The 68567-nt window shown below is 46.5% G+C and overlaps 5 protein-coding genes across 10 annotated transcripts in view; 1 reads left to right on the forward strand and 4 right to left on the reverse strand.

Moving 5' to 3' along the window:
- LOC123182422 (endoplasmic reticulum-Golgi intermediate compartment protein 3) overlaps positions 1 to 6342 on the forward strand; it is a 6512-nt gene extending 170 nt beyond the window's left edge. Inside the window, exons 1-13 of the mRNA XM_044594977.1 lie at positions 1 to 168; positions 1584 to 1657; positions 1801 to 1884; positions 1970 to 2050; positions 2910 to 2990; positions 3088 to 3180; positions 4067 to 4240; positions 4334 to 4401; positions 4540 to 4591; positions 4685 to 4738; positions 4819 to 4908; positions 5702 to 5768; positions 5972 to 6342. The exon at positions 1 to 168 is cut by the window's left edge and continues 170 nt beyond it. Of these exons, the coding sequence (XP_044450912.1) occupies positions 27 to 168; positions 1584 to 1657; positions 1801 to 1884; positions 1970 to 2050; positions 2910 to 2990; positions 3088 to 3180; positions 4067 to 4240; positions 4334 to 4401; positions 4540 to 4591; positions 4685 to 4738; positions 4819 to 4908; positions 5702 to 5768; positions 5972 to 6063 (1152 nt within the window). The 5' untranslated portion in view covers positions 1 to 26 and the 3' untranslated portion in view covers positions 6064 to 6342. The remainder of the gene's footprint in view (positions 169 to 1583; positions 1658 to 1800; positions 1885 to 1969; positions 2051 to 2909; positions 2991 to 3087; positions 3181 to 4066; positions 4241 to 4333; positions 4402 to 4539; positions 4592 to 4684; positions 4739 to 4818; positions 4909 to 5701; positions 5769 to 5971) is intronic.
- Positions 6343 to 11541: 5199 nt separating this feature from the next.
- LOC123182424 (F-box protein At5g46170) lies at positions 11542 to 13511 on the reverse strand. 2 transcript variants are annotated; one of them, XM_044594979.1, is made up of 2 exons: positions 13109 to 13511; positions 11542 to 12966 (listed from the first exon to the last, which is right to left on the reverse strand). In XM_044594979.1, the coding sequence occupies exon 2, from the start codon at positions 12772 to 12774 to the stop codon at positions 11704 to 11706; it is 1071 nt and encodes a 356-aa protein (XP_044450914.1). In that variant the 5' UTR covers positions 12775 to 12966; positions 13109 to 13511; the 3' UTR covers positions 11542 to 11703. The 2 variants fall into 2 exon arrangements, with proteins under 2 accessions (XP_044450914.1, XP_044450913.1); XM_044594978.1 differs by having other exon boundaries at positions 11542 to 12941; positions 13109 to 13510.
- Positions 13512 to 24719: 11208 nt separating this feature from the next.
- On the reverse strand, positions 24720 to 28111 carry LOC123182425 (uncharacterized). Its single transcript, XM_044594980.1, has 2 exons — positions 27860 to 28111; positions 24720 to 27508 (listed from the first exon to the last, which is right to left on the reverse strand). Exon 2 carries the CDS (start codon positions 27475 to 27477, stop codon positions 24898 to 24900), a length of 2580 nt encoding a protein of 859 aa, XP_044450915.1. The 5' UTR covers positions 27478 to 27508; positions 27860 to 28111; the 3' UTR covers positions 24720 to 24897.
- A 788-nt stretch (positions 28112 to 28899) lies between these two features.
- LOC123182427 (UV radiation resistance-associated gene protein) lies at positions 28900 to 32176 on the reverse strand. 4 transcript variants are annotated; one of them, XR_006492137.1, is made up of 6 exons: positions 31149 to 32176; positions 30853 to 31059; positions 30598 to 30760; positions 30165 to 30370; positions 29484 to 29713; positions 28900 to 29359 (listed from the first exon to the last, which is right to left on the reverse strand). XR_006492137.1 is itself a non-coding variant. In XM_044594985.1 (6 exons), exons 1-6 carry the CDS (start codon positions 31296 to 31298, stop codon positions 29371 to 29373), a joined length of 1005 nt encoding a protein of 334 aa, XP_044450920.1. In that variant the 5' UTR covers positions 31299 to 32176; the 3' UTR covers positions 28900 to 29370. The 4 variants fall into 4 exon arrangements, 2 of the variants coding, with proteins under 2 accessions (XP_044450920.1, XP_044450919.1); XR_006492138.1 differs by having other exon boundaries at positions 28900 to 29415; XM_044594985.1 differs by having other exon boundaries at positions 28900 to 29415; positions 29484 to 29717.
- A 248-nt stretch (positions 32177 to 32424) lies between these two features.
- On the reverse strand, positions 32425 to 37631 carry LOC123182426 (transcription factor GAMYB). Of its 2 annotated transcripts, none has more exons than XM_044594983.1 (6): positions 37407 to 37631; positions 36173 to 36558; positions 33933 to 34326; positions 33341 to 33823; positions 33082 to 33242; positions 32425 to 33005 (listed from the first exon to the last, which is right to left on the reverse strand). In XM_044594983.1, the coding sequence occupies exons 2-5, from the start codon at positions 36539 to 36541 to the stop codon at positions 33112 to 33114; spliced, it is 1377 nt and encodes a 458-aa protein (XP_044450918.1). In that variant the 5' UTR covers positions 36542 to 36558; positions 37407 to 37631; the 3' UTR covers positions 32425 to 33005; positions 33082 to 33111. The 2 variants fall into 2 exon arrangements, with proteins under 2 accessions (XP_044450918.1, XP_044450916.1); XM_044594981.1 differs by having other exon boundaries at positions 33082 to 33245.
- Positions 37632 to 68567: the final 30936 nt, after the last annotated feature.

Genomic DNA, 68567 nt, shown 5'->3' on the forward strand with positions numbered 1-68567 from the left:
GGCGGCGGCGGCGGAGGAGAAGAGAGATGGAGGGGCTTCTGCACAAGCTCAAGGGGCTCGACGCCTACCCCAAGGTCAACGAGGACTTCTACAAGCGCACGCTCTCCGGCGGCGTCGTCACGCTCCTCTCCGCCCTCGTCATGCTGCTCCTCTTCGTCTCAGAGACCAGTAAGCGCCGCCTCCCCTCCTCCCCCTCCTCCTCCTCCTCCTCCTCGGCCCGCAATGGCGGCGCCGCGACGCGGAATTCAAGGTTTACGGTCCTCAAAAAAGATGTCCAATTATACTTCTTGCTTGCTTGCTTAGATGTCTCTGGGAATTGATGGGTTGTGGCAGCTCGGATTGGGGCGAGACTCGATTCCAATGACGCGGATTTGGCACCGTCTGCTTGAAATTGAATGCTGTGCAAGATTTTGTAGATGCTTTTGGGTTTGCCGGCGGTAAAATTCTTTTCGGTTCGACAGAGGTGGTCTATCTGGCCAAGCAATGTCTTTGCCGTCCGGGGAAGGAAAAGCTTCCACTTTTTGCCGGACATGTCTACCTGTGCTGCGCTGGGCATTGCCGCAGATTGCAATGCTTGAGCTGTTGGAAGATTCCTGAAAAACTTGCCGTTTTAGTCCACTCTGTTGTGCCAGTTTGGTGGGGGACAAGATTCAGTTTTTTCATCTGTAAGTGTTCATGAAAGGTCATACCTTTGCTGCTGTGTTCTTGCCTCTGGTTCAGATCATGTGTTCAGAAATACTCCCTCTGTTCCTGAGGTCGATGGTGTTTACATATTTTGGTGCATACCACCCTGGCCGTGTGGTTTGGTGGGCAATTTAACCCTCTCTTGACGCTCGATGCATGGATCGGCGCGTGACACTAGTGTCATTGAGGTCGCGCTACCAACGGGTAATAACTGCACGTGAGGGGTAATTTTGCAGGACACTCGATTAAATGGCGCCACGAGTTAGGAAGGGTAGTTTTGGAAAATATACCTAGGAACCGCGGGATAATGGTGCCACGAGTTAGGAAGGGTAGTTTTGGAAAATATACCTAGGAACCGCGGGAAAATGACGCCATGAGTTAGGAAGGGTAGTTTTGGAAAATACACCTAGGAACCGCGGGAAAATGGCGCCACAAGTTAGGAAGGGTAGTTTTGGAAAACATATAAAATCGGAACGGAAGGAGTAGGTTGTCATTTGGGTTAGCACGCCTGCGCCATCAAATATGTTCTTTGGAATGTCTGCTGGTAAAAAGGTTATATTTCTTAGTCAACATATTTTGACCAGAATGGGTTTGCAGTATATAAAGTACTAAAGTTTAAGCGTTGAGGTCAATGCCAATGTTCTGCCAGAAATTTGCAGTTGGAATATGTTGTGGTTTGCTCTGTTGGCCAAGTTTGGTTGTGCGTTTTTGTCCAGTGTCTAGTCATGAAATCTGTTGTGCATTTGGTCTTATCTTTTTTTTTTCCTTTTTTTTCAATATCGTGACCCTTTATATTCCTAGCCGTTTCCATTAATGCTACATATGCTAGTCTATCTCAAATAAATGAAGTACGACAAATATTCTAATAGCCACTATTTATGTGTCTGCTATTTTTGCAGGGTCGTATTATTATTCAGCAACCGAGACTAAGTTAGTGGTAGACACGTCAAGAGGAGAAAGGCTAAGAGTAAATGTTAGTATTTGCCTTGTATCGATTTGACTTGATTCAGTTTTTTTGCTGCCGTAATTCAATTGTTTCTCTAAAAGGCATACTTCCGTATAATATTTTGGCAACATGGTACTCATATCCATTGTAATACTAAATCTATTTTGCAGTTTGATATTACCTTCCCGAGTATTCCTTGCACCCTTCTCAGTGTTGATACAAGGGACATTAGTGGCGAGCAGCACCAGGACATTGTACGGACTTCAGTCACCTCCTTTTGTGCTAATTCTTGCTTTATCTGCTGATCCGTCATCTTATTCTTTCCATTTCTTGTTGTAGAGGCATGACATTGAAAAGAAAAGATTGGACTCACATGGTAATGTCATTGAATCAAGAAAAGAAGGCATTGGTGGAACAAAGGTTGGTGTCTCAGTTTCACTTAGTATGTTGAGCTCATTAAAAATTCTAGGTCTTGAATAGGTGTTCAATTTAGTATAGGTGATAGTTGATAGTGCCTTTGGAGTTGAAGGAACATGTTTCCATAGATAACTGTAGAAACTGTGGTTGAAGTATAAGTACTTCACCCGCAAAAAAGAAGTACAAGTACTTGAGTAAAAAAAAATCCCTCTTCCTTACTTTCTATGTTAATCACCTTTTGGGGGAGTGGAAATACTGGAAATAAATACCTATTGCTTTTATTTGGTAAGGATTTAGTGTGAATAAAGTGTACATATTTACAAACAGGGGACTGAAATTTGAGAACCATTCTGGCTCCTATATCTTGCACATGTGCGCATACTGTGCGTCTGTGTAATTCTCTGCTGGAACGTGGGTTTCTTAAGGAGTTAACACTGAGTAATTGGTACTCAATAATATGTTGACATAGAAATATTTTTTCTAATACACATACCTCGATACAAAATCCTAATATCTATATTAGTTTCCTTGTATAGGCTGTGATATTTGTCATTGTTAGGGTTTTCTGTATATTTCCACCTGTACTTTGTGTATTTATGCTGGCCTCCGGGGAAAACAAGTTGCATATTTGCTAACATGGTTTCATAGCCTTGGGTTATGCCCTTCTTTTTCCTCTCCACGTGAGGGTCTTGTGTTCAGATCAAAAAATTGTTATCTTCGATGAAACTGTAGCTCGTCGAAATTATAAGGCTAACCTAGTCTTAACCAATATCTCTTACTTATCTCAGCAAGTAACCTCTAATCATATGGCTATATTCTACTTTGTCCTTTGATGCATATGCTTGATTGGTCCTTTTTATAGATCGAGAAACCATTGCAAAAACATGGTGGAAGGCTTGGCAAAGGCGAGGAATACTGTGGCACCTGTTATGGTGCGGAGGAGGTGCGCACACTTTTGTGTTTTCCCTGTGTTAATATCATTTTCTGTTATCTGTTTTACCTTTTTAACTTTGCACTGCTTGTGATTTTTTGGAGCCCAGTCAGATGAACAATGCTGTAATTCATGTGAAGAAGTTAGGGAGGCCTACAAGAAGAAAGGGTGGGCTCTTACAAACCCTGACCTAATCGACCAGGTATATGAATTATTTTGGCATATTTTTTTGCCTGGATATATCCAGAAAAAACCTTTGTTTTGAGTTTTTGTTTAGGATTAAAAAGAAATCCATTGTATGGTACTATGTTGAAGATTGTGGATACCTTGATGTGCTCTCTTGAATGACAGAGATGGCCCATCCCTGAAATATTTGCATGCTGTGCACTCTGCTGCATCATGTGCAACTTTGCACATGATACCGTCCCTTCTGTATCGTAGGCTCGTAGCTAGCCATCAGCCTTCTCTGTTCTTTTTCAGGCGTTAATTTACATACTAGTGGCGAGTTAGACACGTTTTAATGTGTTTGGTAACTCATTTCAGTCTGTATGTAGTCCATATTAAAATATCCAGAAATCTTATAATAGTGAACGGAGGGAGTACTGTTGAAGGGAAATTACACACTGTAGGTTCTTTTTGAATATAAAATTGAGACTTGTTCTACTATTTGACGGCTGATTCTGTTAGACCTAATGTTGACAATACATGATGTTTGGTAACTCATTTCAGTCTGTATGTAGTCCATATTAAAATATCCAGAAATTTTATAATAGTGAACGGAGGGAGTACTGTTGAAGGGAAATTACACACCAAGGTTCTTTTTGAAGATAAAATTGAGGCATGCTCTACTATTCGATGGCTGATTCTGTTAGACCTAATGTTGACAATACATGATGCTGCAAGCAATAAGCTTGCAGCTGCAACATGCCCCTAGAGTTGTATAATGTGTGCCTTGGATCCTATACTGTCCAACATAACTTTTTTATGCGCTTCCTCTTTCTGCATGCCTGCTGTTTGCAACTGCTAAGATTTGTTTCTTCAAGAAAAGAACGGCTAAGATTTAATACAGTCTATGATGGCTATCGCAGTGCGCTAGAGAGGACTTCGTTGAAAGAGTTAAAACCCAACATGGTGAAGGCTGTAGTGTCCATGGCTTTCTAGATGTTAGTAAAGTTGCTGGAAATTTCCACTTTGCACCAGGCAAAGGATATTATGAATCAAATGTAGATGTGCCTGAGCTGACTGCTGAAGGAGGTTTCAATGTAAGTAGGTTACATAATTTTTTTCTTTCTTCCTTGGTTTATTGAAATGTTTGCCTTCAGTGTTCTCTAATACGCTGTGTGTAATTTTACTAGATTACTCATAAAATAAACAAACTGTCCTTCGGGACAGAATTCCCTGGTGCTGTCAACCCGCTTGATGGGTAAGTCTACACCTCCAGCACATTCAGCATGCAATGAACACAGTAATATGGAGCATTCATGTTCCCCTAAGTAAATTTAAATATTTCATATTTTTTCTTTATTCTGTCCTCAAGTACTAACCAGTTTCATGCACACAGTGCTCAGTGGACACAGCCCGCATCAGATGGGACATACCAATACTTCATAAAAGTGGGTATTGCCGCACTCATGTTTGTTGCAGTTCTATCACTTGCTTGTGCCCTTGGTTTATGCATCTAAGATTTAATGGGTATTCCTTTCCAGGTCGTCCCTACAATTTATAATGATATAAGAGGGCGCAAGATCGATTCAAACCAAGTTAGTAGAGTTCATTGAATGATGACATGCTCAACCTTTCTGTTAACAACCTTGATGATAACTGTTACTTCCATTCACAGTTCTCAGTAACGGAGCACTTTAGAGATGGAAATGTTCAACCGAGACCCCAACCTGGGGTATTTTTCTTCTATGACTTCTCGCCTATAAAGGTAAATAATGATGACGTCAAAGATGCACATATGAATTTTCGCCGAAATATGTGACGGTTCTCACCGAGTTTCTATCTTGGCTTCTCAGCCTGTCCGCTAATTTTGCTGTATGTGGCTGCATGTGTTCTCACTGCACATGCAATTTGTGTAAATGGCACCATCTGTTTATGTTATTTTTAAAACGCACGCGTGCGTGCACCACAAGCACACGCACACGCACACACACGCACACACACACACACACACACACACACACACACACACACACACACACACTTGAGGACTAAAAACCTAAATCATATTCCTTTATTTATTTTAGAATGAACAGGGCATTCATGCCCCTCCCAAAATTTTGTTGGGGTCAAGCCTAATGCGCATCTCTATTACTACCCATTAGTATGCTGTTATTGCATACCTGTAGAGAGAGTTGCAGGATGAAACTGGACTTCAATGACATAACCTTTAGATTCGGTAAGTATATGAAGATAGTATTATTGATCTGTAGTTGGAAGGAGCAATGCCTCCATCTCGTGAGTGCTGAGAGTAAAATAACATACCGAGATACGTTTGTGCCTGTGGTGTGTACATATGAGTGGAGTAAATCCACAATTTGCATGGATACTTAGTACAAAACCGTGATTTTGTCAAGTTAACTCTTTGTAGTTTGTATGCGTTTTGTTTAGTTTAGGCATTTGTAGCGTGCACAAGATTGAAAGCTACTCTATTGAGCTCTTCATGTCTCGGAGCAACTATGATTGAGTTCTGACTCCAGCTGTATGGCTAATGTTTGCAGGTGATATTCACAGAGGAAAATAGGTCCTTCCTCCACTACCTGACAAACCTGTGTGCTATAGTTGGAGGTATGAACACTGCCTCTAGTTTATGCATGCACAAACTACCTTATTTTATCATATTATATCATGTTAAAGGTTGTCATCTCTTTTAGTACAGAAAGTGTCCTTATATTTGTATTCTGTTGCATTCTGTATAAAACTGTGTTGAGTTTTTAGTCGAGGTCTCCACGTAGTGCGCCTTATTGATCTGTTTTCTGCATGGTCCTCAGGGATCTTCACCGTCGCTGGCATCATCGACTCGTTCATATACCATGGACAGAAGGCGCTTAAGAAGAAAATGGAGATAGGCAAGTACAGATGAAACCACCCAATACTTTCCAAGTTCCGTGGCTTGTAAGGAGGTGGATCCGGCATATGCGCGCCAAAGACGACGAGACCCCAAAGGGTCACAAGGCAATCGGAAGTGATGATATTGCACATTAGCTGATGAAAACTTGTAAAAAAGGAAGACAGAATAGGCTGGGTCTTGGGGGCAAGTGCTTTCATGTCCATTGATAGAGACTCTAGTTGACTGGCCTGAACTGGCGCAATGCTTACTGTACTTGGAAGTTGTTGGTGCATCACAGAATGTTCTCGTCAATCGCCTCGCTCATTGTGTGTCACATCTTCGTTACTGTGGGTTTTGCTGATTTTGTTTTATTTTGCATGTTAGCGCTTTGGCAGAGATATGTAGTTGGCCTGAGCTCTTATGAAATTATATTTGTAATTCATTTTCCTTTGATTCCAAATGCGAGTCTTTTAGGACATGATGTAGTATTAAAGACATTGGCCAACGGACAATATTGCCTCACATAAAACGGACGTGGATTTGGTGAACATGGGTGCGCGCGCACCCTAATAGTAAATTCAAGAAAAGCTAGAAAAAATCAAAAAAATCTGAACTTATTTTTGTAATATATATAGTCAATTGGTATACTGGCATATGAAGTTTCACAAAAAAATCACATTCGTGATAATCTGGATAAAAATGACAAAATCAAAGCTAATCGAAGCTATATTAAAAAACAATGTTTAATGAATAGTATGGTTGCATTTGTATTTTCTTCACTAAAAATACCATGGGTGTCAATACATCATGAAGCTTCACACGTCGACTAAGTTTCATACCGTGAAATTTCAGATTTTTTTTATTTTTTCTAATATTTTTTATGAATTTACTATTCATGTGGGTGCGCGCGCATCCATGTTCACCTTTGTATTTTCGCACATAAAACGGGTTATATAAATCAAAATTTGTAACTGGCATACCAAATCGTTTTTCCATTTTTTGCTGAACGCAGTTGATGCCGTTTGATCAGGATCGCGACAACGGGAGGAGCCTCCCGTCCCGATAGCCAACCCGCAACTGCTACTTGCTACGGCTGATATTAGCTAGAGCCTTTTATTGTGCTATTTTTTTGATCCGTTCGGTATTTTTGCAAACTGCCACACATAGTATAATGCTAGTGCTCACTCCGGTCCATATTAATTGTCGTCGGAGTAATATCAATTTGACAATTTTGGATGTATGATTATCACTTAGAAATGTATGATTGTTATTAAATGGATTTCCGTTAGCTCCTTCCATCTTATAATATAAGAGCATTTTTGACATTACCGTCCCATAATATAAGAGACCGAGCTCAATGGAAGCCTTTATTTGGAAACTTTAAAATTCAAAGTTTTCAGTTTCCAAAAATTCTGAAAATAAATACACATATACCTAGATACATAATGTACATATGTGCAAATTTTCAGGCTGAAATACATTAAAATGTGAGCTACATAAAAAAGACAAAAAAGACAAATATGGAGCCTTTTAGCATATGTACTGTTCATCTATAAAGTCCATGATTTTGGTTTTTTGTACAGCTTGCAATTCAAGGTATTTCATCCTGAAATTTTTCACACATACACTTTACATCCTTGCATACATGTGTATTTTTTTCAGAATTTTTTGAAACTGAAATTTATGAATTTTGAGTTATTCAAAATAAAGGGCTCGATGGAGCTCGGTCTCCAAAATGCCCTACTCTCTTTTTTACCATGTCTAATTCAAGGTGAGGTTCCAGGAACGGTAAGGCCGGAAATACCACTCTGTATGTTGCTGACAGGTTAGGAGAGAAGATCCCCATCCAAAAGAATGCGTAACAAAACTGTAGCTTTTGGACACTCCAAATGCAGAAAAGATTATGTTGATTCACGAAGCTCTGACCCAGAAACTGCTTTAGATTGTCCTGTGCAGGCCTATGATAGTATTTCCAGAAAAAAGAAAAAGCAAAAAACCGTCCATCAGGAAAAATTGGCTCTTGTCAGCCTAGAGTTACTTCTTTTAGTCTGCTCTCAAACCTTCATTCTAAGGATGCATCTAAATTGACTTTGCTGAAGAAATGGACATCACAAAACAAAACACGCATTGTTCTCTCCTAGAGGCTAGAGGTTTCTTTGTCAAGCCAGCAATGAATTTTCTCTAGTTCCTTTCCTAAGCTGGCTTTGCTCTGCTCTCATATAACGCCTCTTAACATATCGATTTTTTTTATATTCAGAATTGGAACAGATCTGATAAGCCTCCCCTGTGGATAAAAGATTCGCCACTTGCACCGGGATCAGATCAACGCAGGATGTGCCAGTCTGACAACCAGGTGCGCATAGCTCCATCTTATCCACTCGCTTTCAGATTACACATAATACACACGATCTGATCTGATCTGATCAAACTACCAGGAGAATCATATGCATATCAACAGTAACTACCTCATACTGCTGTCAATCCAATGTTCTAAATATAGTTTAAAACACTTCTTCTCACACCACCTCGCTTATTATGGCAATGGCTCAAACTAGGTATAGACAATTTGATTAGTTTGGCAGTAGACGTAACTGTTCAAATAACACAGAAATTCATGATCTTCTCAAAGAGAGAGAAGAAAAATAGGTGCTCCTAGTTTCCTATCGATCTTTTCGCGGGGAGCTGCCAAAAGAAAAACAAATCCTTCTCAAAGAAAGATGCAAGCTTTACCATGGAGCCACAGAAACCATATCACATTTGTGAATCATGAGATCAATCATACGTTAGATGTGCATTTAACTTCTTAAGAGGAATAGGCCACCAAACAAACAAAATAGGTGCAACTTGAACTTAACTGAAAAACAATTAGGTGGCTGAAAGTGTATAATCTAACCTATTTCCAAAAAATACACAATTGAGGTGGCAGACATGTACTGATGTACATTATCCAAAGATTCTCCAAAGTCATGATCGGTTTAGCTTATTCACAGGTACACATGCCAGCTTATTATTTTTAGGGTAAGTACACATGCCAGCTTAATATTTTTAGGGTAAGTACACATGCCAGCTGAATCCAAATGCTATATATGTAGTCATTCTTGTGCCAGCCTTACAAATGATCCCACTAAAGATCCCAAGGCCTCAATTATTCACAAAAACAATGAGCAAATTATTGCTGTAACCACATAAGAATGGATACAGCACGTTCACGTCTTCTGAAGCATTCTTGTAAGATATTCCACTGCAAAATTATTTATGTGTTCTTTACTTTTTATATATAATAACTGGATCATGATCCGAGTCAAACAGGATGGGTTGAGTCTGCATCTTGTCATTAATGGCATGGCCAAGGATAATTGACCGATGATAACTAATCTGACAATGCAATTGTTTTTACCACGTACTCCATAAGCTAGATGAACTTGATAGAACTATATCCATAAAACCCAAGGAGATAAGAGTGGGCAAGTAGTAATAAACTAACAAATTAGGAAAGTAAACTTCAGGAAAGCATCCTGCCAACCGTAACTACAGTATCAAAACAAATACGCAGATCAAAATCAGCATCAGATTAGTACTTTTTTTTAAAGTCACAAATGGATAACATCTACCTGGAAGAAGAATCTGTCTGGTCTCTTTTAATGCTGCCTCGTGCATGCTTCCTTCTATGAAACTGCTGTGAAGTTTGGACCAGATTTCCTGAAAGCATGCCAGAAGTTGTGAGAAAACTATTTTTACTCCTGCAGTGTGGTACAGACACAAGCTCAAACCAGTGATTGAATCTGAATCTGAAGCTCCCATACAGACAACAACGGATGGATAACATCTACCTGGAAGAAGAATCTGTCTGGTCTCTTTTAATGCTGCCTCGTGCATGCTCCCATACAGACAACAAAGGGCAAGCGATGTCATTAGAAAGAGGTAACTAACACTACATGTGGTTTCTCAGCCGGACAGGTCTTCTCGTATTCTCCCGCTTACTATGGCAATATATGTAACTTCTCAAACTAGGTATAGATAATTCGATTAGTGTGGCAATAAACATAACTGTTCAAATAACACTGAAATTCAGGGTCTTATCAAAGAGAGAGAGAAATAGGTGTTCCTAGTTGTTTCCTATCGATCTTTTCGCAAGGAACTGCCGAAAAAACAAACCCTTCTCAAAGAAAGATGCAAACTTTGCCATGGAGCTACAAAAACCAAATCACATTTTGTGAATCATAAGATTTCTCATGCATTTAATTTTTTAAACAAATAGCCCACCAAACAAACAAAAATAATGCCAAACTGAACGTAACTGTGCAACAGTTAAGTGGCTGAAAACATATAATCTAACTTATTTCCCCCAAAAAACACACACATTTGAGATATGTAGTACATCATCCAAAGATTCTCCAAAGTCACGATCAGTTTATTCACGAGTACACATGCCAACTTATTATTTTTAGGGGAAGTACACATGCCAGCTGAATCCAAACGCTATACATGTAGGGAATCATTCTTGGGCCAGCCTTACAAATGGCCCCACTAAAGATCCGAAGGCCTCAACTATTCACAAAGTTGTAACCTCATAAGAATGGATACAGCACGTTGACATCTTCTGAAGCATTTCTTGTAAGATATTCCACTGCCAAATTATTTATGTGCTCTTACCTTTTTTAGATAATAATGATTGATGTGTTCTTACTAACTGGATCATGATCCGAATCAAACGGGATGGGTTAAGTATGCATCTTGTCATTAATGGCATGGCCAAGCATAATTCACCAATGATAACTAATCTGAAATTGCAATTGTTTTTACCAACGATACTCCATAAGGTAGATGGAGATGAATAGAGCCATATCCATGCAACCCAAAGGAGATAAGAGTAGACAAGTAGTAGTATACCAACTCATTAGCAAAGTCAACTTCAGGAAAGCATCCTGGCAACCGTAACTAGAGTTTCAAAATAAATACGCAAACCAAATCAGGTGGCAGCTGTTCCCCTGCACGAATTTGCCAGTCAGCATCAGATTAGTCCTTTTCATTTCTTAATCCTAGATGGATAACATGTACTACCTGGAAGAAGAATCTGGCTGGTCTCTTTTAATGCTGCCTCGTGTATGCTTCCTTCTATGAAACTGCTGTGAAGTTTGGACCAGATTTCCTGGAAGCATAAGAGAAGTTGTGAGGATTTTTTTTTTACACATGCAGCTCAAACAAATGACTGAATCTGAATCTGAAGCTCCCACCTAGTCACAGTGGATAAACACAAGGGCCATGCCACTGGAAAGAGGATACCAACACTGCATGTGGTTTCTCAGTCGGACAGGTCTTGCTTGATGTAGTTAGGCTAAGAAAAAGTAGAGGCAGAAAATGTCAAAATGCACATTGCCTCTTCAGATATCTCAACTGGCAGAATCCTTTTGTGGGAGTGAAATATCAGCTTTGCATTAACAAAAAAAAGAGCAGCTTGTATGAGGGTTAGATCACATCAGAGTGTCATTAGAGAGGGGAGCAATGAGAAAATGTACTAACTTGATATGTTTTTCATATAGCTAACCAAATGTCACCACTGTACAAAGAGCTAACACACCAGACAACAAGCACAGACTATTACACAGACCAAAAGTTTAAAGCAGCCAAACGACCCTTTGCTTGCACCAGCAAGCAGATACCCAGGAAGAACTCCTAGAAGCCATTCATCTCCAGAAGGTATGTGCGCCTCTTCATCAGCGCCTTCGCGGCGAATTTGAATGGCCCATCAAATGCTCCAGAGATGAATGCGTCCGTTTCCTTGCGGCTGACATGGCCGCCATTGCTTCCCTCGGTGGAGGGCTTGATAGCAACCAGTGTAGCACCCTGCAGCGCAATTCCTCCGGGCAGCTCGAGATATGGCGCGTATTTCAGCTTCATGTTGCAGGCCGGGACCTGGGTTCTGTTGGAGCATGCCGAGGCCGACAGTTGGTTCTCTCTGAACTCCTTCAGCTGCTCTGCTCCCATGGTCAGCGTGCCCTGGCCATCGGCATCAGTCAGCACCAAGCTCACAAGTGTGGGGTGCTCCTTGATGATCGACCGGAGAAGATAATGCCTCGTCGATGCCGCGATGAGGGAGCTGATCGTCCACACGACGCGGAGCTTGAGCCCGCCATTGGTATAGAAAGACTCCGGCATGCTCCCATTGTCCTCCGAAGACGGCTCATGCTCTGCGCCAACAGGCTTGCGGTCAACCCTGGTGCCCCCGAGGATCACACAGTTCTGAAGCGTGCTCCCGTACTCTGCCCGCCATTTCAGGAGCACCCCGTCCTCGGTGCCGACATCCCCGGAAGGGAGCTCGATGTGGAGGTTCCGCACGTGCGTGAAGCTCCGGAGCACCTGCGCCGGCGAGTGGTGCGCGAGCTGCGGGAAGAGCGGCCGGCCGGCGCCGTTGGGGCCGCGCGCGTTGTGGAAGGGCTTGATGATCGTGAAGAGCATCAGCTTGAGGAAGTGGGAGAGGATGTTCCGGGGCTTGGGCGAGGTCAGGTTGAGGGCGTCCTCGCCGTCGCCGTCGACCGCCACGACGCGGTCGATCTTGACGCAGACGTCGTGGACGTGGGGCACGAGCCCGTTGAGCCGCTTGGACGCGGCGGAGCAGCGGCCGAGGGAACGCACGTCCTCCACCTTGTTGAGGATGAGAAGGACGAGCGAGTCCGGCAGGCAGTCGAAGAGGTCGAGCTCGAAGTCGAGCGCCGGGTCCGCGTGGATTCGGGCCTTGGGAAGCATCGCGCCGCCGGAAGGTCACGCCTTCTGCGCCGCCCGCCCACCCACCCAGCGGAACAAACGGCACCGAGATTGCCGGGAATGGCAGGAACAGGCTGCTCGACCTTGGCTCTTCGGATGGCTCGCGCAATGGCAGCAACGGCCCGCGAAATCGAACGCGACGCGACCGCCTGAAGGGAAGGGGAAGAGGAACAGCTGAGAGCACGGACGGGAAACAGCAGAGACATGGATGAAATGTCAAGGGATTGAAGCAACATGCAGCAAAAATCACCATCTACAATCAAAGGGAACCTCAAATGAAGAACCGGGCGAGTGGAATCACCAATCTTTTACATACCTCAGCCGCCGGTCACCACCAGCGCCGCAGCCGCGCGCGGACGACCAATCAGCCCAGGCGAGCAAATCGGACCGAGACCCGCCCAGAACCCGCCCTCTCCGCCGGATCCGACGCCGGCGAGCGCCAGGGAGGCCAGGGAACAGCCCCAAAACTCGCCGCAATCAATTCCCCGCCCGACCGACCGCGGCGCGGCTCCTCCGGCGATCCGACGCACCGCAAGGTCTCCGATTCGGCGGGCTCCCGGCGCCTATCCGGCGAGGCTGCTGGCTAGGGTTTATCGGAGGCGATGGATTGGGGATATTTTTCTCCACTCCTCTCCTCCCGGCGGCAGTTGTTTTTTTCTGGCTCGTGCGGTCGCAGAGGAACAACGGGTGCTTCTGCTCTGCTCCCGGCACCACTCGACGGTGGGCGGCTTTTAATATCGGGCCGGAGGACGGGGGCGGTGGCGCCGTCAACAGGTAACGGCTCCCCGCAGTTAAGCCAAGCGGCGGTGGCGCGCCGTTGGTTGATGGGTAACGGCGGGGAGAGCCGTTACTCCCGGTCCACGTCAGCGGGGGAGGGTGGTGTGTGGTGCGACAAAGCACCCACAATTTTTTTCAGAGAATTATAAACGGAGGCACCCAATTTGAGCAAATAAACATTCGTCACTTCGGATGGCAGAGCCGATAAATTATTACCGCATTCTCACATCTCAAGCTAATTTGAAGCGTGGGTGCATCACTTACGCATCATCATGTATCAAATCGTGGAGTAAATAGCATAAAACTACTACTTTACAGGCTATGGTTCAAAAAACTACCGGTTTTTAATTTTTCTCAGATAACTACCAAACGAGGGGTCGGCTGTTTCAAAAAACCCAAATCGTCGAGTGCTTTATGATTAATTGTGGTTATGACAGTCGGGCCCCACGTGTAAGAGCTCTGATTGTTTGACCGTTTGTTTGACGTTAGGGGTGGGGCTGCACACAAATTTAAAAAAGCAATCAGGTCCCTGTAAGTTTGAAAAAAAGCAATCGGGTCCCTGCCACACATCACGGCAGCCATTGACGCAGGTCTGCCCGGAGCTCGCGATGTCGCCTCCTCTAGCCGGCGAGCCGCCCGCCGCCCGCCACCGGCGATCACCGGAGATCAACCCCGGCCGCTCCTCAGCCTTGCTGCTTCTCTACACCCGCCGTCGACCAGTGCTGGACAACCCCATCGGGCCAGTGGCCGCCTCTGCGCTTGGCGAGGACGCCGGCTCCCCATGGAGGGCAGCGAGCCCTGGTGGCCCTATGGCGGGCCGGCGAGCTCCACGGCGAGGGCGATGGCGCCTCCGCGGCGGAGAGCGCGCTCGGCCTCCGCGGCGACGCGAGCCGGGAAGAGCGCGCCGGAGATCCCCGCCGGGTCGTCGGAAAAGATGAGATCGAAGGCGCCGTCAGAGAATGGGAGGCGATGGGGGTCTGCGCGACGGACGAGCGGCGAGAAGTCCACGAGGTCGATCCCGGTCACTTCGCTTACCCCCGCTGCGTGGAGAGCATCGACGGCGTTGCCGGCTCCGGCGGCGAGGCAGAGGACGCGGGAGGAGCCGGCCAGGGGCTCCGGCGGGCTCCTACTAGCAACAACCGCGGAGGGGGGGAGCGACGTGGCATAGGGCGGCGGCCGGACCTGGCATAGGACGGCGGCGTGGGCAGTGTGGCCGGCGGCCATGGTAGTTCCTTCGCGGGCAGGAAGAGTGGAGGAGAAGAAGGGAGGCAGAGAGGAGAAGATGACTAGATGAGAAGAGACACTGACATATGGGCCCCACGTGTCAGCTAAAGGTCAAACAAACAGTCAAACTAACGTTTCGTTTAGGTGTGGGTCCGACCTGTCATAATCACGGTCAATAGATAAGCACTCGACGATTTGGGTTTTTTGAAACAGCCGACCCCTCGTTTGGTAGTTATCTGAGAAAAATTAAAAACCGATAGTTTTTTGGAACCATAGCCTGTAAAGTAGTAGTTTTATGCTATTTACTCCAAATCGTGAGATTTTCAACTTTGACATACGAAGGAAGTGAACTTCCACGAACAACTTCATGTGCTGATTACTCGCACAAAAAAATATCAAGATTCACAATATAAAATCAATATTGTTAGATGCATCATGAAATTAATTTTCATACCATATAGCTTTAGTATCGTAGATGTTTATATTTTTTCTATAAAGTTGGTCAAATTTTACAACGTTTGACTTTGACCAAAACCTTATATGCGGACTAAAATAAAACGGAGGGTACAAAGAGTTGATCTATGCCATTTGATCCGGCGGCAGGGTAGGATGAAGGGAGAAAGTCTTCAAAAAAAACGAAGAAGGGAGAAAGAGTCGTGATACACAAGACGCAGCAACCTAATTGGAGATGAGAAGACGAGTGTGAACCCGAACGGTCCAACGAATATTAGCACGGAAAAAGACACGCGCCAGCAACAAGCCAGGCCGGTCAAAAACAAGGAAAACATCAGCCCGGGAGACGGGGCAGGAGCCGTCGCGACCGTTGTTTTTTGCCGTGACAGCGAGGTGGATTCTACTATATACGACCTGAAGCCGACACGAGGAGGGAGCGGCGGAAACCACCAACCAAGGCGTCGTTTTTGTGCGGTCTCGTGCCTGTGTGCTAGCGAATCCAGTGAGGTGTGCGGCAGATCTAGTCGTGAGGTGCACATTTCCCTTTTTATCTCATAATTAGTCGTGGGGTGTGCATCGACGATGTGTCGTGTATCGATCGGGAGGTCACCTTGCGTCGGCACGTACGTTGCTGGCAACGGACAAAAGCTTAGCTAGCCATCACGCGGGCGACACGGACAAATTGGCAGAGATGTGATGGTACATGCAGCTTGGGATTCTCGTGGTAGAGCAGTTGGAGGACGAGCCCCCGCATTTTCTGGAATACACTAGGCGCGGATGTGCAATGTTGGCATGTGCATGCACGTACGTACGCACAAACCACTTCCACTTGGCGTCATGTTGCTTCTCGACCGTAACGAGCTTCTGAAATCACTCTTCTACTTGTTACGATCGTGATGCGTGTGTAGCTAGAAAGTGCTTTTCTGCTCGCCGAGCTCAGATGCACCTTTGATGAAAGGCAAAACCCAAAAGTCCAAATTTTCGTAGGCGTTTTAATGGAACGGGGCACCTTCATGGTTTGTTTCTTTGGAAATCTTCCTTCATTTATATGAGCACAGACTCACGGTTCGTTGCATCGTCGTGACAAAATCGGACAAGATTTCATCGGATGCGAGGCAATTTTGCTCTAGAAACAAGGAAACCTTGGCCGGTTTTGTGTCCCTGATGCTCTTGTTCTTGTAGACCAAGATCGCAACAGGCTGACACACAAGAACATACGGCGTGCTAAGAGGGTTGTAAATCATGCATTTCTCTACCACGCAAACACATGACATCAGTATGACATGACAACGGCTCGATTGGCTACAAACGTATGTGAGTGTAGCGCAAGGACGACTCCAAAGAAGCGGTCACCACACCACAGATGCGACATGAAACGGGGAGGGGCTAAGAGCATCTCCAGCCGCGCCCCCAGAACGGCCTCCCCAAACGGTTTATTTGCGCCGGCGACAAAAAACGGCTCAGTCGCGCTCCCAGGACGCCGAATTCCGCCGGCTCGGCCCGTTTTTGCGCGCGGCGCTCGCAGGCCGAACCCGGCACACTCGGGGGCGCTCGGGGGCCCCGGCGCAAGGAAAAAGCGTTCCTGGGGCCACATTGACAGGCGAAAAGTCAAGTCACCCGCCCAGATTCGCCTCCTACCCCCCGCGCTCGGCCGCCACCCTGCCGATCCCGGCGCCGACCACCGCACGCCGCAACTAGGTAGACCATCCCCTGCCAGGAAAAAGAAGGGGTTTCGCCGAGGCAGCCTCTCCGCCACCGCCCAGGCACCTTTTCCGGCGCTCCGGCCACGCAGGGCCTGTACACCGGCGGGCTTGCGCCCACCTCGCCCACAAGGTGTTCGGTGAATTGCCCCGCCCGGCGATGGACTCCGAAGATGAGGAGGCGCTCGCGGCATTGCTGGATGAGGAAGCCGAAGCCGACGTCCGGGAGCAGGAGCATCTCATGGTGCTCGCCGCCCTCGCCGGCCTGCTCGCGAGCAGTGAGAAGCCCCGGCGAGGTGGCTCGGCGCTTGGGCGGGTGAAAGCAAAGAACCGGCATCGTCTGGAAGGCTACTGCATGCTCTACTCGGACTACTTCGCCGACGCTCCATTGCACGGTGAGAAAACATTTCGACGCCGTTATCGGATGAGCCGAACGCTTTTCCTCCAGATTGTGAATTCCATCCGGGAGTTCGACAGCTACTTCAAGTGCAAGAAGGATTGCACCGGCACACTTGGATTCACCTCCATCCAGAAGTGCACGACAGCTATGACGATGCTTGCATAAGGAGCTCCCGGTGATTCACTCGACGACTATGGGCGCATGGCCGAGTCCACCAGCATAGAGTGTTTCTACAAGTTCTGTCGGGCAGTGGTGGCAGTGTTTGGACCGCAATACTTGAGAACACCCAATGCGGAAGACACTGCTGGGATCCTAGCACAGAATGCAGCAAGAGAATTTCTTGGGATGCTTGAAAGCATCGACTGCATGCATTGGAAATGGAAGAATTGCCCATTTGCTTGGCTGGGGGTGTACAAATGCGCCAAAGACGGTTGCAGTGTGGTGCTTGAGGCAGTGGCCACACATGACCTCTGGATTTGGCACTCTTTCTTTGGGATGCCAAGAACTCACAATGACATCAACGTCCTGCAGTGCTCCCCAGTCTTTGGGATGCCAAGAACTCACAATGACATCAACGTCCTGCAGTGCTCCCCAGTCTTTGCCAAGCTTGTTGAAGGTCATTCTCCTCCGGTGAATTTCGAGGTCAATGGACGGCAGTACAACAAGGGGTACTATCTAGCTGATGGCATCTATCCGAGATGGTCGACATTTGTGAAGACCATCTCAAACCCTGTGGCAGGAGGCAAGAACGCCTGGTTTGCAAAGATTCAGGAGGCTTGTAGGAAGGTAATGTCGAGCGGGCATTTGGTGTGCTTCAATCTCGATTTGTTGTTGTCCGGTACCCCGCTCAGACCTGGTCGAAAGATCAAATGTGGGAGATCATGACTTGTTGTGTCATCTTGCACAACATGACAGGAAGAGTCAGTGTTTGAGACTGAACCATACTACAGGCAGGGTCCTTTAGCCGAAGTTGATCACCAGCTACCGGCAACCTGGACTGCCTACCTCAGTATGCGTTAGGAGATCCGAGACCCACAGGTGCATCATCAGCTGCAGCAGGATCTGGTGGAGCACCTATGGAGGCTCAAAGGCGAGGCCGGGAATGACGTGCGATGAAACTTAGTTTTTATTTGTTAAACTATATAATTTGTAGTGAACTATTTGTTAAACATGCCGAAACACGCGGAACTAATTGATTTCTATTTGTATGCGAAAATTAACGTCGAAACACGCCGAACCGCACCGAATATGGGCTGATTCACGTAGATATCGGCCGTTTTTGGGCCGAAAGCTAGGCTGAATTCGGCGCCTAGGGGCGAGGCGATGGCTGGGTGCCGAACCACCCCCAGCGCCGAGTTTATCGCCGGCGCACCAACCAGGAGGCCGAACGGCTGAAGATGCTCTAATTAGACAGAAACAAAGCAAGTCACCAACCAGGTCATACGTGTGAAACGACGACAGATCAGGTATCGCGTGGGATCTATCTATAGCGTTGCACACACACAGTGCTAGTAAGGTCTAGGCCATTTGAACTGCAAGGTGGCATGCAGATTCATGAACCAGGCCAGGTCCCTGCTAATAGCGCGGAGAAGATAAAGCCAAACGCCTACCAACTACGCACATCAGACGGGTTGCGAGATGCAAAGTCGAGGACGGGGGAGGGCACAGCACGCTGACACTGTTGTCTTGCCGGCTAGCTAGCACAGCACAACCTGCCAATAACCGGCCTCCTGATCCCATATGTTGGCGGCTGTGGCTCATGTTAACGCATGCATGCCTATCTTCTTGCATGTGTGCCGACAACGGGCCGTTGTCTCAACACTATTGCTTATTAACGAGCAGAGTAGTGTTCTTTGGGGGGTTTTGTTTTCTATCTACTCCCTATTAATTATCTGTTATCTAATCAGCTAAAACATCGTAGCTCAGTTCCATCATTTCAAATAGTACCATGTGGTTGCTTAATGACTAGTTACTTCATCGACTTATATGCATCAGTGGATTAGTTTCCTATCTTATGTTTTGCCTGCCGGTTGTGGCTATCCTGTTTTTGCATTCATGCTCTTTGTGAGCCTTCTTTTCTTTTTTTTGAGACCTAAAAACTTATGTTGGACCTTTTGATTATCAATAATATGTCCGTATGCATCGCTCTGATGCAGAGGCGGGGCAAACCCCTTTTTTGAAAAGAAAAAATATGCATCAGCGGACAGCGGTGCAAAGGTTTTCACATGTTGCCGATCCATGGAAGAGGAGGAAGGAGGAGCGGTCGGCACGAGTGCATGTGGTTGGTGAGGATTAACGGCCGTCATGGGTGAGGTGGCAAGAGCACAGATAAATAAAGGGAAAGTGAGAGGAAAATATTACAGGCTTACAGCCACGTTACCATCCAAAACCACGTGCCTGCTCTCGAATCAGCATGTTATCATCCTTCACTTTCGCGAGCCGAACCACTGCAACGGAGGAAAATCAAAGGTTTTCACCAGAGTAGTAACAATAGTTTTCGACGGCGGGGCAGTGATCATCATGGCGGAGATGTAAAACACCACTGCACAAGCACAAAGGCACCTCTCAGGGTGGATCAACGTGCATGTTTCCACGTTTGGCGCATGCACGCCCCGCAACACCTGCGGCCCTGTCTCCCTTCCCTCAGATGCAGAGAAGATGGGCAGCAAATAATACGTAGTTTCACTGTGGCATTCAAGTCCCGCGCTTCTCTCTCTCTCTGGGTCTACTACAAAGTTAAGCGAGCAGAGGCGGTGAGGGCATCTGCAACAGTTTATATGTTACGTAGTTTGTTGGTAAAATGTGCCATGTCATCAACCAACACTTTAACATACAACAACTCTAATGGGTTGTATCTAGTTTGCACAATAGGATGTGAACCAATTAATAAGGTGCTCTCTCATTCTACATTGGAACTTGTGCAAGGGTTGTTGATTCATGTACATACAACATTTCTCTTTTTTCTCATTTATTGTATGACACATCATCAAAAATCCTATGTGGAAAAGTCTATCAACAACTACTTTACAACCACTGAAGATGCCCTGAGGAGATCAGATGCTGCTATTCAGAGACGGATGGATTTACGCGCATGGTGCCAAGCCGGGAACTGCTGCCCATGGCAGCGGCGGTACACGGGGTGTGCAGGCTTTATTGGTGATCCGGGCCCCCCCTCGCCGTAGATATTTGTGGGTTCCGTGGCTGACATGGTGGGCCGGCATTATGTAGGTGGTAGGGTAGGTGCGCGCATTTGCTCTACTAGCACCGATGACTGCCACACAGGAACCGAACTGTGGAGAAATTTGTAATGGATTCTGTGCCGGCGTGAGTGAGATCCAAACAAATGTAACACATGTTTTTGCAGTCCGTATGAAAAGGTGACGTTATTTGGAAAAATCTAGGTGGAACCTCCGTGAAATCACCACCGGCCCCTGGGTGCTTAAAGCATCTATAGCCGGACTTGAGAAATCCAACCCCACAAACACCCATGAACGCGTCCGCGGACAGTGACCGGTCGCGCCTTAAAAAATGGATTGCACATACGGATACCTCAAATCCATATTATTACATGTAACGTAGCAATCTTTAAGCGGAGCTCGTTCGGTCGCCGTGGCCATGTCCGGCGGTCGGCTGCGCTCCCCCGGAATGTTGGTCCGGTTGCCGGCAAGGTAGGGTAGGACGCAATGGATTTTCGACGAAAGAAGTCCGAGCGCTGTCGTGCACGTACCTCCTCCCGGGCACGGCGGAGCGCAAGCCGGATGGCCATCTGCTCCTCGGGGCCATGTGGGATGAGCTCGGGGGTCAACGGATGAGCCCAAATATGTGGTGTCGCGTGGGCCGAATCCGATGTGATGGGCGTGCCCGGACGCCTCATATTTGGGCTGGATATGAGGGATGCCGGTTAGTCCGGACATTTAAAGGCTGTTTGAGGCGTCTGTGTGGGTCAAAATTTTATGACCGGACAGCGACCGGGCTGCCGCCTGACGTATAAGACGGGCTTTGACACATGAAACGTGAGATTCATCACATGATGGATGGATACACCTCCGAAACTGAACACGTACGCACGGCCGCTGCCACATGCATATGCATGGTGTGCCGCTGTCAGCTCTACCCCGTCCCTGCCTACGGGCATGTTTCTTTCTTGGACCGTGTTTAATTAGCCTCAGCATTGAAATTAGTCAAAGGACAATGCCTCCCACCCTTGATGGAGCAGCCGTACTCGTACTACGGTTTATGCCCAGCTGCTACGAGAGCGAGCGAGCGAGTGACCGACTGATACAGCAGGCAGGCAGGCAGCACAGTGATTGACCGAGCAGACGCCGATGGTTCTTTCTTCAGGTGCTCTGACAAATGTCCACGCATTATATTCCGTTGATCATTTTGACGCCATTAACTAACTAGCGTATCAGGGCAGTCAGATTTCCCCACACTGTAAAACATGCTGACCCCATTGATTATTTTCCCTAGCCCCGTCCCGTACGGCAGTTGATTGTCTGATTTGATGGATCGGATGAGTGGTGTCTACCTTCACACACACATTTTATTACCCTCCTTGCAATGCTGGGGCGAAGAAGAACGTATAGGTCCTGGCCCATCAGCCCCGACCCCCGCGTCGCCCGGGGCTCGGGCGACGCCGGGGAACCTAGCCGCTAGCGCCCGTCACCCGCCCACCGCTCGCCCCCGCGTCGCCGCCGCCGTGCCCGTCGGTGTCTGCCTTCTTTGGCACGCTGGCCGGGTTTGGCTGCGCGCGAATCCGCTTCGACACCACCACCTCGCCACCCCTCCCCCGCAGGGACGGCTTCGGCCCAGCGGCAATGGACCTGCGCCCCCTTTCAGCGTCCGGCCGGCGCGGCTTCGGACCCGACTAGCCTCGAAAGTTGCGCTCTTTCCGGCTCTCTTGGCTCTTTGGCTCCTCGGCATATCAGCACCATCACCACCCTGCGGTGTCTTGGTTGGCCATCCATCCCGGTGCATCTTCGTCATCGGCATGCTCTGGGTGCTACGTCCCCTTCCAGTTCCTTGGGCCCGCCGGCGTCCCTGTTGCTCCGGTCCCGGTGGCTCAGATCTGCGTTCCTTCCAGATCCTGGCTTTCCGGGGCTATGGTCACCGTCACATCCCCACTTCATTCCGCGCAGCCACGCATCTTCATCCTCCTCCGGAGTTCGCGCGCCCGGCGATGCATGGTGCCTCCTTTGGCACCGCGCGTGGCTCCCCTTCCTGCAGTCGCAGCACCGGCCTACACCCGACGACCTCCTCTTCGACTCGTGTTCCGACGGCTTGGGATTGCTTGGAATTGGCCAGGGCGAAAGCCCCGCATCTTTTGCTGGCAGCGGCGACGCCCGCGGGTGTCGTCACCTTCCTGGAGGCGTTGTCATGGCCGTTCCGCGCCCTTCTTTGAGCATCAGGGGAAACCCTAGGTCTGGGTTTCCGGATCGGACGACGACGGCGTCTCGGTGTCGTTCTCCTTCTTGAAGGCGTCGTCTTGGTTGCTCGCGGCGTCCTCGGTGCGGGCTTCAGAGTTTTGGTCGTCTAGTTGTAGATTGGTTTGCTTCTCTGGTCGGAGAGTTTAGCCCTGTTCTGCTTTGTTTGGGTCGTGCATCTTTCATCTCTCCGTTTTGGGCACCATGGTCACGCCCCTTGCGTCTGTGTCATGTGTTATACCACTTTCTGTAATCATTCTCACTTCTTCAATCAATGCAATAATACGCAAGCTTTGCGTATTCGAGAAAAAAGAAGAACGTATAAGAATTAAGAGGGAAGGTTAACCAGAGCCTCATCGAAAAAGGGCTCGTTCATGTTTGCCCTTTGCGCCGTAGCATGCATCTCTGGTGTCTATCTTTTGCCAAGGTCTTAGCATAAGAGCAAACTCTAGACTAGGTCAATCGCCGTAATAACTGCAATACGATGATTTCGATTAAAAAAACGCACTCTACCAGAGTCGCCATACACGTTAGAATCGTCATAACTTATGAAGCTTCCCAATCTTCATATTTCGCGCCTCTGAGCCAACTTTTAAAGCGCGCCCCATTTTAGCGGTTGTGCGTGGTGCCTAGGAAACTTCAAATGGCCTCTCATCTCACCTGGGGATGGCAGGGAGGTTCAGAAGAAGAAAAAAGATGTCTATTGACGAGTGAGTCCGATGACACGGACACTGCCAATATGAGGGCTCTAAATTTACACGTCACCTCGACAGACCTCGTATTATTATGGAACAGATTGTTTGGTAAGATATGGCCGTACTAAGCGTAACACACATCTATTTGGCTTCACAAAAGGGCCCATGTATTGAGGACATCTTGCCTCCTGGCTCTAGGTGTGATTGAGGCAAGGACGGGCCAATGCTTTTCTTTTCTTGAGCTGCTCTTAGAAATGTCCGGACCACGTACGTACATTAGTTTTGACACCCTTAATTAGCGTACAAATGAAATTATGAAATTGATTGATTTTCCTTAGCTCCGGTCCCGTACCAGCGGTCGCTTATTTGATTCGGTTCGATGGCTCGGATGAGCGAGTGAGAGATAAACCCCGTGCGTGGACAGCGCTTTGCACAGGCTACCAGTACAAGCCAGCCTCTGCCCCTAGAAAGTTCAGAAGAATCTGATCGCGACATGCGGCAGTCAGTCGATCGTGCACGCAACTGACGCAAATCAAGATTGTTTTTGTTTTGCTTTGTTTTGGGGGCTTTCTTCTGCTGCTCCTTGAATTGAGTGACCCAAAGATGGATTTTTCTCTTGTCACTGAAGCTGTCTGTGCGTGTAGCTTCTGACACGGCGGCCGGGTCTGAAGAAGAGCTCGTATGCTTGCTTCCAACCGGGGAACCGAATCTTCAGACAGAGCACGGGCCAAGAAGTTCACAAGTTCCAACTCTCGGCCACTGTTCCTCACGCTCTAGGTGGCGTGGGTCGACATCGCATCTGAGCTGGAGAAATTCTGGTGAAAGCAAACGGAAATCAGGGTTGAAAATTTGATAAGGATATTCAACAATCTCCAGGATGGAGTGCCTGTGACAGACACAAAGATGATGCTCTTTCCATTTCATTTCATTTCATTTGGAACAACTTCACAAGGCCCATCGATGTTCAGAAAATGGCATCTGGAACAGTACGTGTGATTTTCTATCCAATTACAGTCACAAATGTACAGGGGAAACTTTGCATGCTTGCTTCCAGCTGGGGAAACGAATCTTCTTCAGATAGACCACCGGCCAAGAATTTCACAAGTTCCAACTCTTGGGGCGGGGCTAGCTGGCCACTGTTCTAGATAGTGTGGCTCCACACATTGCATCGCAGCTGGGAAACTTCTGGTAAAAGCAAACAGGAATCAGGGTTGAAAATTTGATAAGGATATTCAACATTCTAGATAGGATGGAATAACCTGTAACATACACACAAAAATTTATTCTTTCTCTTTTCATTTTTTTCGAGCTTCACAGGGCCTATGTTCAGAGAATGGCGGCAGTAACAGTGCCATGTTTCTATCCAATTACATTCACAAAATGTACAAACAAAACTCTGTGCTTCGATATCACTTGATCAGAAGATTCAGAGCCTATGTTGCAGCATTGCACACTGGCTCAGACCCCATCCCACTGGCGACAGCAGCATTCAGAGTTTCATCACCCGCAAAATCGACCGAGTCTGGGCATTCGCTTCCAGCATTTCCGACATCACCTTCCTGCCTTGGCAGCTCTGGCGATGTGTCTCCCAAAAGGAAATCCCTTTTGACGTGGTCGCTGCGGTCCTCTTGATCGGCGACCGACGAAATGATATCAGATTCAGTAACAACGCTCTGCCTCGACACACTCTTGTCACTGAACTGCCTCTGGAAGTACCAAAGGAAATCCTTATTGAAGTCGGCGCGTTCCTCCTGATCGGCGACCAAAGAAAGGGCATCGGATTCAGAAACGACGGTCACTTTCGACATGCTCTTGTCACTGAACTGCCTCTGGAAATACCAGAGGAAATCCTTATTGAAGTCGCTGCGTTCCTCTTGACCGGCGACCAAAGAAAGGGTGTCAGATCCAGAAACAACGCTCAGCCTCGACATGCTCTTGTCACTGAACCACCTCTGGAAATCCTTTTTGACGAGGTCGTTGCATTCCTCTTGATCGGCGACCAAAGAAAGGGTGTCAGATTCAGAAACAACGCTCAGTCTCGACACGCTCTTGTCACTGAACCACCTCTGGAAATCCTTTTTGACGAGGTCGCTGCATTCCTCTTGATCAGCAACCGAAGAAAGGGTATCACACTCAGATACAGCACTTAGTTTTGACACACTCTTGTCACTGAACTGCCTCTGGAAACTGCCCGTACTTTCTTCCTGAATATCCATTGCATCCAGCACGAAACATGGTTTAAATCGAGAACGGTGTCTCTCTTGGCCGCCAAAGTTGAAGGTATCATGCCTCTTGAAGACCATGTCTCGGCGGGAACCTGTCATGATTTCTTGAGAGTCCAAGTTATCATGTGCAGATACACTGCTATCATCTGATTGTTCAGAAGGGGGTTCAAACAGGTTATTTCGCCGATGCATGATTGAAGGAGCCGAGCCAGGAATGGCTGCCTCATCAGGATCAGAAGCAAGGTCAAAAGGGCTTCTCCTTGATACCGAAATAGGCTGAACTTGCATGCGGAAACGTGAAAATCTATCTGCACTCTGACAAGCATCATTTCCATCAAGATCGAATATTATGTTCTTCCTCGATCTTCTCTTAGCCATCATGAACTCCAACCTGCGACTCCTTTCCACCTCAGAGTACCCAAGATCCATGGCATTCTTATCTTCGTCTGCTGTCCCAAGAAATTCAGGTTGGTTCCCACCATCATCCTTCTTCTTTTCTCCATCCTTGGCATCATTTTCATCTTTGCTAGTATCAGGCTTGTTGTTATTACCACTATCCAGTTGAGGATCCTGATTATTTTGACATGAAAGGCCAGAATCATCATTGCCAATGGGACCAGGGCTCTGGAATTCGTTGCCTAAAGGAGGATCAATCTCATCAAGCATTGGAGCAACATCAGCCACAGTGATATCACAAGAGGAACTCTCTAGCTTAAAAGAATCATCATTGCCTAGAGGAGGATCAATATCATCGAGCATTGGAGCAACATCAACCATAGTGATATCAGAAGAGGAACTCTCCGGCTTACCAGAATCAAAACCTGACGAAACATCATGGTCGCCAACTCTTGCACATGGTGAAACTAGAGAAGAATCTATTTGGCTGCTTACATCAACATTGATAGCCTCAATCTTTATGCCATCAAGCTTCTTTCTCTGACGGACGGAAAAAGCACGGCCCCATTTGCAAGTACCAGCCTGTTTTTTAGCTGGTTCATCTTCTGAAGCCTCTCTCACATTATCACTTTGTGAATCTGTTACCACTCTACCTTTATTTTCCTTTGCCACCGTTTCACCATTTTCCCTATCATTCTCACTGAAAGAGCATAATTCAGATGTCGCCTCCTTCTCATCAACTCTTTTTTGATCAGCATCCTCAAACAAGCTAACATACTCAGTACTCTTATCATTGCTGCAAAATGGATCTTTGGACTCCCGCTCATGTTTAGTCTTCATGAATTCCTCCAAACCAACCTCTTGCTGCAGTGTCACCACAGAAGGAACAGAAGTGAACACCTCAGCGAGTCTATCATGTGCATAAACTCTCTCATCTCCTTGATCAACTGATCCCTTCAAAAGAGGAACAATCTCATCCCTCTCCTTGCCAAAACTTGGGTTTCTGAATTCCCAACATTTGAAGCCAGCTTTGTTCTCATTAACTGCAGGCACAGAAAATCCCTGGTGTGCTTCAAAATGAATATTTCTGGAAAAGCATCCAAACTTGGGAGCTGAACAAACTGTGTCAGTCTTCCGGTCTTCAACAGTCTCAGGAAGATGTGTGCCCCCGTAACTTAGCAGTATACCAAGAAGAAGGGTGGCGCATATAATTACAGGGGAAGTGGAGAGAATGAAAGCGAAGAGACCCGGTGAAGATCTGTACAGCAGGTAAAGCAATAATGCTAGACTGAAGAGAGCCCGGTGTTCAGAGGCACATCTATAGCCTATTCTGATCGAGGACCTCAAAACATTCTTGATGCCTAGTGTATCATGCTTTGCCTCAATACCCATGGCCACTCCTCTCTCACCTGCCAGCACAGACCTAGCAGAGAAAACACAGTGGCAACATTAGCTCATTGAATGAATTCTGCCAGAGGTTTAATTCTACAAAAGCTTGTGTTACGATCCTAAACCATATTAAAGTTTGTTATGGCTTTCAATTCTAAAATACCATATTAGACTTGGCCACAAATGTGGAAGGATAATCAAGGATGCAATTCACACGATCACTCTGGAAACGATGAATTTTGTTACGCACAAAGACCAGGCCAAATCCAACCGTGTAAGCAGGCGGCTAATTAATCTCTAAGACCCTCCATCTCAGCGGCATAATTAAAATGTCACAATCACAACGGGTATAGATTAATCGATCGGTAGCATCAGAAGTTCGTACCTTGAAGCTGACGGCGATGGGAGGCCGAGATCCGAGGGGCGGGGGCAAGAACAGAGGACCGGCGGCAGGCAGAGATCGAAGGCAGATCAAGAACAAGAAAAGGCTAGCACGCTAGGTCGATCGCCGGCTGCGGCGCGCAGATGTAACGCCGGCCGGCCGACTCGCCGGCTGTGTAGCAGTTGGCAATGGTGATCCCAGAGAAAGAAAAAGGGGAGCGAAGGAAAGGAGAATGGTGATCCGAGCTCAAGAAAGTGAAGCAGGTGGCGGACTGACCGACTGGCGAGCCGCGAAGTAGCAGCGCGGCGCCGATCGCTGGTAGTGGGGGAAGGTGGCGGGGGCCCCGGGCCTCATCAGACCATCTCTTCTGTTGGTAGTACTTCCGTCTTCCGCGGTAGTTGTCCCCGGCCGTCGCCGGGCACGGGTGAGACGCGAGACGGTGGCACGTGCGCCCACGCCGGCGGTGGGGCCGCCCCGCCGAGCCAGCGGGGCGGTGGGTGGGCGGAGCGTTTCCCCTTTCCCTTTCCCGCGTTGTTCGGTCGTGGAGGGGGAGCCGCGCGGTGGTGGCCGTCACCATTGCATTTGTGTGTGCGGGATCTCGATCTGCATCTGCCGCCGCCGCTTTCATGCCAAGACTTTTCCTGACGGACCCATGGACGGTGCCGGAAAGCTTCTTTCCCGACTCTTTTCTTTGGTCCCTGTGGTGGTGTTCATGATGGTAACAGCTCGGTTCCTGAATTTTCTCCTCTCGAAACATCAGGTTGGTTCTTTAATTGGTGCACCGAATTTAGCTGCGTCAGAGCAGTGCCTCTTTTTTGAGAAGATATTCTTTTTTTCTCCGGTGTTAGTAAGTTGTTCACATGACAACATAATGCTGCTTTATATAAATAATAATGATGTAATATGAATGCTTAAACCAGTCATGAAGTTAGTTAGATGGCTGCAATGATGTTTCACTTATAATATTCGACTTGTGATATCCATGCTCAAATAGCCAAATAGATTATGAGTTTGGAGTAATGCTGGGTGTTCTGTACACTGCCTGCCTTCCAAATAATAGGTCCAGAGTAGGTCTTGGCTCTTGAATTTCAGAGTCCAATGACCTTTTATATTAACTCATATCCTTTTTTATACACAGCCTCGGAGGGTAGCACCCAGAAACCTCAGAAATATACATGGGAGAGGCTTTTATGCTCATGTAAAACCCCATCTGTAAATACCATTGATCTAGCACAACCCAATGCTGCTCTTTGCTGCGCATACAAAAACTCGGCAAAGCGAGAGCAGGCGGAATCACACAAAAGAACAGAAAGAATACCTACTTAAACCTGTATCCTACCATATATCTACAGCATATGCGACTCAAACTCACGATGATCACCGAATCTATCATATGTACAGATACTCATCTGACTGTATAATCCTAATAAGCTCCTGCAGATTACCGAATGCATTCCTCCCAGAACTCTCTGCTCCAATGTAGTTCAAGAGCTGCTCCGTATCCTAACCACCCATCATTGAAAACGTGGACAGCAAGCAGTCTTAGTTTGCTTGGGAAACTGGATTAAACAAAGATTGTAGCGACAAACTGGGAGATGGAATACAAGACTGTATGGAGAACACGCACCTTTTGCAACAGGTAAATGGCGTAGGATGCCTTTGTTGAGTCATCTTGATATTCCAAGAAAAGGGGATAATCTGTTAGTTTTGAGTCAGCGCTGTCGACGCTTCGATGTTCTGTTGAAGCCATGGATGATGCTTCAGCTGAAGGCAAACGATCACCGACATAAGATCGTGATCCTCCAAAGCGCAAAGGATATCGGAGGGGAATGTCAAGATATGAGGCAATAAGCAAGACTGCCTACAGGAAATTAACAAAGTAAGTAACTTGTGATTCTAACTCTTTTGAACGCCACACAAAATTAACAAGGTAAGCAAGTAGTGATTTTAACTCTAGTGGCTGCACCTATAAATATTAAAATCTAGTGTGCAAATGCAGGCAGATAACTTACCCTCCTATCATAATGTAGGCTTGATACCGTGAGAACCACTAAATCTGGAAGGGCCACAGTGCATATTGTATTCCAAACTAATGCATGAAAAACTCAATGCTCTTCTTTTTTTTTATCTCTACCATTGGATGTATTCAAAACTATATCAAGAAATCGGCTGCCCAAGAAATATTGTTTTGTATCTTCTTCTTGAAGCATGACAACTGGCCTAGCTAGGCTGGGATATGTGTGCTACATCAAATGTATTGTCTTAATATTTTGTTGTACAAGAGCGAGCACCGGGCAGACAAACTTACATGCGCGGCATATCCAAGCACAGCTGCTGACCTCTGAAGCTCCTTGTGACTGTAACTCGGCTGCTTTGTCTTGGGCTTTCCAATTTGCCAACCAAAAAACGTCAAGGGGCCAACATGTGGAGATTTGATAACGCTGAGCAAATGTGTTCCATTTCCATTCTCGTGCGGAAGTGCCCCATTCTCTTCGGAAGGTGTTCGACACTCTCCTGAAAATGTGGTGTCATTTCATCGTAAACGGTTGCAGGAAGTGAGATACAAGGATCGACTGTGTTTTTAATTAGCTCTTGTGTAAAAAGCAGAGCAAAAATAAATAAATCATGTGACAACATGATTGCTATTGCTTATATGGGCCTATGGGGCATAGACGCTAAAATCATGCACATCCTATCAAGCATTGTTGCCCAGGGGAGGCACATGAGTACTGAATTCTCACCATTGGTACGGGAATGGTGGTTTTGTGCAACCGGCAGGTCACGGAAGACCCTGACAGGGTACAGGGCGGCGACCTGGGCTACCATGGACTGCTGCCTCGTCCTGAGCAGCCTCTGCAGATCCCCAAGCCGCGCCCTCTCCGCGGATAATCCCTCCTTGGCATCCTGCAATCGGCAGATGCTATCGGACCAAACGCAGGCAGCCACAGCACGCATTCCAGTGTCGCGTGGAGGGGAAGAAACGGGCGGGCAGGTACCTGCACTTGCCGGTGCGCGGCGGCGAGGGCCCTGGAGAGCGGCAGCACCCGCTCGATCTGCGCCTGCATCTGCTCCTTGCAGCGCTCGACGCCCTCGGCGGCCCTCTGCCTGGCGACGGCGAGCTCGTCCGCTTGCGCCCGCCGCCGGTCGAGCCGCCGCCTCATCTCGTCCAGCGCCGCGCCCTGCCGCACCGACTCCCTCCTCACCTGCAGCAGCAGAATCAGGCCATGCTCAAGAAAAGGGGGCGCGACGAGCGGGGCAAAAGCAAATAGAGCAAGCGAGAAAGCATTCTCACCTCGAGCGCGGCCTCCAGACGGCGCGAGAGGCCCGCGCGCGCCTCTGCCGCGGCCGCGAGCTCCGCGGCGAGGGCGGCGACCTCCTCCAGGCTTCCCCGGAGGTCCGGCCACGCGACCGACTTCTCGGCGCCCGGATCCGGCGGGCTCATCGCGGCGGACACCGGCGGCGGCCCGCTGAGGCGGCGGCGGCGGCCATGGCCCTGGCCCGCCGTGACGAGGCGGAGGCCGAGGCGTGTGCCGTACTGGTAACTGGCGGCGGCAGGAAGCAAGCGAGCGAGCGAGCCCACGCAAGAGAGAAGGGCTCGGTCGGTCGGTGGCGTCCGAGGAGAGGGGGCAGCGCCAGCGCGTGCGTTTTTGTTTTTTTGGGCTCGGAGTTTGTCTCGGCGACGCGATCACGCGACCGCGGGCGGGCCGTGGGTGGGGGAAGGTGGCCCGTCAGCGCGCGGGGCCCGGCCAGCGAGGCGGACAGGTCGACCGCCCGGAATTAACTGCGGAGTGCGCGACGATCGGGCACCACGTGCCGATTTCTCTCTCGCTCGTCGTAGTGAGTAGTGACCCGTCGACCCTGTGTGCGTGCTGTCACGGCGAGTCGGCGACGGTGCCGACCGACCGAGGCAAGTTGATGATGCTGTGGCTTTGTCATTGATGGAGTGACTCCCGTAGCTGTCCTGTCACCGTCCGGGGCGACGCCTCGGATGAAGGAGCTCCTCACCGGCAACATCACCCCCGACCCCCTCAAACAAACTCTCCCCGTCAAGAAGTGGTGCACAACAAGCGCGCCTTCTGCTCCCAGAATGCACCAACGCGGAACCAATCCAGAGGAGAGACAGAGAGTTTTTGTTTCTCCTTCTGGATGGAAATTTAAATCCAGAGGAGGTAGTTGCGTCCACGATTCCGCGGCAAGCCAGCAATAGCACGTCTCATTTCGTGCCGGGAACGTGACACGAATCTACCACTGCACTTCCTCCGTTCTTTAAAGAGTGTACTTCCAACTTTGTTGGAGGGTCAAACTATCATAACGTTTGACCGAGTTTGTGCAAAAATATATCGATGTTTGTGAAACGAAATAGGCATATGATGAAAATATATTTTATTAGCAGCATAATAAAAGATGCGGATCTCTTGCTGTGCAATTCCGCTAGACTACTGACCTTCTCTTCCTTCCATGTGAACTCCCGGATCTCCCAAGCAACGCCGGCATTCGCGATATCAAACCCACTGGTCTTCGATTTCGCAGATATAATCATATAAAACCTCAGAAAGAACATCACAACATGCTGGCAACGTGTACAGCCGTGCTACGTGGAATAGAATAACCAAGGAATGTTCAAGCGTACACACCAGTGTTACAGGTACAGGCAGGCGACGGAGGTGCCAAAGTTTTGGTGATTAAGAAAAATGGGAGTGAAACCACTCGCAGTCAGTCGACATGCGCCAAGCGCTCACTTTGTTGAAGAAGTCCATCCAACTCATTCAAACAAGAGGATCAATACGGTCCAGAGCGACGCTGCTCACTGACATCCTGCTGGAGGAGATGGAGAAAGAGTCAAAGCTACCAGTTTCCGCCCATGTGGCATCCTACCAGGTGCTCTCCTTCCTCCCTCTCTCCCAGAAGATGCCAGGTGGGCAGCAATGTGGCAGTTTGGCGCATGTTTGGACGACAATGAACCCCTTTACATAGTTGGGTGGGCATTTTCAAGGACGGCCGAAGTGAGTGCATCATGCAGGTTGGTCGAGCACGAGGGAATTTTACTCAGGATAATGGAGCAAAGAACTAACTCTTCTACAGCTTTATTGGAGGCCAGTTGGAGACTTCGTCTGGTTCGAAGGGATGTCGCTCGCTCACGGATACCTGCCTGGACCAGGAAGAACAGCGTGTCAGTCAAATGCAAGTCCAACAATTGCATAGCTCACAGGTGGCTCGGCCGGTACCTGCACCACTGTAGACCCGTTCGAATCGCATCACTGGAAGATGGGTGGCATCGCGTTCCAATGGGAGAACGCGTCTGCCCTGGAATCTTCAGGATGAGGCAAGAGAAATCCTTTGTCGTATTCGGGGATTGTTGGTTCATCTGATACAAACACAGGGCTCGCTGCTGCAAATGACATCAGCATTGATTAAACCAGTGAAATCTCGGTGAACTAGCCGAGGCATCATCAGTAGATGGAGAAAAATGGAGTAATCACTAACCAGATGAAAAATCGGAGCACGGTAACTCATCAGGCGATGCTTGGCAAAGAGGCGAGGCGGGCGAACAGCTGTTGACAAGAGCGTACAGGTTTGGATCTCGTTCCAAGAAATGAAGCTCTGATGTTTCCACCATAGCATCGCAGGGTGAGCCAGTAGAGGCACTCGAACTCCCCACGGACAGCTGCTGGTTCTCTGCAGAGCTTACTGCATGAGCTTCTGGAAGCGGCTCTTCCAACTGACCGCTGTTCCCTGGTATCATGCACATGTGCTCAAACTTAGCTGATGCCATTGCCGCTGACGAGCGCATGCAGGGATCACCAAAGTTGGCACCCTGCGCGGCACAGGTCCTTGAGTATGTGGACCAGTTGTTTGGATCAGATCCAGCAAATTGGAATGAAGGGAGCTCCATCTTCCAGGAACCAGTCATGGGCCTAGAAGTAGAGAAGTTGCCATTTGAAAAGGCATGGCTGCCATCGAAGGTACCTGCACAAGGTGATGCACTCTTATAGCTGAAGTTGGTCACACGGTCACACAAAAATCATGATACAAGCTTCTCAGACTTTGAAGGATTCATCAACTGAGGAAAACGTACCATTAATGGCCGCGTTCAACCAAGGAAATGAAATCTCAGATTCTTTCAGAATTTCTGCTTGGTTTACTTGATCCATGAAGCCATAGTTTTTTGACTCGAAGTACAGACCAGGTAAATTGCTCAAAGAAACATCTGGAAGCTGGGGCGCATAAGACAGAGCTTCTTGGTCATCAATGAAATCGCCCCACGTGGAACTGGGATCATATAAACCATTTCCATGGAGGAGATCATTGGCCAGCTTCTCGCTAAAACTGAAGTCAGTGGACTCATGCTGCTCTTCATTTGAAGCCTGCAGGCATATTTCAGCAGGATATATAGGCGTAGAGGTGCGCTGGCATTTCTTTATTCGAGTGTTCCAGTAGTTTTTTATTTCATTATCAGTGCGCCCTGGCAACTGAGAACATGTTCTGAAGGTTAGTGACAATGAAAGTGACAATTAAAGAGAAGAAATGCATGTATAAGAGAGAAGTTACTTTTTAAGGATAAATTACCAAAACAGGTATGTACATGCAATCAAGACAAATACCTATTCAAATTTTTTCGGTAAAACTTCGATCAATCTCTAGCTCTGGAAGTCCATGGAAATACATTATATAGCTGTATGATAGAATGATGTCAAAGTACAAGAATGCTACCAGGTGGACATGCTTTTTAACAAAATTACTTTTGTGCATATTTTTGCCAGTCAAACAGAAAGGTTGCTTGTCGTCTTACAGTCATAGTTGCAGTTGAAACCACAATGTGCTCAACATTAGTCTATTGAAGATTATGCCGAAAAGATAGAACTGACAATCATATAATTAAACCAATAAGTTAGATGAAAGAAAGTTCAGAGATCTACATAAGAATATGAATGGTCAGAGTTAAAAATGCTGATAAACAAAATGCAGAATAAAAATCAGATGTAGCATTTTTAACAGGAAACTGAAAAAGGATCCAAGGAAATTTGATAGGATGTATCAGTTGTGCAATATAGTACAGTATTGTTATCCAGTTATGTTGGGTAACAGTCACTAAATGAAAAAATCTAACAGCTTTGTTGTGAAACAGTACCACAAAACTAGCAAAGAATATAAATAGAACATAATTGAAGTCATAGTACTGACAAGTAATCGTGCAAAATGAATGAAAAAAAGGCAAATAATACTAGGCGAAATGTAGGTCAATAAGCCTGATATACTTAATCAGCACAAATCCAAGTAGATGAAAATATTGGAACAATTGATGGATTTGTGCACAAAAGGTTCTAAGCAAGTGATTAGCAGGAAATAAACATTATTTGTGCAGCTTCGCTAAAGCACATCTAGATGTGCCCTAAGTATTGCACATCTAAGTGCTATGCCATTGCTTTTACGCGGAGATTTGTGTCTGTATTTTCTTTTTCTTTTTCTTTTCCTTTTAATGTTTGTTTGAGTCACTTAGATGTGCAATAACGAAGGAACATCTAGATGAATTGGTATCAAACTATGTTTTCGTAACAACATCGATAATTGAAAAAACAAACTAATAGCTTTGGCATAAGGCAGGCAGTACCACAAAACTCGCAAGGAACACAATTCAAGTCACAGAACTGACAAGTGGTCAACTGGTCATATAAAATAAACAGAAAAAAAGAGACGATAATACTAGGTGAAATTCCGGCCAATAAGCCTGATATGCTTGATCACCAGATATCCAACCAGATGGTAATACTGGATTAATGGACGGAAATTAACAAAATAACTTAATTTGAATCACAAGTTTGGTACTTTATTAGGTTACATTATTTCTGAAATTAACAAAATAACTTAATTTGAATCACAAGTTTGGTACTTTATTAGGTTGCAGCAAGAAAATAATCAAGCTTCATATAATGGACAATACCTTCAGAATCAAAATGAAAAATAAGTTCCGATGTCTGAAACTAATACCTATGTTCTGTTCTTAATAACAACTATGAAACTAATATTATGTTCTGTTCTTAATAAGAACAATCACAAACTCAAGAAATAAATTTCCAACAGCATAAAACATATATTCACAACATTAAATCCATGCATGAGAAGATCAAAGAGGCATATCACGCAAAATATCATGATCTTAATAACTCTACTAAGTATACTCTGACATCCGAATCAGATGCACGATTAAATAGCATATGGAATCTATTAAATTAAAAAACCAACTCTCACGAGAGAAGCATGAGAACAAAATTTGATGAATGCTGAACCTGAAAAATACGAGCTTGAAACTGAACTTACACGAGCAGCCATTCGAGCCCACTTATTCCCCATTTTGGAGTGGAGCTTAATGATTAGGTTCTCCTCCTCTTTGGTGAAAGTGCCCTTCTTTAGGTCGGGCCTCAGGTGGTTTGCCCAGCGGAGACGGCAGCTCTTGCCGCACCTTAACAGCCCGGTGTCCTTCTGCACCACATTCCAGTTCTGCACACCATGCTTCTTAACATACGCCTCCAAGATGGCATCCTCGGCCGGTGTCCAAGGGCCTTTCTTCAGTTGTGGTCCAGCTCTCCTACGTGGTGACTCCCTCGCGCTATCATCATCGCGGGATGCCAAGTCAGCCTGGTCCGGACCAGGCATCTCCCGGCCGCTCTCGCTCTTAGCCCGAGTCATCTCTCAGAAACACGTTGCTGAGTTATGCAAAAAAAGACTGCAAACTTTAAACGGATGGCCACAGAAATGTATAACAGTAGAAGCTAACCAAGACATGAATGAGACAGAACGTTTGTGAAAAATACATCAATAGGCGTGTGCTTTTTCCCCCCTAATTGAGGAGCTCTTCGCTCCTGATTTTCATTGCAGAAAGCAATAACACAACACAGGTTCATAACAGTTACCACACTCAGGCACGTGATAAAAAACGGGCATCTACCTGTCAAACTACAACTCCCAGGAACACACTCCTAGCGACCAAAGCAACTGCCTTACTACAGCAAGCATACCGGCAATACGAGAGCATCGAGGTGATTTCACAGGAAGTCAATAGTCTTGTGCTTATAACACGTTTGAATCTGCACACGACGCATCCATAGCTGAAGCATCGGAAGGAAAAAAAACTACGATTTGGTAACGAGCCAAGCAATCAATAGCAGTAGATCAGAGCTACTTTCTCCCCCCAAATCGAGCGCGGACAAACCTATATAACCTACTCAACTACGATCGAACTCAACCACGCAACCTCTCGATGTCTACGTCTTCCCGAAAGCAAAACAAAAAATTCTGTCGATCCGTGATGCACGCGAGACGCAGTAAAACTACAAAGCTAGCCGATTATTTGGTGGTAATTACGCGGAACAGCTCTCGCAATTCGCAGATCAATCCACGGAACAGAACCCTACACCACGAGCACCGATCACCAAAATTCCCATCCCGAACCCGCCCCCAAATCGAGCCCTCCCGACGACCAATCCCTCCGCGCGTCGGATCACCCGCCCCGGAGCCCGAGGAAAGGAGCGATTCCGCGGGCCTCTGCCATTACCTGACCGGAAAACCCGAGCTGGCTGGGGGAGGGGTAACCGGAGCCGGAGCGGGAGCCAGGCAGATCGAGCCGCGCCGCCGCGATCTCCCCCCGCCCTTCTCTCCTGGATCGGGATTGGGCGGGGGCGCCTGGAATTGGGATTGGGTGTGGCGGCGGAGTGGAGATCGAGTTCGTCCGTCTGCCAGCCTCCGCTGCTGACACACTGGAGTGTGGGGGGTTGGACTGGGAACGGGGAGGGGATTTAGCGAGGAGAGATCCCCAGCTCTTGCGGAGCGACACGTGCGGACTTACCATTGGGCCCATTTGGTCCAACTGGGTTCGGATACGGGAATATTATACTGTGATGCATCCGGTCAGAAGCTTAGTACTCCCTCCGTACCTAAATATAAGTCTTTGTAGAGATTTCACTATAAACTACATACAGATGTATATAGATGCATTTTAAATGTGGATTCATTCATTTTGCTCCGTATGTAGTCTACCCGGTGAAATCTCTACAAAGACTTACATTTAGGAACGGAGGGAGTAATTTGCAGAAATCCTCAATATTCTTTGGCAAGGGGTGCGCGGAATCTGTTAGAAATATTTTAGGTAATATCATCAATGGTGCTTAAACTTGCCACCGATATTCACTTTAGTGCCTGAACTTGAAAAATACACTGAACTGGTTTTAGAACTTGGCACGAGCGTGCAAATACGGTGATAATCTCATCCACTAGACGTATAATGCGCTGATGTGGCGCCGTATTTTTTATCAGCATGCACAAGTGGCATGAGACCCACTCTATAACAGATGCTTTATTTATATATATATATCTCTATGACCAGCGGGTCCATATGTCAGCAGAGAGTAAAAATAAACGATAAAAATTGCAGCCAGTCAGTTTCGAACTAGCAACGTAGCGCTTGCAAGAGAACTGCGCTAGAACTTGGCCAATCAGTTCCTGGTATCGTACTTTTTTTGACACAATCCTAATATCGTACATAGATAAATGACACCTTATGTTACGTACAGGAAGACGGGCGTGGCTTTTAGTTGCAGCCCATTTTGGGCATGTTTGCTTTTTTTTTAGAAATTTGTAAAAAGTTTGTCAACTATAATCACAGTAATAAAAATAAATCTCAAATGTTCGTGTGTTATAAATATTATACCTACAAATAAAATAATTTATTTATAAAATGTTCACGCAATTTTATAATATTCAAAATTTTATTAATATTCGCTTGTGGTAACTTTAACTCGTGGCACATATGCATAATTTCTATATAACTGAAATATAGACAGATGTACATATTTATATTATTATTTTCATTTATGGACAACAAACTTATGAATTATGAAAATGTGCATATCATTATTCAAATGTTTTATAACTAAAATAACATTTATGAATTGTAATTTCACCAATAATTATGATATTATAAATTATATAAGTATTTTTATAACCAGAAATACAATTTATTTTATATGATTTTTCCAAAAATAATACGTCCAAACTATTTAAAATTATTTGAACATTTTTCTACATAAGTTATATTTTGTATGTATAATATTTATAAACACACTAATATTTGAAAATTGTATTTAATACTATCATTAAATTTTACGTACTTTTTACAAATTCTAAAAAAATTAAAAGAACGCTAACATGGCTTGCACTGACTGCAGCCCATTTAAACCAGACGGGCCTGTTGATTTATTAATAGATAAGGCGTTTACACTCACATGACAAATAATCTTGAGTGATGGAGTGGCTAGCACAGCTTGATCGCTATCCCCAGGACGCTATGAATCCTATTCACTTCAATTTTTAACTGGGATTTTCCTTTGAGCTGACATATGGGGCCTGCTAGTCATAGAGACATATATAAAGCAAGCCCTCTGTTAGAAGTGGGCCCCGCGCCACGTGTGCGTGCTAATCATTATACGGTGCCACATCAGCGCATTATATGTCTACATATAGGATTATCACCGTATTTGCACGCCTGTGCCAAGTTTTAGAACCAGTTTGGTGTATTTTTCAAGTTCAGGCACCAAAGTGAACAACGGTGACAAGTTTAAACACCACCGGTGATATTACCTCTTGTTAAAACTATTTTCACTGTTCCCGATGGAACTTTGATTGAAAGGTACCTTAGTTTGCCGTCTGATGTGGGGAGGTCAAAAAATTATAGCTTCAAATATCTTCAGGATAGGTTGTGGTTGAAAGTCCAATGATGGATTGAGAATTGTATGGCTACAACAGGGAAGGAGGTCCTTACCAAATCGATAGCTTGGGCTATCCCAAACGTATTTTCTGTCATGTTTCCTGCTACTGAAAGGCCCATGTTCACAAATTGATAAAATGTTGAGAAAGTTTTTCTAGGGTTGTAAGGTTGGGGAAAGAAAAAACACATAGGCTTCATGGGAGGAGATGTCAATACCAAAATATATGGGTGGCCTTGGTTTCCGGGACACCGAGCTATTTAACCTCACAATGCCTTCAAAGCAAGGGTGGAGGCTTGTTATTTAACCAGACTCATTGAGTGCCAAAATACCGAACGCAGTCTACTAACCATCGATGGATGTTCTCACATCGGTTCTGGGAAATTATCCTCTCAAGTTTATTGGGGTATTCATGAAGATTTATCAGTTTCAAAACAAGGTTTAATCCGTCAGATTGGTAATGGGGAATCAATGCATATATGGAATCAAAACTGGCTTCCAAGGATACATTTGTTGCGGGCGTTGCATCCGCTCTCGCCTAATCCTTCTGAGCTTGTGGTAGACCTCATTGATGGCCCCCCGAGAAGTTGGAACAAGACGGTGTTGCAACAATACTTGTGGCTGATGGATGCACAAGTTGTCTTCAATATTCCGCTGAGCATGATGATGGATGATGCTTGAGCTTGACACTATGAACGCTCACCGTGTTTCTCCATTCGGTCATATTTTAGACTTCTATCAGATAAGAAACGCCATTGAGAGCCATCCACTGGAAAAAAAAATCGCGTATGATGTGCTTCTTCAGTCGCGTCGCCGCCCCCCTCTTTAATCCAGTTGCTCCATTCCCCAACGGGCAGCATGGGACGGAAGTTTATTTCCCCCTCACGCTGTCGGAGGATTGAAGAAGCGCGACATTGAATCCAACAACGGCGATGGCTGCTTGTCCAAGTGATTTTCAGATAAGAAACTGCATGTCTCAGAGGCAGAGCATTTAAATCAACACGCACTTTTCAAACATGGATAACAAAATGTTGGAAAATTTATTCATGGTAAAAAATGGAACTAATAACAAGTTAACATCATGATGATCAACATTCATGTATAACACATCTTCATACGATGCAAAGTCAAAAAGATATATTATTTTCAAAATGGCAAGACAATGTTGAGTGTGCAAAAATCTAGAGGGACGGAATTTTGGCAAGTGTTAAATACTTTTCAACTGCACTAGTGGGAATCGAACCCGGTCAGTACATCTTTTGGGTGAGAGGGTTGCAGCCACCGGGCTAGTGTGGTATGTTCGAAAGAATGAAGGTGTCTTCCCTGGCTCCGGTTCTTTCCCGTCCGTGTGCGCTCGCCGTGGCGCCGCCGTATGCCGTTGTCAACATGCTCAACAAAGGAGAGGAATCCAGAGAGGACTGTACGCCGAGAGGCTGACAGTGGGGACCCACCAGGTCCAAGCCGTACGCAAGCAAGTGCCTCACTGAAAAAAGGCTTCCTCCTAATTGTATACTGATGTTGGGGCCCACGGGTTTGTCAACCTAGTCAATAAATGAAATAAATTTCCAACGATGGTTGTCATCAGGGAGCTTGTGTAATGGCAGGAAAGTGAATGCTCCCTATGGTAGTTTGTGTAATATTTCTAGTTTCTTCCATAATGATGCTAGCAAGGAAGTCATTATATTCAGTTTTGCGAGGCTCACTAAGATTGCCCCATTGCGGGATTTTGCATGCATCATTAAAATCTTCAAGGTCCATGGTATATGATTTATCATAAAGATCAAATAAAATAATATGAGTATTGCGCTGGGATGTAAACTCCAATCTTCACATGAGCGAATCAGTGAGGTGATAATACTGCCGACACTTATCTTACATAAAGTCTCCTAGGTCAGCATTTTGTATGTACCATCAAATTCCTCTTTAAAACTAGCATGAACCATGAATTCATCCAACGACCATTCGCAAGGCCGTACTGGAGCTTCTCTTGGTGGTTCAACGTCTGGCTCACGTATCGCTAGCCTTGGGGCTTGCTTCCTTGAGGAACCACCTTGATATATCCTCCTAAACATTTTTCTTCCTCTAATTTTTTTTGAAATTTTTAGTGACTCAAAAATAAAAGTGAACTAAACTCAACAAGATTGATAGCAACTACTCCTACAAGCGTCTAGAGGCTATATCATGCATCAAAACTACTTTGGACCATATAAATTTGCCATGCAAGCTCAAGAACAGGGTCACCTCAGCAACAAAAAATTGCAATATATAAAGCACTAGAACAAAAACTAATTGGACCATTGGAGGAGTTACATACCGAAGAACAATCCGCCAAAACAGTTTTGCAAATGGAGCTTTGCACAAGGAGATAAAAAATGACAGCAAGATGAGCAAGAGCACGGGTTGAGCAACAGGACGATTTTTTCTGGAGGAAGACAAAGTGGATGGGTGCTGGAATAAGTGAGGGGGGCCCACGTGGGACCCATAAGGCAGGGGGTGCGCCCAGGGGGGTAGGGCGCGCCCTCCACCCTTGTGGTCCACTGGTGCAGCCCCTGCTGTGTCCTCAGTGCCAAAAATCCTTAAATATTCTATAAAAATCATACTAAATTTTCAGGGCATTTGGAGAACTTTTATTTTCGGGACATTTTTTATTGCACGGATAATTCAGAAAACAGACGAAAAATACTATTTTGCTTTATTTCAACTAAATAATAGAAAGTAAAAAGTAGGTACAAGAAGTTGTGCTTTCTAAATTCATCCATCTCGTGCTCATCAAAAGGAATCCATTAACAAGGTTGATCAAGTCTTATTAAGAAACTTCTTTTGAGTAACATGAAACCGGAGAATTTTCGAATAACACTAGGTTACCTCAACGGGGATATGCATGCCCCAACAATAAGAATACCATATGTCTTTTTGACAGTAGGAAGAGGGAATTCAAAGCCTTCAATAACAATAGTTGAAATTTTTCCAATAGAATTGATACTATGAACTTGAGGTTGTTTCTTTGGAAAGTGTATCGTATGCTCATTACCATTAACATGAAAAGTGACATTGCCTTTGTTGCAATCAATAACTGCCACAATATTCAAAAAGGGTCTACCAAGGATGGTCGACATACTGTCGTCCTCGGGAATATCAAGAATAACAAAGTTTGTTAAAATAGTAACATTTGCAACTACGACGGGCACATCCTCACAAATACTGATGGGTATAGTAGTTGATTTATCAGCCATTTGCAAATAGATTTCACTAGGTGTCAACTTATTCAATTCAAGTCTACGATATAAAGAGAAATGCATAACACTAACACCGGCTCCCAAATCACACAAAGCGGTTTTAACATAGTTTTTTTAGTGGAGCATGGTATAGTTGGTATTTCTCGATCTCCTAATTTCTTTGGTACTCCACCCTTGAAAGTGTAATTAGCAAGCATAGTGGAAATTGTAGCTTCTGGTATCTTTCTTTTATTTGTAACAATATCTTTCATATACTTAGCATAAGGGGGCATTTTCAGAATATCAGTCAAACACATACGCAAAAAGATAGGTCTAAGCATTTCAACAAAGCGCTCAAAATCCTCTTCATCCTTTTTCTTGGATGGTTTAGGGGGAAAGGGCGTGAGTTTCTGAACCCATGATTCTCTTTCTTTACCATGCTTCCTAGCAACGAAGTCTCTCTTATCGTAACCTTTATTCTTAGGTTGTGGGTTATCGAGATCAACAGCAGATTCACTCTCCACATCATTATCATTACTAGGTTGAGCATCAACAAGAACAGCATCATTAACATTATCACTAGGTTCATGTTCATCACTAGATTGTGTTTCAGCATCAGAAATAGAAATATCATTTGGATTCTCAGGTGTATCTATAATAGGTTCACTAGAAGCATGCAAAGTCCTATCAATTTTCTTTTTCTTGTTATTACTAGGAGGACTAGGTGCATCAGTATTAATTCCCTAAGAATCTTGCTCAATTCTCTTAGGATGGCCTTCGGGATACAAAGGTTCTTGGGTCATCTTACCACCTCTAGTGATACCCAAAAAACATTATCATTGTTCTTACTATTCAACTCATAAAGCAAATCATCCTGTGTCGTAGGTACTTGTTCTACTTGACCTTGGACCATGGAAGCATTCTTACTAATAATCTTGAGATCACTAGCAGTTCTACTCATGTAATCACCCAAGCAGTCAAGCATGTAAGATTTACGTTTCAATTGTCTACTAACATAAGCATTGAAATTTTCTTGTTTAACAATAAAATTATCAAACTCATCCAAGCATTGACTGAATGACTTATTATGAGGAATATCACCCTCATCAAATCTATAGAGAGAATTTACCTCTAATACCTGTGTCGGGTTATCAAGACCATGTATCCCTTCAATAGGTGGTAAATTCTTAACATCTTCAGCTTTAATACATTTTTCTTTCATAGATTTATTTGCCTCTTGCATATCTTCAGGACTAAGAAATAGAATACCTCTTTTCTTCGGAGTTGGCTCAGGAATTAGTTCAGGAGGTGTCCAATCATTATCATTACTCAATATATTATTCAATAGCAATTCAACTTGCTCAACAGTTTGTTCCGTGAAAATACAACCAGCACAACTATCTAGGTGGTCCCTAGAAGCATCTGTTAGTCCATTATAAAAGATATCAAGTATTTCATTTTTCTCTAGTGGGTGATCAGGCAAAGCACTAAGTATTGGAGAAGCCTCCCCCAAGCTTGTGGGAGACTCTCTTCTTTAATTTGCACAAAGTTAAATATTTCTTTTAAGGCAGCTTGTTTCTTATGAGCAGGAAAATATTTTTCAAAGAAGTAGTAAATCATATCCTAGGGACAATGCACACAACCAGGAGCAAGAGAATTACACCACAACTTAGCATCACCCTTTAACAAGAAAGGAAACAATTTAAGAATGTAGTAATAATGATTTTTTTCCTCATGAGCAAATAGGGTGGCTATATCATTCAATTTAGTGTTGGGGAACGTAGCAGAAATTCAAAATTTTCCTACGTGTCACCAAGATCTATCTATGGAGAGACTAGCAACGAGGGGAAGGAGAGTGCATCTACATACCCTTGTAGATCGCTAAGCGGAAGCGTTCAAGTGAACGGGGTTGATGGAGTCGTACTCGTCGTGATTCAGATCACCGATGATCCTAGTGCCGAACGGACGGCACCTCCGCGTTCAACACACGTACAGCTCGACGATGTCTCCCACGCCTTGATCCAGCAAGGAGAGAGGGAGAGGTTGAGGAAGACTCCATCCAGCAGCAGCACAACGGCGTGGTGGTGATGGAGGAGCGTGGCAATCCTGCAGGGCTTCGCCAAGCACCTACGGGAGAGGAGGAGGTGTCACGGGAGGGAGGGAGGCGCCAAGGGCTCAGGTATGGATGCCCTCCCTCCCCTCCACTATATATAGGGGCAGGGGAGAGGGGGGAGGCGCAGCCTTTCCCCCTCCTCCAAGGAAGGGGTGCGGCTAAGAGGGGGGGGGGAGTCCATCCTCCCCAAGGCACCTCGGAGGTGCCTTCCCCCTTTACGACTCTCCCCTTTTTCCTATATCTTGGCGCATGGGCCTCTAGGGGCTGGTGCCCTTGGCCCATGTAGGCCAAGGCGCACCCCCTACAGCCCATGTGGCCCCCCGGGGCAGGTGGCCCCACCCGGTGGGCCCCCGGGACCCTTCCGGTGGTCCCGGTACAATACCGATGACCCCGAAACTTGTCCCGATGGCCGAAACAGGACTTCCTATATATAAATCTTTACCTCCGGACCATTCCGGAACTCCTCGTGACGTCCGGGATCTCATCCGGGACTCCGAACAACATTCGGTAACCACATACAAGCTTCCTTTATAACCCTAGCGTCATCGAACCTTAAGTGTGTAGACCCTACGGGTTCGGGAGACATGCAGACATGACCGAGATGTTCTCCGGTCAATAACCAACAGCGGGATCTGGATACCCATGTTGGCTCCCACATGTTCCACGATGATCTCATCGGATGAACCACGATGTCAAGGACTCAAACGATCCCGTATACAATTCCCTTTGTCTAGCGGTATGGTACTTGCCCGAGATTCGATCGTCGGTATACCGATACCTTGTTCAATCTCGTTACCGGCAAGTCTCTTTACTCGTTCCGTAACACATCATCCCGTGATCAACCCCTTGGTCACATTGTGCACATTATGATGATGTCCTACCAAGTGGGCCCAGAGATACCTCTCCGTTTACACGGAGTGACAAATCCCAATCTCGATTCGTGCCAACCCAACAGACACTTTCAGAGATACCCGTAGTGTACCTTTATAGCCACCCAGTTACGTTGTGACGTTTGGTACACCCAAAGCACTCCTACGGTATCCGGGAGTTGCACAATCTCATGGTCTAAGGAAATGATACTTGACATTAGAAAAGCTTTAGCATACGAACTACATGATCTTGTGCTAGGCTTAGGATTGGGTCTTGTCCATCATATCATTCTCCTAATGATGTGATCCCGTTATCAACGACATCAAATGTCCATGGCCAGGAAACCGTAACCATCTATTGATTAACGAGCTAGTCAACTAGAGGCTTACTAGGGACATGGTGTTGTCTATGTATCCACACATGTATCTGAGTTTCCTATCAATACAATTCTAGCATGGATAATAAACGATTATGATGAACAAGGAAATATAATAATAATCAATTTATTATTGCCTCTAGGGCATATTTCCAACAGTCTCCCACTTGCACTAGAGTCAATAATCTAGTTCACATCGATATGTGATTAACACTCAAGGTCACATCCCCATGTGACTAACACCCAATGAGTTTACTAGAGTCAATAATCTAGTTCACATTTACCATGTGATTAACACTCGATGAGTTCTGGGTTTGATCATGTTATGCTTGTGAGAGAGGTTATAGTCAACGGGTCTGAACCTTTCAGATCCGTGTGTGCTTTACAAATCTCTATGTCATCTCCTAGATGCAGCTACCACGTTCTATTTGGAGCTATTCCAAATAACTGTTCTACTTGGAGCTATTCTAAATTGTTGCTCCATTATACGTATCCGGTATCTCTACTCAGAGCTATCCAGATAGGTGTTAAGCTTGCATCGACGTAACCCTTTACGACGAACTCCTTTACCACCTCCATAATTGATAAAATTCCTTAGTCCACTAGTTACTAAGGATAACTTTGACCGCTGTCCTGTGATCCATTCTTGGATCACTCTTGTACCCATTGACTGACTCATGGTAAAGCACACTTCAGGTGCGGTACATAGCATAGCATACTGTAGAGCCTATGTCTTAAGCATAGGGGACGACCTTCGTTCCTTTCTCTCTATTCTGCCATGGTCGAGCTTTAAGTCTTAACTTCATACCTTACAACTCAGGCAAGAACTCCTTCTTTGACTGATCCATCTTGAACACCTTCAAGATCATGTCAAGGCATGTGCTCATTTGAAAGTACTATTAAGTGTTTTGATCTATCCTTATAGATCTTGATGCTCAATGTTCAAGTAGCTTAATCCAGGTTTTCCATTGAAAAATACTTTCCAAATAACCCTTTATGCTTTCCAGAAATTCTACGTCATTTCCGATCATTAATATGTCAACAACATATACTCATCAGAAATTCTATAGTGCTCCCACTCACTTCTTTGGAAATACAAGTTTCTCATAAACTTTGTATACACCCAAAATCTTTGATCATCATCAAAGCATACATTCCAACTCCGAGATGCTCACTCCGGTCCTCAAAAGGATTGCTGGAGCTTTGCATACTTATTAGCATATTTCAGGATAGACAAAACCTTCTGGTTGTATCACATACAACCTTTCCTCAAGAATCGTCGAGGAAACAATGTTTTGACATCCTATCTGCAAGATTTCATAAATAATGCAGTAATTGCTAATATAATTCCAACAGACTCTTAGCATCGCTACGAGTGAGAAAGTCTCATCGTAGTCAACTCCTTGAACTTGTCGAAAAACATCTTAACGACAAGTCGAGCTTTCTCAATGGTGACACTTACCATCATTGTCTGTCTTCCTTTCAAAATCCTTATGTACCTAACAGCCTTACGACCATAAAGTAGTTCTTCCAAAGTCTACACTTTGTTTTCATACATGGATCCTCTCTCAGGTTTTATGGTTTCTAACCATTTGTCGGAATTTGGGCCCACCATCGCTTCTCCATAGCTCGTAGGTTCATTGTTGTCTAGCAACATGACCTTCAAGACAGGATTATTGTACCACTCTGAAGTAGTACGTATCCTTGTCACCCTACGAAGTTCGGTAGTGACTTGATCCGAAACTTCATGATCACTATCATAAGCTTCCACTTCAATTGGTGTAGGTGCCACAGGAACAACTTCCTGTGCCCTGCTACACACTTGTTGAAGTGACGGTTCAATAACCTCATCAAGTCTCCACCATCCTCCCACTCAATTCTTTCGAGAGAAACTTTTCCTCGAGAAAGGACCCGATTCTAGAAACAATCCCTTATTGCTTTCGAATCTGAGACAGGAGGTATACCCAACTGTTTTGGGTGTCCTATGAAGATGCATTTATCCGCTTTGAGTTCGAGCTTATCAGCCTGAAACCTTTCCACATAAGCATCGCAGCCCCAGACTTCTAAGAAATGACAGCTTAGGTTTCTCTAAACCATAATTCATACGGTGTCATCTCAACGGAATTACGTGGTGCCCTATTTAAAGTGAATGTGGTTGTCTCTAATGCCTAACCCATAAACTATCGTGGTAATTCGATAAGAGACATCATGGTATGCATCATATCCAATAGGGTGCAGTTATGATGTTCGGATACACCATCACACTATGGTGTTCCAGGCTGTATTAGTTTTGAAACTATTTCCACAATGTCTTAATTCTGTGCCAAACTCGTAATTCAGATATTCATCTCTATGATCATATCATAGATATTTTATCCTCTTGTCACGACGATCTTTCAACTTCACCCTGAAATTACTTGAACCTTTCAATAATTCAGACTCATGATTCATCAAGCAAATGTACTCAACATCCACTCAAATTATCTGTGAAGTAAGAACATAACAATATCCACTACATGCCTCAGCACTCATTGGACTGTACACATCAAAATGTGTTACTTCCAACAAGTTGCTATCTTGTTCCATCTTACTGAAAATGAGGCTTTTCAGTCATCTTGCCCATGTGGTATGATTTGCATATCTCAAGTGATTCAAAATCAAGTGAGTCCGAACGATCCATTTGCATGGAGTTTCTTCATGCATATACACCAATAGACATGGTTCGCATGTCTCAAACTTTTCAAAAACGAGTGAGTCCAAAGATCCATCAACATGAAGCTTCTTCATGCGTTTTATACCATTATGACTTACATGGCAGTGCCACAAGTAAGTGGTACTATCATTACTATCTTATATCTTTTGGCATGAAAATGTGTATCACTACGACCGAGATTCAATAAACCATTCCTTTAGGTGCAAGACCATTGAAGGTATTATTCAAAAATAGAGTAACCATTATTCTCCTTAAATGAATAACCGTATTGCGATAGACATAATCCAATCATGTCTATGCTCAACGCAAACACCAAATAACAATTATTTAGGTTTAACACCAATCTCTTTGGTAGAGGGAGCGTGCGATGCTTGATCATATCAAGCTTGGAAAAACTTCCAACACATATCGTCAGCTCACCTTTAGCCAGTCTCCGTTTATTCCGTAGCCTTTTGTTTCGAGTTACTAACACTTAGCAACCGAACCGGTATCTAATACCCTGGTGCTACTAGGAGTACTAGCAAAGTACACATTAACACAATGTATATCCAATATACTTCTATCGACCTTGCCAGCCTTCTTATCTACCAAGTATCTAGGGTAATTCTGCTCTAGTGGTTGTTCCCCTTATTACAGAAGCACTTAGTCTCGGGTTTGGGTTTTACCTTGGGTTTCTTCACTAGAGCAGCAGCTGATTTGCCCTTTCATGAAGTATCCCTTCTTGCCCTTGCCCTTCTTGAAACTAGTGGTTTCACCAACCATCAACAATTGATGCTCCTTCTTGATTTCTACTTTCGCGGTGTCAAACATCGCGAATACCTCAAGGATCATCATATCTATCCCTGATATGTTATAGTTCATCACGAAGCTCTAACAGCTTGGTGGCAATGACTTTGGAGAACCATCACTGTCTTATCTGGAAGATCAACTCCCACTCGATTCAAATGATTGTTGTACTCAGACAATGTGAGCACAAGCTCAACAATTGAGCTTTTCTCCTTAGTTTTCAGGTTAAGAAAGTCATCGGAGGTCTTATACCTCTTGACATGGGCACAAGCCTGAAATCCCAATTTCAGCCCTCAAAACATCTCATATGTTTCGCGATGTTTCAAAAACGTCTTTGGTGCCTCAACTCTAAACCGTTTAACTGAACTATCACGTAGTTATCAAAACGTGTATGTCAGATGTTCGCAACAACCACAGACAACGTTCGAGGTTCAGCACACTGAGCGGTGCATTAAGGACATAAGCCTTCTATGAAGCAATGAGGACAATCCTCAGTTTACGGACCTAGTCCGCATAATTGCTACTATCAACTTTCAACTAATTTTTCTCTAGGAACATATCTAAACAGTAGAACTATAGCGTGAGCTACAACATAATTTGCAAAAACCTTTTGACTATGTTCAGGATAATTAAGTTCATCTTATGAACTCCCACTCAGATAGACATCCCTCTAGTCATCTAAGTGATTACATGATCCGAGTCAAACTAGGCCATGTCCGATCATCACGTGAGACGGACTAGTCATCATCGGTGAACATCTTCATGTTGATCGTATCTTCTATACGACTCATGTTCGACCTTTCGGTCTCCGTGTTCCGAGGCCATGTCTGTACATGCTAGGCTCGCCAAGTTAACCCTAAGTGTTTCGCGTGTGTAAATCTGTCTTACACCCGTTGTATGTGAACGTTAGAATCTAACACCTGATCATCACGTGGTGCTTCGAAACACGAACTGTCGCAACGGTGCACAGTTAGGGGAGAACACTTCTTGAAATTGTTGTAAGGGATCATCTTATTTACTACCGTCGTTCTAAGCAAATAAGATGTATAAACATGATAAACATCACATGCAATCAAATAGTGACATGATATGGCCATCATCACTTTGCTCCTTTTGATCTCCATCTTCGGGGCTCCATGATCATCATCGTCACCGGCATGACACCATGATCTCCATCATCATGATCTCCATCATCGTGTTTTCATGAAGTTGCCTCGCCAACTATTACTTCTACTACTATGGCTAACGGTTAGCAATAAAGTAAAGTAATTACATGACGTTTAAGTTGACACGCAGGTCACAAATAAATAAAGACAACTCCTATTGCTCCTGCCGGTTGTCGTACTCATCGACATGCAAGTCGTGATTCCTATTACAAGAACATGATCAATCTCATACATCACATATATCATTCATCACATCCTTTTTGGCCATATCACATCACATAGCATACCCTGCAAAAACAAGTTAGACGTCCTCTAATTGTTTTTTGCATGTTTTACGTGGCTGCTATGGGTTTCTAGCAAGAACGTTTCTTACCTACGCATGAACCACAACGTGATATGCCAATTGCTATTTACCCTTCATAAGGACCCTTTTCATCGAATCCGATCCGACTAAAGTGGGAGAGACAGACACCCGCCAGCCACCTTATGCAACTAGTGCATGTTTGTCGGTGGAACCGGTCTCACGTAAGCGTACGTGTAAGGTTGGTCCAGGCCGCTTCATCCCACGATGCCGCCGAATCAAGATAAGACTAGTAACGGCAAGCATATTGAACAATATCGACGCCCACAACTACTTTGTGTTCTACTCGTGCAAAGAATCTACGCAATAGACCTAGCTCTGATACCACTGTTGAGGAACGTAGCAGAAATTCAAAATTTTCCTACGTGTCACCAAGATCTATCTATGGAGAGACTAGCAACGAGGGGAAGGAGAGTGCATCTACATACCCTTGTAGATCACTAAGCGGAAGCGTTCAAGTGAACGGGGTTGATGGAGTCGTACTCGTCGTGATTCAGATCACCGATGATCCTAGTGCCGAACGGACGGCACCTCCGCGTTCAACACACGTACAGCTCGACGATGTCTCCCACGCCTTGATCCAGCAAGGAGAGAGGGAGAGGTTGAGGAAGACTCCATCCAGCAGCAACACAACGGCGTGGTGGTGATGGAGGAGCGTGGCAATCCTGCAGGGCTTCGCCAAGCACCTACGGGAGAGGAGGAGGTGTCACGGGAGGGAGGGAGGCGCCAAGGGCTCAGGTATGGATGCCCTCCCTCCCCTCCACTATATATAGGGGCAGAGGAGAGGGGGGAGGCGCAGCCTTGCCCCCTCCTCCAAGGAAGGGGTGCGGCTAAGAGGGGGGAGGAGTCCATCCTCCCCAAGGCACCTCGGAGGTGCCTTCCCCCTTTAGGACTCTCCCCTTTTTCCTATATCTTGGCGCATGTGCCTCTAGGGGCTGGTGCCCTTGGCCCATGTAGGCCAAGGCGCACCCCCTACAGCCCATGTGCCCCCCGGGGCAGCTGGCCCCACCCGGTGGGCCCCCGGGACCCTTCCGGTGGTCCCGGTACAATACCGATGACCCCGAAACTTGTCCCGATGGCCGAAACAGGACTTCCTATATATAAATCTTTACCTCCGGACCATTCCGGAACTCCTCGTGACGTCCGGGATCTCATCCGGGACTCCAAACAACATTTGGTAACCACATACAAGCTTCCTTTATAACCCTAGCGTCATCGAACCTTAAGTGTGTAGACCCTACGGGTTCGGGAGACATGCAGACATGACCGAGATGTTCTCCGGTCAATAACCAACAGGGGGATATGGATACCCATGTTGGCTCCCACATGTTCCACGATGATCTCATCGGATGAACCACGATGTCAAGGACTCAAACGATCCCGTATACAATTCCCTTTGTCTAGCGGTATGGTACTTGCCCGAGATTCGATCGTCGGTATACCGATACCTTGTTCAATCTCGTTACCGGCAAGTCTCTTTACTCGTTCCGTAACACATCATCCTGTGATCAACCCCTTGGTCACATTGTGCACATTATAATGATGTCCTACCGAGTGGGCCCAGAGATACCTCTCCGTTTACACGGAGTGACAAATCCCAATCTCGATTCGTGCCAACCCAACAGACACTTTCAGAGATACCCATAGTGTATCTTTATAGCCACCCAGTTACGTTGTGACGTTTGGTACACCCAAAGCACTCCTACGGTATCCGGGAGTTGCACAATCTCATGGTCTAAGGAAATGATACTTGACATTAGAAAAGCTTTAGCATACGAACTACATGATCTTGTGCTAGGCTTAGGATTGGGTCTTGTCCATCACATCATTCTCCTAATGATGTGATCCCGTTATCAACGACATCAAATGTCCATGGCCAGGAAACCGTAACCATCTATTGATTAACGAGATAGTCAACTAGAGGCTTACTAGGGACATGGTGTTGTCTATGTATCCACACATGTATCTGAGTTTCCTATCAATACAATTCTAGCATGGATAATAAACGATTATGATGAACAAGGAAATATAATAATAATCAATTTATTATTGCCTCTAGGGCATATTTCCTTCAATACCAACTTCAAGATGGCAGGCTCAGGGGTTGTTCCGATGGCGACAGTATTCCGAACCCCTTTGAGCCGCCGAGTCGGGTTGTAATCTTCATGGCTGGCGCACAACCTATTCAAAACCCCACCGCCGGGGCAGGAAGCCCCGTGCCCTCGCCGGCTCAGGTGCTGATGGATCTCACAGACAAGATGACGGTCCTGTTAACCGCTACGGTCGCCCCGGCGGATCAAGCTCAGCATGACGCGGAGGTGGCACAGTTAAAGCTTGATCTAGCAAAGACCAAGGAGGATCTGGCGGTGGAAGGGATCAGGATGGCTGTAGAGAGGGTGGTTCTCGACGCCCAGACTCAGCTGATTCAAGCGCAGTCTTTCCGGCTCACGATGGATCAGAACGCGTCCAATGAGATCATGAGAAGGAGGCATCAAAAGGCCCAATCTCGACTCCCTCTGGTTTACGATCCTCGAAACCTCTTCAACACGCCTGGTGCAGGGCCCAGTAACCCGCCAGAGATCACGGCGCCCGGAGCTGGAACGCCAATCCAGCCCCAAGTGATTGGGCCTCCCTGGGTGAACACTACCCCGCCTCAGTACGTGCCAATACCACCAGGTCATTATGCCAACCCGTTGGAAAACATGGTCGCCGCGGCGGCGCGACTGGCGGCTCTCCCAATCGATGGCGACTCTCCAACGGCGGTCGAAACCCGCCGGGTCAGAGAGCTCCTTCAGATGGCTCTGGCGCAACAGGAGGCATATTCTTATAGCCGGGACAGGATTCATTCAACCCCTCGTCCAGGCCGGAGCCCGAGTTATAGCAGGCACATGGTCTCAGCGACCGGCTCAAGCAATGTCCGACGCCGTGACTTGCCTCCTGGCCACGGCCCGGTTCAAAATGAAGCTTTTAACGCGGTGGACCAAGACAGAGCACGGCAAGAGGCGGAGCGGGCGGCTCAGTTGACGGCTTACCAGCCACTCCCGGCTTATCTGACGGCTTCCATCGACGCGGGTATACCTACGAGGACCGGAGGTGTTCCTTGTCTGGTGCCGGCTCTCCGTAATGAACGTCTGCCCAAGGATTTCAAGGGGCCTAGGAAGGTACCTAATTACACGGCTGATTTACAACCCGGAGCATGGATCGAGAGTTACGAGATGGCTATGGAGTTGCTGGAGGTCAGCGAAGCGGCAATGGCCAAGTACTTCACCATGATGTTAGATGGGACTGCCCGCACTTGGTTGAAAGGACTGCCACCGAACTCTATCGGGTCTTGGGCTGAACTAAAAGCCCGGTTCATCCAAAACTTCAAAGATACCTGTAGGTAGTCTATGTCAATTGTGGATTTGACTAACTGTAAGCAGCAGGAGGGTGAGTCTACAACCCATTGGGTTCGCCGGGTCAAAGAGATAATACATTCATCTGATAAGATGGATGCCGGCTCTGCAGTCTTAATGTTAGAGCAGAATTGTCGTTTTACGCCCCTGAAGATGAAGCTCGGGCGGCTCAAGCGCGATTGCAATGATATGGGTACGCTGATGGCGGCTCTGGTCAAGTACGCCGACTCTGATAGTACCAAGGATCCCGCGTCGGATGATGAAAGGACAGGGAAGGGAAAACGGAATGGCAATGGCAAGGGCCCCCAGCATAACCCGGCGAACCAGGGAGGTAATAAGCGTAAGGCTGATGGCAGTATGGAGTTTGTGGCCAACACCAGTTCACAAGGTAACAACCACCGGCGTAAGGGGAGACCACCTCCCCGTGCCGGCGGGTCAGGCCCGACGCTTGAGCAGTTGTTGAATGAGCCTTGTCCAAGGCATGGCTCTAGGGAAAAGCCGGCCACTCATCTATGGAAGGACTGTGCAATCATGAAGGCCTTTAAAAATTCCAATGCTTTCAATGGCAACAGTGGCCCGGGCGGCGGCTCAGGCGCCAGCGGCTTTCATGGCCCGGGCGGCGGTTCAAATTCCAATTCTCAGAATGTTCAAGGGGGCTTTAATCAGCAGTCCGGCCAGGGTCATCAGCAGCAGCAGCAGGGGGATATCAGACCAATCCAAAGCAGCTCAATGGCGGGCAGTATCATGTGTTTACTACCAGTCTGTGCAAGCGAGAGTAGAAGCTCCATAAAAGGGCTGTGCATGCTGTTGAGCCGGCGGTTCCACGCTATTTAAGATGGTCTGAGCAGCCTATTGTGTGGAGTAGGGAAGATCATCCTCCCCGGGTTGATAATCCGGGTCACCTGGCCTTGGTGGTGGCTCCTCAGGTTGGGGGATATAAGTTCACTAAAGTGCTCATGGACGGAGGCAGCAGCATCAACATCCTCTATTATGAGACCTTCCGTCGTATGGGTTTGACTGATAAAAACCTCAGCCAGTCCAATACTGTTTTCCATGGCGTGGTGCCCGGTAAGTCAGCATATCCAGTCGGTAAGATCGAGCTGGAAGTGGCCTTTGGAGATGAGTACAATTACAGAGCGGAAAAACTAACCTTTGAGGTGGTTAAGATAAGGAGCCCGTACCATGCTTTATTTGGGCGGCCGGCTTACGCCAAGTTCATGGCACGACCGTGTTACGTGTATTTGCAGCTCAAGATGCCGGGTCACAATGGGACCATTACGGTTCATGGCAGCCGAAAGATAGCCTTGGAGTGTGAGGAAGGTGACGCGGCTTACGCTGAATCTGTTTGTGCAACAGAGGAGTTGAAGTTTTACAAGGACAATGTTGACCCGACAGATATGACGTCTTTGAAAAAGCCAACCACGGAGCATGAGCCGGCAATGAAATTTAAGTCAGCTAATGAGACTAAACTTGTTGACTTTGTTCCAGGTGACTCATCTCAGTAGTTTAGCATCAGTGCCAATCTGGATCCGAAATAGGAAGGCGCGCTCATCGAGTTCATCCGTGAGAACAAGGACATTTTTGCATGGAAACCTTCTGACATGCCAGGTGTACCTAGAGAACTCGCTGAGCACACTCTCAATATTGATCCGAAATTTAAGCCGGTCAGGCAATTCCTTCGACGGTTTAATGAGGAGAGGCGGAAAGCCATTGGTGAGGAGGTAGCCCGGCTCTTGGCGACCGGGTTTATTGTTGAATTTTTTCATCCAGAATGGTTAGCTAACCCGGTGCTCGTGCTCAAGAAAAACGGCACCTGGCGGATGTGTGCGGACTACACGGATTTAAACAAAGCTTGTCCGGCTGATCCTTTTGCTCTCCCCCGTATTGATCAAATTATTGATGCTACGGCGGGTTGTGAGCGCTTAAGTTTTTTGGATGCTTATTCTGGGTACCATCAAATTAAAATGGCAGTTAAGGACCAGGAGAAGACGACGTTCATGACTCCCTTTGGAGCCTTCTATTATGTGTCTATGCCTTTTGGGCTCAAGAGTGCACAGACGACTTACCAGCGTTGTGTGCAGAATTGTCTTCATAACCAGATTGGGCGCAATGTTCATGCCTATGTGGATGATATCGTGGTTAAATCCAGGGAGAAGGAGACCCTGGTAGATGATCTTAGAGAAACCTTTGATAATCTCCGGGTTTACAAGATGATGCTTAACCCGGCCAAGTGTGTTTTTGGTGTTCCCGCAGGCAAGCTCTTGGGTTTTCTGGTTTCTCACAGAGGCATTGAAGCTAACCCGGAAAAGATCAAGGCAATCACCTCTCTGGCTAAGCCGGCGTGCATAAACGACGTCCAACGTCTGGCGGGCCGCATTGCTGCTTTGAGCCGATTTATCAGCCGTTTGGGTGAAAAGGCCATGCCACTGTACCAGTTGATGAAGAAAACAGATGACTTTGTCTGGAATGATGCTGCTAATGCTGCTTTTGAGGATTTGAAGAGACAGCTGGCTGAGCCCCCAGTTCTTGCTGCTCCTGTTGACAAGGAGCCCTTATTGCTGTATGTAGCCGCTAACACACGAGCCGTCAGTGTGGCTGTGGTGGTGGAGCGCAAGGAAGAGGGTAAGGAGTATCCGGTTCAGCGGCCGGTTTACTACGTCAGTGAAGTGCTCATTGAGTCCAAACAACGGTATCCACATTGGCAGAAGCTTGTTTACGGGGTATTCATGGCAAGCCAGAAGCTTAAGCATTATTTCCAGGGTCACCCTATCACCGTGGTTAGTTCTGCTCCCCTAGGAGATATCATCCAAAACAGAGAAGCCACAGGAAGAGTGGCTAAGTGGGCTATAGAGCTTGGGCCTCATGGTCTGAAATACGTGCCACGCACTGCTATCAAATCTCAAGCATTGGTGGATTTCATCAACGATTGGACAGAGCTGCAGGTGCCGGAAGAGAAACCGGATAATACATACTGGACTATTCACTTCGACGGGTCTAGGCAATTGGAGGGCTCGGGGGCTGGAGTTGTATTAACCTCCCCTCGAGGCGACAAGTTTTGCTATGTGCTACGGTTGATGTTTCCCTGTACTAACAATGCGGCTGAGTACGAGGCCTTGTTCCATGGTCTTCGGATGGCTAAGGAGATGAGCTTGAGCCGGGTAAGGTGCTTTGGCGACTCAGATTTAGTGGCTCAACAAGTGTCAGGCAAGTGGGATTCCAAGGACCCTCTCATGGCGGCTTATCGCCGCGAAGTTGATGCCACTGCTGGACACTTTTAGGGTTACCAAGTAGAGCACATCGATCGCAGGAAGAACGAGGCGGCTGATGCATTAAGCCGGCTGGGCTCTCAGCGAAAGCCGGTGCCGCCTAATACTTTCTTGGACATTTTGGATAACCCTTCTTTTAAGTTGCCTACAGAGGAAGACTTGGCTGTCCCTGACCCGGAGGCACAGTTGGTGGCGGCTCTCCACATCACCCCAGACTGGACAGTACCATACTTGGCTTACATGACCCGGGGAGAATTGCCTGAGGATGAAACTTTGGCCAGACAAATAACCCAACGGTCTAAGTCAATGATAATTATCAATGGTGAGCTGCATCGTCGCAGTGTCACTGGAACTTTCCAGCGTTGTGTTTCCCCTGAGGAAGGTCAAGAAATCTTACGTGAAATTCACGAGGGGGATTGTGGCCATCATGCCGGCTCAAAGTCCCTCGTGGCCAAGGCTTTTCGTCATGGTTTTTATTGGCTGACGGCTCATGCTGATGCAGAGGATTTGGTCAGTAAATGTGACGGTTGCCAGAGGTTCTCGCGACGGGCTCATGTGCCGGCTCAGGAATTGAGGATGATTCCAATCACTTGGCCGTTTGCGATCTGGGGGCTTGATATGGTTGGGTCTTTTAAAAGATCCAAGGATAAGAAGACCCACCTCTTGGTGGCAGTCGACAAGTTCACAAAGTGGGTTGAAGCAGAGCCAGTTAGTAAGTGTGATGCAGCCACATCGGTTCAGTTCATGAAGAGGGTGATATTTCGCTTTGGTTTTCCACATAGCATTATAACTGACAATGGTACCAATCTGTCTAAGGGCGCCATGGAGGAGTTTTGTCAACGAGAGCATATTCGGCTTGATGTTTCATCAGTGGCTCACCCTCAATCCAATGGTCAAGCTGAGAGAGCCAATCAGGAAATCTTGAAAGGCATCAAGCCCCGGCTTTTGGTCCCTTTGCAACGGACGCCGGGTTGTTGGGTGGAGGAGTTACCCTCCGTGTTATGGAGCATCAATACTACTCCTAACAGGTCTACGGGTTACACGCCTTTCTTCATGGTTTATGGAGCGGAGGCGGTCCTCCCTAGCGACATCCGTCATGACTCGCCTCGAGTGGCGGCTTATGTTGAGGCAGATAATGAGCGGGCGCGCCAAGATGCTCTTGACTTGTTGGATGAACAGCGTGATATGGCAGCGGCTCGCTCGGCGATTTACCAACAAGACCTGCGCCGCTATCACAGCCGCCAGGTTAAGTCCAGAGTCTTCCCGGAAGGTGATCTGGTGCTCCGGCTCATCCAAGATCAAACAGATGCACACAAGTTATCCCCGCCTTGGGAAGGGCCCTTTGTGGTCAGCAAGAACTTGCACAACGGGTCATACTACCTTATCGATGTTCGGGAGCACAAAGATTCACGTAAGTCGGAGGAAGAGACCCGTCGGCCGTGGAACATAGCTCAGCTTCGGCCTTATTACACTTGAGCCACCGGCTCTCATAATGTACATATTTCTACAACCATGTATATATTATGATAAATAATAAAGCAGGATCTCTGTCCTTTTCTCCTCCAAAGGCAAATGTGTTATTGTTATTTCTATTACAACATTACATGGTCACTTGGAGGTTGATCCGGCTTACGATCGTATTCGAATCTCGCCGTTAACAATATGATCACTTGGGGGCTTCCTGTTCAAACATAGGTCGTATCCGAACCAAAGAGAACATAGCTATCGATACCCACTTGATTGGCAAATTGCCGAGCTCATTGGGGAGTTTTTCTTGATCATATTTGAATCATAGCTCAACCCCCTTTGGGAACCGACGTGGATCGTATTCGAATCAGCGTCGTTAAACAACTCTCAAGGTCATTTGGGGGCTTCCTGTTCAAACATAGGTCGTATTCGAACCAAAGAGAACATAGCTGTCGGTACCCTCTTGATCGGCAACGCCAAAGCCACTGGGGGCTATATGATCGCATTCGAATCTTAGCTTAACCCCTTTGGGACGGTTCTCTGGTCGTATTCGAATCAGAAGCCCCTAAGTTTTGATCTTTTGGTTTGCAACAAGTTGTTTTGATCATATCAACAGTGTGCAAGGGCGGTTCTTACTCCGCCGGCTTAACTTTGATTAACAATGTTGATAGCACACAATAAGCATTATCGATGATGGTGAACCGGAGTTGAGTTCTCAACCTCATTATTTGGGTTACATAAACCGGAAGTATACTTGAAGGCTTGTAAGTATGCTATTATGGTTACCTCGAGGATATAATTGAGGGCCGGTCTTTGGTGACTTTGGTTCATATTCCGGGTTATATGTAAAGTATATGACTCTCCGTGCGGTAAGCGCCCAGAGACTTGTGATTTGTTTTCTATGCAGGACAATTAAAGACAACTTTTTAACTTAAGGAAAGTAGATGATCGAACATAACCCGGAGGAATATAAAGGAGCAGCTTCAATGGAGTTAAGCATTCTACACGTGCACGATGGCACGACAAAATTAAGTGTTTGTCCTACTCTATTACAAGACTCCCCGAGTCCAAAAGGTGAGGCATTGTTTTTAAGGTGTAACCATGAGCCGCCTAAGAAATCAAGGTGCTTGTTGGGTTGAAGCTCCCGGCTCATCCCTCTCCGATCCTCCGGCTGTTTCCATGACCTGGAAGGTTGATGATTTCCAGTCAATGCCGCTCAAAGCTTCAAATTGAGCCTCGTCATCAATTAACCCGGCCGGGTCAACTTCTGGAGCGAAGGTATGCTTACGAGTCGGAGGGATCAGGCTGATTGCTTCATAGCGTGGAGTGGGGATCCTCTGATTCTCCGCGTCATAGCCCGGCTGATATTTGGTAAGGTCGGTGTCATTCCCAATCAAGGTGGCCACCGGGCGCACACTCTTCACACAGGCGGCAAAGTCTTTCTGGTCAAAGGGGGTGCCGTCTTCCTTCAGGCTGGGGTATCGAAGAGCGATGTCGGCCGGGTCTAGCTCCGGTAGAAACGCCTTGGACCGGCTCAGAGCAGCTATAGCTCCGGCTCTTGCAGAAGCCCGTCTCAGCTCTTGGAAGTGTTGAGGAAGTATGGCAAGCCGCCTGAGTACGTCTGCCAGGTGGGTGGGAACCTCATTGGACAGAGCCACAACGGCTAAAGCACGTTGTGACCCGGTGTAGAGTTGCTCCACCAAGGTGTAAACCGCCTTCAGCTTGGTTAGCACGTTCTGATTCAGATTGGAGCTTCTGGGACCTGCATAATAACGTCAGGTGAGCTGATGGCAACGATGGGACTTATGAGACATGAAGAATGTAAACTTGTTAAAAGCTTACATAATAACTTACCGAAGATTGCGGAGACCATCTGTGACACATGGTGTTTTAAGCCGGAGAGTTCGGCGGTTCTTTCAGTAAGGGCAGCCTCCGCTTGTTCGGCCCGGCTGAGCAAGGCGGTCTTCTCGTCGGCCCAAGTTTTTCTTTCTGTTTCAAATTTTTTCTTCAGTTTTTCTTGTGCAGCAACACTGAACTCAAACTTGGCATTGGCCTTCCGGGTCTCAGTTTCCTGAGTCTTCAGGCGGTTCTTCAGCTCAGAGATTTCCGATTCAAATTTCTTGCAGGCAGCCTGTACAAATTCCGGGTTACAGTTTGAGTGGTTATCGTGCAACATTAAAGTCCCAAGCACTTTGCAAGCAAAGACACTTGGCACTTGGGGGCTAATGTATGCTGAACGATTCTATTTATAAGTGCCAGTTCATGAAGGTAAGCCGGAAGTTAAGTCTACAACATATTCTATTTATAAGTGCCAGTTCATGAAGGTAAGCCGGAAGTTAAGTCTACAACATATTCTATCATAAGTAATAGACTTGGGGGCTAGCATGGTAAGGATGACTATGGAGTAAGCAAGAGAGTTGTACCTCAGATTTTTGCTGTATCTGCTTCACCATGTCAATCTCCAGGTCCCGGCTGTTGTGCACTTGACCAATATAACCAGAAACAATGTCTCCAATGCTCAAGTTAGCATAGTCAGTGATATCCAGTCTGGCCCTGCGGCGCTCCAGCAGTTCTTCTTTAGCAGAGCATCTGGCCAGCACAGTGGGTCTTCCTGGCTCAACATATTCGGTCCGGGTAATCACCACATCCGGGTCATCGGCCGGTTGAGCTGAGCTGGGGATCTCCGGGTTGTCAGAACTCTCCATGGCTTGTTGTTCAGTTGGAGCGGTGGTTTCTGGAGCTGGTGCAGACGGCGGCTCAGAAGCAGAGGCGTTGGGTTCAGTCAAGACCGGTTCTTCGACCGGGTGACTTTTCTTTGCCCTCTTGCTGAGCTTTGCTTGTGCACTGAAAGTCAAAAGGTTAGTGCAAAAACATGAGTAAGATAAGCACAAAATAAGATGATCATCATTACCCGGGTGTAGTCTTGAAAGCCGGCAAGTTAGATTGCATGGAGTCACCGGAGGAAGGTGAAGTTTCCTGATAGTTTGAATCAGAAGAATTGAGTGGTTGGCGAGTGATGCCCGCCAAAGGATGAAAAGGATATAAGTTGGAGATAACCTCGGTCCGGCGCTTCCTTGATGCTTCGGGTAAGCCGGAGGAGAGGTCTGCATCCTTGCTGGCCCGGGTTTGCCTCCGGCTCTCATGAATCTGTTGCTTCAAAAGAAATTGAGGATCTTGATAAGCTAAAGGATGGGAAAATCTTACTTTCCGGGTTACTCTTCGGACTTTCAGCCTTGGCAAGGGGTCCGAGTCGGAGGAAAGTATAGTTACCTCTTCAATCACCGGGTTACTCGCTCCGATGTCCTCCTGCTGATAATCAATGTCAATAAGGTGGTTAAGAACAAACAAAAAACAAGAGAAGAGCATAAGAATGAAGGGTTACCTCTGACTCGGAGGTGTCATCCAGCTGAAGCATGTCTGAGGCGCTAGGCTTACTCCCCTTCTTGCGGGGAGCGGCTCTCCTGGCGGCTTTCTTAACCTTCCTGGCTTTTTTAGCAGCCTCATGATCATACTTGACCTTCCAGAACTTATCATTAGCCTGAAAAATACAACAAAGGTTTCTTGAGGTTAAGATGAAAATTGTTAAAATGGAAAGTGGGGTGCTCAGATCAGTAGCTTACCGCCAGAGCCGGGTTAGCTTTGCAGAAGGGACTTAAGCCTGTCCTCCCACAGTCTGCTAAGCTCTCGTTCAGAAGGGACTTAGTCATGTCGTCAACGACGTCCTCAGGTAGGTCGTTGGGGCTGTGCCGCAGAGGATCATCCTTCCGGCCCGTGTAATCACACATTAAGCCGGGGCGGCGGCTCAAGGGAATCACCCGCCAAGCAATCCGGACTCGGACCGGATCAACACCATTAAGGCCGTTTCCCAGAAGAGCTTTAATCTTGTTGATGGTGGGGATAAGCGGTTGTCGCTCAGCTTGAGATAATTTGTCTGGCAGGGGGTGATTTGACTCCAGGCGCAGGGCGTGAAAGCCGGGCAGAGGGTTTTCATCAGCCGGAGAAGTATCCTGGCAGTAGAACCATGTCTGGTTCCAGTCCTTTGGGTGGCTTGCCGGCTCAGCATAAGGAAAGAGGCAATCTCTCTGTCGTTGGATTGAAATTCCGCCAAGTTCCAAGCTAGGCCCGTTGGCACACTCGTTCTGGCGGTTCAGATAAAACAGCTCCCTAAAGAGCAATAGGCTGGGCTCTTCTTCGAGATATACCTCACAGAACACTTGAAAGTTACAAATGTTCGACACGGAATTGGGTCCAATGTCTTGAGGTCGCAGATCAAAAAAGTTCAGAACATCTCTGAAGAATCTTGAGCCAGGAGGAGCAAAGCCCCGGCTCATGTGATCAGCAAATATAACAACTTCTCCGTCTCTTGGTTGAGGTCTTTCTTCGGACGGGTCAGGGGCACGATAGGACACGACCTCCTTCTTAGGCAGGTAAACCGTCTTCACAAAGTCATCTAAAGTATTATCAGTAACATTGGATCTCACCCAGTTGCACGTAATGGGAGCCTTGGGAGCCTTGGGCGGCATGGTGAAAGACGAAAGCCTATGACAAAAGAAAATGTCCGGTTCAAATATAAGCCGGAGGAAGATTTCAGTTCAGTATTCAAGATGGCGGCTTATGAAGGGGCCTAATGATATATGGCTAAGTGTGTCGGGTTATCTAAGCCGCTGTGCATATCATAAGTAATTCAAGTTGTTTAAAACTTTATCATGAATAAGCCAGAAATTTCACAGTGCATGGCCTCTTTTAAGCCGGAGATATGAGCCGCCATGGTTAATAGATGCAGGTTTTTGTCTAAGTGTTGTACAAACAGGTTTCACAGGTCGCAGGGATTATTTTGGATCAAACGATCGTCCAAAAAGAAAAAATTTCTAGACCTAGAAAGCTGATACAGAGAAGTTCATGAGCTCAGAACGAGGTCTTTCTGCGGACAAAAGGGATCTACTAGCATAAAAATGAGTGCGAAACCACTACCGCAGGAGTTCTACCCTGTTTTCCGGATCAAAAGGGGTCGCGGTGGAAGAACTTTGAAGAACTCGAGATGAACTACGAAGAACAGGGGAAGAACGACAGAACCCTAATGCGAATCTACTGTATGGAGTGGCGAGGACTTACCGACGCTGATGAGATGCGGAGGTTGCCGCCGTTTCTCTGGACCGGTTCAGGGTGATGCAGCGGCCGAGGTTGACGAAGACCAGGGGCGCGGCGGCGGCGGCGGAGCTCGGGCTCTGGAGCATCAGAGGAGGAAGACGATGGAGGCGAAGAGTGACGAAGGCTTATGGGCCGGGCCTATTTATAAGGGACGGCTGATAAATGGGCGCGAGAAACGAGGAGGCCAAGACGCGATTATCTCGCCACAGAAATGCCTCGATTTTCGGGATGGTCATTAAAGATAAGATCCGTTGCGATATGACGGAATAAAAAATGAATTTAATGGAAGATGACATCACGGCGGGTTACCAAGAATCCAGAAGATGACGTCACGGCGGGTTATAACCTTTGCACAAGCAGAAGCCGGAAGATTTTCTTTCAAAGGGATTGAAGATTGACATGAACCGATTCAAATCAATCTGGGGCCTAATGTTGAGGATATAACCATTAGAGTCACCCGCCCAGGAGGTGCCGGGTTACGTTATAATGATCATCACGTGAAGCCCAGTACCAGGCTAGAGGATGGCGGATCAATAGTGGGCTTAAGACCCGGAGGCGGCTTAAGGCCCGTAGTGATAAACCGCCGTTATGACAAGACTTGTAATGTAAGGCAAGAGTAGTTAAGAGTCCGAGCCGGATACTGTTATAAGCCGGCCGGGACTCTGAGAGCCGCGGGGCGTCAACCTCTCTATATAAAGGGACGACCCAGCGGCGGTTCAGGACGAGAGACAACAGATCGAGAGCCGGGCATAGCGATTAAGCTCCCTGGTCATCGAAACCCTAAGTAATACCACCTCAACTGGACGTAGGCTTTTACCTTCACCGTAAGGGGCCGAACCAGTATAACCCTCATGTTCCTTGTCCCGTTTAACCCCTTTAAGCTTCCTAGCTGCGATGGCTCCACGACTAAGTCCTTGCACGAGGACATCTGCCGTGACAATTCCACGATAGATATCACAATATCTCTTATTATATTAATGCATCTATATATTTGGTAAAGGGTGGAAGGCTCGGCCTTATGCCTGGTGTTTTGTTCCACTCTTGCCGCCCTAGTTTCTGTCATACCGGTGTTATGTTCCTTGAGTTTGCGTTCCTTACGCGGTCTGGTGATTTATGGGACCCCCTTGACAGTTCGCTTTGAATAAAACTCCTCCAGCAAGGTCCAACCTTGGTTTTACCATTTGCCACCTAAGCCTTTCCCCCGGGTTTTCGCGAGCCCGAGGGTCATCTTATTTTAACCCCCCGGGCCAGTGCTCCTTCGAGTGTTGGTCCGAACTGAGTAGACTGCGGGGCCCCCTCGTGGAAACTCGAGGTCTGGTTTTACTCGTAGGATGTCTCATCCGGTGTGCCCTGAGAACGAGATATGTGCAGCTCCTATCGGGATTTGTCGGCACATTCGGGTGGCTTTGCTGGTCTTGTTTTACCATTGTCGAAATGTCTTGTAAACCGGGATTCCGAGACTGATCGGGTCTTTCCGGGAGAAGGTTTATCCTTCGTTGACCGTGAGAGCTTATAATGGGCTAAGTTGGGATACCCCTGCAGGGTATTATCTTTCAAAAGCCGTGCCCGCGGTTATGAGGCAGATGGGAATTTGTTAATGTCCGGTTGTAGAGAACTTGTCACTTGACCCAGTTAAAATACATCAACTGTGTGTGTAGCCGTGATGGTCTCTTCTCGGCGGAGTCCGGGGAGTGAACACGGTTTGAGTAATGCATGAACGTAAGTAGGAGTTTAGGATCACTTCTTGGTCATTACTAGATAACGACCGTTCCGCTGTTTCTCTCTTCTCGCTCTCATTTGCGTATGCTAGCCACCATATATGCTTAGTGCCTGCTGCAGCTCAACCTCTTTACACATCCTTTCCTATAAGCTTAAATAGTCTTGATCTCGCGGGTGTGGGATTGCTGAGTCCTCGTGACTCACAGATTCTACCAAAACAGTTGCAGGTGCCGACGATGCCATTGCAGATGATGGGATCGACCTCAAGTGGGAGTTCGACGAGGAACGTGGCCGTTACTATGTGTCTTTTCCTGATGATCAGTAGTGGAGCCCAGTTGGGACGATCGGGGTTCTAGCATTTGGGGTTATCTTATTTTCATTTGGATTTTGACCGTAGTCGGTCTATGTGTGTATTTTGGATGATGTATGAATTATATTTATGTATTGTGTGAAGTGGCGATTGTAAGCCAACTCTCGTTATCCCATTCTTGTTCATTACATGGGATTGTGTGAAGATGACCCTTCTTGCGACAAAACCACAATGCGGTTATGCCTCTAAGTCGTGCCTCGACACGTGGGAGATATAGCCGCATCGTGGGCGTTACACTGTTGGAGTTGGTAATTGCCTCCGGGCGAAAGCCTCGATCCGGAGTTGGATTAGCATGATGGCGACATCCTTGACGTCGTTCCTCCGTTGGGAGCATAGTGTTTGGAGACATGGCTGCTTCCTTGTGGTTCTCCTCTGGTGCTCGCTGTGGTCCTTTCCTGATCCTCGGCGGCGCTATGTATGCCCATCACCAGCGTGTCCAAGACGGTGTCTTTCTCGGATTGGATCGAGTCCTGCCATCCTCTTGCCTCTTTCTCCTTGTAGTTTCGAGGGGGTGGTGTGTCGACAAGAGAAGCTCTGTGGAAGTGTAGTCTTTGGAGGCATCCGGTGTCGGTCGTGACGCGGTGTTGTGTTCAGCTTAGGATAGACGCTTTTGTTTGTAGCTGCTTTGCGGTGGTGGCGTTTTTGGTCTTACCAAGGTGTGGTGTGTGTGCTACATTTGCTCTTCACAGCGAGTGTTAACTTCTTGTAATTGAAATTCTGCCCTTTATAAAGCTATGGTACGCCTGGGCGTACTCTCAAAAAAAGAACAATGTTAACGCAAAAAAGTTGTTCGTTTGAAGAAAAAAAATCATCTCGTAATTCTTTTCTTCAAATAAGCTGAGATTTTCCCAGGTTACTATCGTAAACATGTAGTATTTATTAGAATGTTTCTATTTTTTAAAAAAGTTATTGTCTTTTGAACCAAATTTTGAATCTGCTTGGTTAAATAGCCATAATTTTCTAGTCTATTTGTCCAAATGTGCTCAAAATTTCGAGAATATTATTAGAAACAAGTACTCTTTTCGTTCCTAACTATATGACCTTTTAGGGATTTCAATACAAATTACCAAAATTTGAATCTGCTTAGCTAAATAGCCAAAATCTTCTAATTTTTCCAGAATACTATTGGAAACATGTACTATTTACTGTATTATTTTTAATTTTTTTGAAACGAGTATCGTTTGTGAAAAAATGGACTGCACTGTTGTTTGCTCGGGGAGATGTGCTGTACTCCTACTATTAGTTATCGAAATCAGTAGTTGAGGAGTACTCGTTGTAAAGATCACTCCAACTCCCCAGGTTGTGACAAGTGGCGCACATGCAACGCGCCACTTGTCGCACCTGGGAATTTTTCCTTTTTTCGTAGATCCGTTTATTCAAAACGTTTTATCTCTCCAACCGTGCGTCCAAATCTCAAATCGCTTTCACCCTTGGATTCCTCGCGTCGAGATCTTCAAAACTAGATCCGATGTTGATAGGTTTTGATGAACTTTTTTTCACGAAAAAAACCGGACGAAAAAACCGAACCGGGAGCACGGGTTTTTTCCCTTTCCGAAAAAGGCACAGCCGTGCCTCTCACGAAATCACACCCGTGCCTCTCGCGGAAGCAAAACCGTGACTCTCGCGGAAGGAAAAAAAAGAAGAAAAAACACGTTTTTTTCGTTTTCGAGGAGGCACAGCCGCGACTCTCGCGAAAGCACAACCGTGCCTCTCGCGGAAGCAAAACCGTGACTCTCGCGAAAGGGAAAAAAATAGAAAACGCGTTTTTTTCATTTCCGAGAGGCACGACCGTGAATCCCGCAAAAGCACAACCGTGCCTCTCGCGGAAGCAAAACCGTGACTCTCATGAAAGAAAAAAAAAACAGAAAACGCGTTTTTTTTCATTTCTGAGAGGCACGGTCGTGACTCCCGCGAAAGCACAACCGTGCCTCTCGCGGAAGTAAAACCATGAGTCTCGCAAAAGAAAAAAAAATAGAAAATGCGTTTTTTA

The sequence above is a fragment of the Triticum aestivum genome, chromosome 1D, assembly GCF_018294505.1.
Source record: "Triticum aestivum cultivar Chinese Spring chromosome 1D, IWGSC CS RefSeq v2.1, whole genome shotgun sequence".
NCBI lineage: Eukaryota > Viridiplantae > Streptophyta > Magnoliopsida > Poales > Poaceae > Triticum > Triticum aestivum.

What these genes read in the sequence shown, in the direction of transcription:
- LOC123182425 (XM_044594980.1), bottom strand. Translation starts at nt 27,477, where the DNA reads ATGGGTATTGAGGCAAAGCATGATACACTAGGCATCAAGAATGTTTTG.
- LOC123182427 (XM_044594984.1), bottom strand. Translation starts at nt 31,298, where the DNA reads ATGAGCCCGCCGGATCCGGGCGCCGAGAAGTCGGTCGCGTGGCCGGAC. An exon ending in CCGCGCACCGGCAAGTGCAG is followed by an intron (nt 30,761 to 30,852) that starts GTACCTGCCCGC and finishes TGCCGATTGCAG; the next exon opens with GATGCCAAGGAGGGATTATC. An exon ending in CCACCATTCCCGTACCAATG is followed by an intron (nt 30,371 to 30,597) that starts GTGAGAATTCAG and finishes CCACATTTTCAG; the next exon opens with GAGAGTGTCGAACACCTTCC.
- LOC123182426 (XM_044594981.1), bottom strand. Translation starts at nt 36,541, where the DNA reads ATGACTCGGGCTAAGAGCGAGAGCGGCCGGGAGATGCCTGGTCCGGAC. An exon ending in GGGCTCGAATGGCTGCTCGT is followed by an intron (nt 34,327 to 36,172) that starts GTAAGTTCAGTT and finishes ACATGTTCTCAG; the next exon opens with TTGCCAGGGCGCACTGATAA. An exon ending in GTTGAACGCGGCCATTAATG is followed by an intron (nt 33,824 to 33,932) that starts GTACGTTTTCCT and finishes CACCTTGTGCAG; the next exon opens with GTACCTTCGATGGCAGCCAT.
- LOC123182424 (XM_044594979.1), bottom strand. Translation starts at nt 12,774, where the DNA reads ATGCTTCCCAAGGCCCGAATCCACGCGGACCCGGCGCTCGACTTCGAG.